This window comes from Labeo rohita, chromosome 9 (assembly GCF_022985175.1).
Source record: "Labeo rohita strain BAU-BD-2019 chromosome 9, IGBB_LRoh.1.0, whole genome shotgun sequence".
NCBI classification, from domain to species: Eukaryota; Metazoa; Chordata; class Actinopteri; order Cypriniformes; family Cyprinidae; genus Labeo; species Labeo rohita.
The window spans coordinates 2,334,634-2,395,581 of record NC_066877.1 but is presented as its reverse complement, the minus strand read 5'-3'; the positions used below and the strand labels follow the sequence as shown (position 1 = coordinate 2,395,581).

Genomic DNA, 60,948 nt, shown 5'->3' with positions numbered 1-60,948 from the left:
AAGACTGTCATAATCGTCTATTTATCCATTTGTTCTACGTCACACTCTTTTCCGTGTAATGAAAGCGAAGGGCGACTGGCAAATCACCATAAAAGCATATTGACCCCTTTGACCTACTGTAAACATCATTGGTTCTTATTTGTCTTGTGACCGAACTTCACTCATATCAACAGTGCCTGATTTGTGTGCTGTGGTGGAGGGGAAGATTTTTAGGTATTATAATTAAAAATTAATTAAATTTTAGTTCATTTCTTACACAAAACTACTATTTTGTAATTTGGTGCTCACCAAAGCTGCATTTATTTGAGCAAAAATACAGTTAACAGTATTATTACATCCTAATTTTATTACAGTCTAAAAGAATTGTTTTCTATTGTAATATATTTTAAAATGTAATTTATTCCTGTGATGCAAAGCTGAATTTTCAGCATCATTACTCCAGTCTTCAGTGTCACATGATCATTCAGAAATCAATCTAATATGCTGATTTGCTGCTCAGTTATTATAATTTATTACTAGTGCTCAATATTTATTTATGTATTTTGTAGAACTGTGATATATTTTCAGGATTTGTTTATTAACAAAATGTTCAATGAACAGCATTTATTTGAAATAGAAATCTTCTGTAGTATCAAATGAAACAAATTTACATTATAAACACATCCTTGCTAAATAAAATCACTTTCAATTTAACTTAAAATCATTTTCTTTCTTTTCATTCTTTCTCATATTTTAATTTTACCCCGCAAAAAAGGTAGTGTTACTGTTTTACCAAAAATATTAAGCAGCACAACTGTTTTCGGCACTGATAATAATAAGAAATGTTTCAAGTTTCCAATGTTTCAAAGTTTTAGAATTATTTCTGAAGGGTCATGTGACAATGGAGCAAAAGAGACTTCTTTCAAGAACATAAAACTTTACAATTTATATTGTTTTTGTATGGAATTTATTATGAAGCATGTTGGGCTGTGTTTACCCATATATATATGTAGGTAGAGTAAATGCAATTTAATATTACTTATAACTTTTTTTATTTATTTATTTCATGACTTCTTTCTCTTAACCACTTTATTGTTCCCTTGTTGTCATGAAACAGCTTTTTCAAGCATATCAGAATGTAAAAGGATATATATATCCATGATGCATATAGTAGGTAATTATCTGCTGTGCATGCGTTTTGATGAGCCGGCATATAGATCCCAGGCTGATTTTTAATCCCAGTCGTTTCCTGGGAGGAAGAAAGAAGAGACAGCAGAACCTGGTGCTGGAGAGGAGGGCAGGCTTCATCTCTCCCTGCTGGGAAGCCCAGACTAGCTCCCAGCAGCATGAGATCATTTTTTCCACAAGCTTTTTACAGTCCTGTAACCTGCATTACTGCTGCGTTATAATATGTGTTTGCACACACAAACAAGAAAACAAGACTGGACCAGAGCCACAGCACACACAAACACACAAACACGCTCCACTACAGGCCGCAGGCATCATTCCAGTTTCTGTCTTTCTCTCTATCCTTCCCAAATAAATCAACCCCAGCAGCCACTGCTGTTGAAATAAACGAGCAATAATGTTAAATTTACAAGCTATAAATGCAGTCGTAATGTTTTTATACCCCTTTAGCTTTAATCGTAAAGGCTGTTGAGCATGTTTAATATGCAAGAATAAAAGGTGTAGGTAAAATATGCAATCTGCTGCCACACCTCTCAGACGTACAGGGTGTTCAGAGCCTCAAGCCAAAGCATTACAGATATTGTATAGGCAAACCGTTTATGAGAAAATATACTGGCACTGTAGTTAATAACCACTTGGGTGGATTGTGGGAATGGTGTGTTATTATTATCCTTGATTATCTAAGCACCTCTTGGTATTCAGACTGCATAACTAGAGTTAAACAGAGATGAGAAGTGAACTAAGAGTTTGGTGGAGAATATGACCCCGTCACAATCCACTGTTGAATTGAAAACGCATTTTAGTGTAAATTTACATTAAAGGAGAAGTCCACTTCCAATGAACAACAATTCACAAATAATGTACTGACCCCCTTATCATCCAAGATGTTCATGTCTTTCTGTCTTTAGTCGTAAAGAAATTATGTTTTTTGAGGAAAACATTTCAGGATTTTTCTCCATATAATGGACTTCAGTGGTGCCCCCGATTTTGAACATCCGAAAATGTAGTTTAAATGCGGCTTCAAAGGGCTCTAAATGATCCCAGCAAAGGAAGAAGGGTCTTATCTATCAAAACGATCTGTCATTTTTTTAGAAAAATGTAAATTTGTATACTTTTTAAGCACAAAATGAGCATCCACTACGCTATGTACTACAGAATCACGTTGAAAGGTCACGCGCGATGTAGCCGGAACTACAGACCCAGTGTTTACAAAGCGAACGTGCAAAGACTAATGAAGTGCAAGTCAAACGCTGTTCACAAACAAAAAGGTACAACAATGTCGGGCGATTCTGAGTTTGTAGGGACTTTGTAGAGGAGACTGCTGCGGCGACACAAGTCTCTCTTGAGACTTGAGGCAGACCACATTCAAACGAGACATGGTGGTGCATGTGTGGAAAATGCCAACCATTGCCAATGGACCAGGAATCTCAATGCTGTCAAGAATGGACCATATCTATTCTACTGTTGGAAAGAATCAGCAAGTCAGGTGGTGAGTCACGTGTGACCTTTCGACGTAATTCTGTAGTACACAGCGTTGTGGACGCGCATCACAGAGCTAGTACTACACATGCTTTTGTGCTTAAAAAGCATACAAATTTTTGGAAAAAAAATGGCTGATCGTTTCGCTACATAAGATCCTTCTTCCTCGACTGGGATCGTTTAGAGCCCTTTGAAGCTGCATTTAAACTACATTTTGGAAGTTCAAAATCGGGGGCACCACTGAAGTCCATTATATGGAGAAAAATCCTGAAATGCTTTCCTCAGAAAACATAATTTCTTCTTTCTGGATGACAAGGGGGTGAGTACATTATTTATAAATTGTTGTTCTGGAAGTGGACTTCTTTAAACACATCTACATTAGCTGAACATTAGGACTTGTAATTGTAATGTAATTCCTTTTGTAATGAGGAAGTTTTCAAAATAGTTTGTAAAAGAAAACCTGCTTAATAATCATGCACATCTGAATATATGGGTTTTCACTTCCAGCCCTCATTTAAAAGTATGCTCAAGTATACTACTTTTTCACAAGGGTCACTGAGGAATAAAACACATACACAAAATCCTGTGCATGTGTGTTTAAAACATTTTGTCAGTCTGAGTCACACAGTTCTTCCGTTTTATAGGAATCACAGATGTGAAGATCTTGACTGGCAGTTGTTGGAAGCTCTGCTGGTGTGTGTGTGTGAGCACTGAGTGAGTTTGCATGTCAATATATGTGTTTAATGAAAACCACATCAGGTGTAGCCTGATCCTGAGCTTTGAGCCCTGGAGAGGAGGCAGGTGCTTCCGGAGCGCTGGGCTGTGATTCAGGCGGACGGCCCCACAATCAGCCGCTGCAGCCGCAGGAGATGGGGGTGGGGGTGGAGGCCGCTGTCGGAGTCAGTGCTGCTGTCAGAACTGATCAGATATTACGAGAGCAGAGCCTCTGATCTCTACAGCTCAACATGCTATTGGTAACAGCAGCCAGGTCTGCTTCAAGAGCCGCTGAGTGGACAAAAACAAATCCAGAGACCCTCAGACAGATACGTGTGTCCGGAGCACTCTCATGGGGAGACTTTAACTCAGCTGGTGTCTTGGTGATTTTAAGAAGACGTATGAAAGTCCAAATATGTTGAGGGCCACTCTGCTAAAAGGACATTCCCCATGACGTAAACAGTGGTTCCCATGTGAAAAGGAAGTGAGCCTCATTGTACTGAATGTGCACTTGTAATGTACTTCAAATCATATGCATACCTTCGAAAAACTAATATAAACAAAATGCTGTCATGCTAAAGCACATGCCTAATTGAATTTTTCTGTAGTGTACAAATATGTAAATGAGCAATATCACACTTGTAGCTGTGCGATATGGCTGTATATCAGCACGGCTGTGATTCGTCCATAATCACAGCGTGCCAATATACAGCCATATCGCACTGCTATGAGTGTGATGTTGCGTTTATACAACAGTGTGTGTAACGAGTGTGCATTACCGGTGTGTTAATTAGCTGTCTTTATGCGCTTGATGACACTCCCCTTTTTATGCAAACCCTTCCTTCTTTCTACACATTACCCACCCACTTTATCACAGTAGACCACGCCCCTTTTCAACTCTGAGGTGTGAAAAAACACTGCTGAAGCAGGGGGTTTCATGACACTGTAAAAACTCTCTTTTGTGCAAACTACTTCCTTCTGCCATGGATTTAAATCTCAAGTTGACAGCTGAACAGCTGAGTCCAAGCCATTACTAATTAATTACTACTTATTACTAACTAATGTTATGTTGCTTCATTAAAAGTTTATTGTATTACTGTATTAAAAGCCCACTGTAATATGTAGAGTATTCTAAGAGAGAGGAATGGGTGAGTGCGATTATCTGCATTTTATACAGCATTTGTTCTTCAGCTCAATCTCAGATTCAAAGCGATATCTTTGACAGCACTGCTCAGTGCATTTGTTGGGTGCATCTTACAAGGTGTTGTTCAAAGTAAAAATAACTTCTTTGTTTACAACCCTATTTCAGTCTCTTTCAATTTAAAAGTCTTTACTGCTGACTCACTCATAAAAACAGTCTCTTATCGCCATCTAATGGTGGAATAATAAGTAACACACACACACTGTTTTCCAATACTAAACACTATTAAGAAACAATATTTAAGAAACAACAAAAGCCGTCATAAAAGTTACTAGGCAATTTAGTCAAAAGTACAAAGGCAGCGCTCTGATATACAGCATTCAATTTACATAAAATATAATGTGATGAGATTTTGCCCTCAGCCAAAATGAACTGCTCTGGAACAAATAATAGATTAATTAGACAGAAGAATAACCATTAGATTTACCCAAAATGAATTATATCTCATGTTTAACCACTATAGAGACATCAGAGTCTGTGGCAAATTCCAGAAGATCTGGCCAAGGTAAGGCAGCTCTCGGCGGGTTTAGGAGCACTAAACACCCGCTGACGCCCTGAAGCTCCCATCTTTGAAAACATCAAATTTTCAAATGTAATTTTCAAGATGTTATCTTTATTAAAAAACAGCATCTAAACAAGTACATCCTCATCTAAATAAAAATTAAATAAATAAATAAATAAATAAAAACTCACTCCATGACACTAAAACAGTATTAGGCCTATTTATAAAATTATAGTGGATTTGGTCATCCGCCATAACACGTGTTGTGAGAAATACCACCAATAACAGTTAGAGTTCCGATATCACTAGTATATGGCACTCTTCTCAGCCAATCAGATTCATCGACCAGAATGAACTGTTGTATCGATTAACAATTGTATTTAAATAAAGCAAGAGTTTTGAGTTTATTTTTCCTGCGCTGCCGACCGCTAGTTTGTATTTAATGCTTTTTATTTGAGTCTAAAATCTGAAAACAATCTGAGAGAGAGAGAAATAATAACGTGATTCTGAATATTACTTTGACTGTTAAAATAACACTTTACAATAAAGCAACATTTGCCTGTAGATTTTTTTGTTGCAGTTTGATACAAAGGTATTAAGATATAAATCTGTTATTATTATTATTATTATTATTATTATTATTATTATTAATATTTTATAAAATTGTGTTCAGTTCACTTTTGAGGTTGGCTATTTGTCACCTATGGTATCGATTTCTTATCAATACCGAGGTATTACATTCTGGTATCGTACCGAAGCCAAAATTATGGTATCGAGCCATCCCTAATTTTAATACATATTTTCGTTTTCGTAAATGCTTGTACATTCTGCAACACATTTTAACTATATTTCAAAGACAATAGACGTAATGATGAAATTACACATAAATATGTACTTGTAAGATGACAGTGTAACCCACTAAGTGGGTTAAAAAGCACAATAAATGCATTTAATATGAAGGTGACCTATAATATATATTTTTTTAATTGCAGTTAATATGCAATTAAGTCTCCAAAAAAAACATTACATTAACTTTGTTACATTTTTAAAATATATTATTTCCATAATAAGTCCTCTTTTAAAAGTATGCTAAAGTGTACTACTTTTTCACAAGTGTGAAGCACTTTGATCAAAGGATTCATATAGCAGCCCTGATGTTTAACCACTCCACCAAAATTTCACCAAAATTACTATAGTCTAATTTCAAATTCACAAACAGAGCTCTGAAGACTGAAGTTATTTTGCGCAACCACTTTCTATAGTTTTCAGTCAATATTTATGCTATTAAATGGTCTTCGTTCTTGTGTACATACCATTTGCTTGTTAAAGGTCCCAAATTCCAAAACAAGCAACAGAACATCAATATTTCACTCCATTTACACAGACTCATGCCAATACCGTCATTTTTGACAAATGTTTGGTCTGTCATTGCCATTAAAGTGCTCATCCCTAAATCATTCCAAAGCCTGGAATCGAAGAGAGCAAAAATCTAAGAGTATTTTTCACTCAACAGCACGTCTGGCGGCACTAATAGCAGTGGGAAATGAAACGCTCCACACGAATAAACATTTGTTTGCGCTGTAAACTCTTCTGAGGGAACAGTGAGGAAAATCAGCCGCAATCACTCCTTTGTATCATTGTTCCCAGAGCGATCAGACGGCTGCTTTATTTTCTCTGAGCTAAAGCTGCTTTTCATTCCTTTTTATTCTGCCTGTGAAAAGACCAAAGTCATTGATTCCGGCTTCTCGACAAAATCAGTACATACTCGGTCTGAACCGGATCGATAATTTCGAACTCGTTTCATAGATTCCACTGATGACAAGAAGTGTACAGTAGAGTTTCAAAACTCTGGGTTCAGCGTTCACCTGTCATTCAGCTGAAAGGTGGCATACGATGATGGCTCTTTATTCACAACACTTTCAAATTTTAAATGACTTTAGAAAGGAGAAGAAAAGGCCATTTGTGTTTTAGACTCAGACTGCCTGTTGCAAAACTTTTCTTCATGCTCTGAGGTAGATAGACGTATTTTCCCTTCCAACCATGTTCAGTTCTCTTACTCCGAGCAGTCACAACCTTTTTTAACTTTTATAAAGTGATGTATTGTCAGATTAAACAATATTTTACTCATACTGATTTTATAAGTGTGAGTTTGAACTGTAAGTTTGCAGTGGATTTTGGAGGTCTAATTCCTCCCGAAACACCAGCTGCACCCACTTTTTAAAGGCTGAAGGTCAAGTTTACTCTCAAGAGCATCTTCACATATCCCAATTGTGATGCTTATTATCATAACCTTTATTACATTAACATAAATCTGCATTATAATGATTACTTGGCTATACTTGGCTATTGGTTTATATTATCCGGTGCCCTTTGCAGCCTTGATGACATCAAATGAATTTTAATTTGTTTCAGAAGTAGAGTTAGTTTTTAGATTTTGCTGGAAAATTATGCATTTTAACTTTTTTTTCATCAAGAATGTGTATTTTAAGAGAGATTTGAGACATAAAGTTACAGACATAAAGTCAGTTTGACAATATCAAAGCAAACTGGATTTCAAGATGTTTTGTTCCAGTTGTCCTTAAATTTGAAGAAACTGGATAAATCATGTACAGAAAATACAGTGGAAGAGAAGTAGCTTGTCCACAAACACCATTTTTGTTTGCAGTTTTGTCATGGTCTGGTGTGGTTTGAACATAATGCTACTGTATATGCTGAGAAATAGAATCTAAATAAAATTGACCAAATTTACATTTATTAATTCACTTCAGTTTTATATTCAGTGGGGGCCAAACAAATACTGAGGCTTTACCTGTTAAATATGTTAATGTATTATAATGTTATTTAGAACACATTTACACTTCATACCTCTCATATTCAAATATGTTTTATCCACTTCTTTTACTCCTGCCAGCAAAAATGCATCTCTGTCTGATTGCATTCACCGTACTTTACTTTCTTCATATGCAAATGCAGGGCAATTAATCTTCTAGTGTTTTATTGCAATCCACATCAGATGATTTTATGCTTGGAGATTGGGGCAAGTTGTCACATTAGCTGTATTATAAAGGTTTTTTTTTTTTTTTTTTTTACAGTATGTTAGTTTCAAATTAACTGGAATATACAGTTAAACCATTTTAATTATTATTATTATTTTTATTTTATTTTTTTTTCGTCGTAAACATTAGTTGTCACTCATCAGATGTCATTACATACTTTTCCTTGTTTGCGATTTTATACTGTCATTTTCGTACATGGATTATAATTTTAACATGCAATAATATTTATATGCTAGTTTATCTGTTCACATTTATTACTTTAGTATTTAATATTTCAAAAAAAGTTGTTCTTTTCAAATCCTCATAATGCATTTCGGTCCATTTAGACATTTAAACAAACAAAAAATTATTTATTTTTTAAAATTTTTTAAATAGATATAACCATTTAAATAATATTTCACATTAGTACCATTAATAGAGTACCATTAAGTGTCATAAATACTTTTTATTAAATTATCCTTGAAGTTATATTAGCATAAATAAATAAATAAATAATTTTGGGATTAAATTTTGTTAATAAACATGAATATGTATTATGCCCATTGACGGACCACTGCAGCCTGAAAAAACAATCACATTTTTCATTTAAGACTAAGAGTGAAAGTTTATACAAGTTAAAAAAAATAGTAATATTTATGCTCAGTTGTTGGGGAAAGTTACTTTTAAAAGTAATGCATTACAATTTTGCATTGCTCCCTGAAAAAGCAACTAATTATGTTACTTAGTTACTTTTTATGGAAAATAATGTGTTACCTTTGGGTTACTTTAAATCTGGCAGGGCTTGTTTCTTTGTTTTTAATATAAAACAATTCTAATGTAAAAGCTGTTTTACACCAGAATTGAAATGAATTCACCTCAGGCTAAAAGAAAAGTACATTTATGCAGGAGATCACTCTTCAGCTATAAAAAAAAAAAAAATCAAGCACAAATGTTAGTTTATCTAAAGTAATTTTTGCTTATTAGTATGGCTGAATTGCATCATCAAAGGTCAGCAGCAAAGACACTGGTTAATAAAATGGAATTAAATACATAAAGATTATTTGTTTTATTTAACATATTTAATAATTGCAGGGTCGCGTCATATTTTGAGTTTGCATTTCACTGTTTTTATTCATATTGAGGAATACTGAATCTGTTTTTCTGTATGAAAAGATGAATTAATGCATGTTCACATTTAGTCTAGAATACAGTAACATCATGTTTACTCCCAATTTCCCAACAGGAGACTTGTCAGTCAGTAAATGGGGAAAAAAGTAACTGGCGTTACTTATTTGAAAAAGTAAATCAGATATTTTCTTAGAAATTCAAAAGTAATGCATTACTTTACTAGTTACTTGAAAAAAAGTAATATTATTACGTATCTCGGGTTACTTGTAATGTGTTACCCCCAACACTGTTTATGCTATTTCCTTTTTTAGGTTTCATAAATATATAATGTAATTATGTAATTAACCAATAAGGGGTAAATGGGGAAATATTTTCACATTCATTGCAGATTAGAATTAATATGGATTTAGTTGAAAAATATTCCTGTATATAAATAAATGATTGTTTGGGTCCAAACAGTCCTGAACTGTGAAAATCGTATACAGATTTTAAATGCATTATTAGGGTTAAACAGCACAGTGACAACTTGCCCCAGCATGCTGTGAGAACACGCTCCACTATATTAAATAAACTGCATCTATTTTCTGGGCAATAACAGTGAAAACGTTCAATAGCATATCTAAAACAGTGGAAATTTTCAACAGAGAACACCAGGGGCTATTGTGTGTAGCCCTCACATTGTATTCTTATTTATATTTTCACAGTGTGAGAAAGGATTTAGTCATCATTTAGCTAGAAGTGATACAAGCGGTGACATGTGTCCATCACAGTCCACACACACGTTTCTCCAGTCACACCTAACACTTCCAGAGAAAACATTAATTCCGAACAATTTATTTAACAGCTTCGTTATACACTTCACATAATTAAGCACAAGTTCAGCTTGATAAGCCTAAAGTACTTCATCGCTAAACCAAGCACGTATTCAGCGCTGTGGTGAAATTCAGCTCTTGCTAGCAGTGGTTCCTTTACACATTAAAGCAGTCTTAATTTCAAAGAGCTACTTAATTATTTCGTGTGACAAGGGGGGTATTAAAATCATAACTCCATCAATTATAGATTTGATCATTCACGGGCGAGGTTAACTATGCAGTGATGTGTGTTGAGAGAGTGGCTTTTAAAATGGAACTGGGTTAAATTGAACAGCTCACTGTTGAGAGTAATGAACAGTGACAAGTGCGCTCAATGACTGCTGCTGCTGCTAACAATGTAATTCAACAATACTTACTTAATAGTTATTTTCTTCAGAGACAATACAAAGCGCACTGTAACCATAAAGCACATAATAACACGCATACACTAGGCTTGGTAATCAGTGTCACATACCGTAGCATAAATGTGGGTAATTCATCCTGTCATTAGCTTTCTTCAGACACCAGAAGACACAAGCAAATGTCAGAGGTTAGATGGTCTACACACTGCTAAAAGAGCAAACGTTTTCCAGTCACATCAAAAATATTAATTCAGATTTGTATTCAATGTGTTTGTTCAGTTATACAGAAAAAAAAAAAAAAACATTTTTATATTTCAAACATGTTGGAGTCTTTCATTACATTTTTATTATTATAATTTCTGATATGTAGAAAAAGCATAAGACTGTAAACATCTTTATATACAGTGTCTTGCGAAAGTATTCATGCTCCCTTCATTTTTTCATATTTTGTTATGTTGCTGCCTTATGTTAAACTGCTTTAATATTTTTCCACATCAGTCTATCAATCTACACTCCTTACACCATAACGGCAAAGGAAAAACAGGGTTTTAACATCTTTGCAAATTTATTAAAAATAAAAAAAAACTTAAATGATTCCATTGCATAAGTATTCATACACTTACCTGGGACAGTTGGAAATTTAGCTCAGGAACATTCATATTGCTTGTATTTGTTACTAGTGCAACTGCACTTCAAGTTAACCTGTGGCAAATTCAGTTGAATGAGTATAATTTGGAAAGGCACACGTCTTAATAAAAGGTCTAACAGCTGAAATGAATGAGGTCAAAAAAACTGAATGTAGAGCTCAGAAACAGTGCGTCAAGCCACACATCTGGGGAAGAGTTCAGAAAAATTCTGCTGCATTGAAGGTTTACAGAAGCACGTAGTCTCCATTATCCTTAATGGAAGAGGTTTGAAACCACCAGGACTTTTTTCTAGAGCTGGCCTCCTGGCCAAACTGAGCAATATATGGAGAAGGGCCTTTTTAGACTGGTAAACAAAAAGCTGATGGTCACTCTTGAGCTCCATGGTCATATGTGGAGATAGGAGAAACCTACAGAAGGACAAACATCACTGCAACACTTCACCAATCTGGTCTTTATGGCGGTGTGGCCAAACTCAATCCTCTATTCAGTGAACACACATGAAAACACACTTGTAATTTGCAAAGAAAAAGCACCTAAAGGACCCTCAGACTGTGAGAAACAAGATTCACTGGTCTGACGAAACTCAATTTCAAGCATCAAGTTTGAAGGAAAACAGGCACTGCTCATCACCTGCACAGTAGCATCCTAACAGTATGGAGTGGTTAGCAGCCTCATGCTGTGGGGCTGTTTTTCAGTAGCAGGGACTGAAGGACTCATCAGAGTAGAAGGAAAGCTCAATGCACCAAAATACTGAGATGAAGCCTTAATGAAAACCCAGTCCAGAGCATTAAGAACATCCAACTGGGCAGAAGGTTCACCTTCCAACAGGACAATAACCCCAAGCACACAGCAAGAGTGGCTTATAGACAACTCTGTGAATGTCCTTGAGTGGGCCTATCCAAACATTTATGGAGAAACCTGAAAATGTGCATCTGTCCCTATCCAACCTGACAGATCTGACAGGTAAAGAAGTGAGAAGAAAAATGGCAGATAATTGCTAATTGCTGATAAGCAAAGCTTGTTGCATCATACCCAAAAAGACTTGAAGAAGAAAGGAACTGAAGTAAGGGTTTGAATACTTATGCAATTTACTTATTTCATTTTTTTTTAAAATAAATTTACAAAGTTGTGAAAATTCAGTTTTTGTTTTGTCAGTGTATGGAGTTTAGATTGATGTGAAAAAAAGTAATTTAAAGGGGTCATCGGATGCTAAGTTCACTTTAACATGTTGTTACATGTCACTTTTACATACATGGCAGTGTATGTACACATCTACCCTATAATGATAAAAATCCATGCAGTGGTTTTTAATTACTCTGTAAAAATAATATCCCCTTTTTCAAATTGAGCCGTTCTCAGATGCCCACATAGGCCACTCCCACAATAGTTGCTTGACATGAGTGTTTTACCTCAGATCAGCTGTAAAAGTCCGCCCTCTTTGTTTCGATGCCGGAGATTGAAGTTGAGCGATTGAGGTGTTGTGTTGCTGGATGTAATAATAAACATAGTGGTCGTCCTTTACTCCGGACATCTGAGCCGCTGAAGATGCAGTGGATTATGTTTGTTTGTGAAGGGAATGCACCTCCCGATCTACATATATCCGTCTATGTTTACGCGAATCATTCATGATCCAGCTTCACCTACAGCAGAAGTGAGTATAAGGTTTTTTTTTATGAAGCTTTGCAATCACCTTTCCTAATAATGTGCTAGTTAACAAGTTTAGCGGCTAAACGCAGCTGAAGTAAACAGGCTCGTCTCTCCACAGAGAGAAGAGAGGGGCGGGGTGAGCAGAGCTCATTTGCATTTAAAGCAGCCTCGACCAGAATGAGATGATTTTTGCAGAGCTGATTTTGGCAAGGTAAAAAGGGAAAGGTAAAATAGTGTTTTACACTACCATTAACCAAAGTATATTATAGACTTTTCATTCACAAGAATCATATCAACTCATTGAAAATGGGCATCCGATGACCCCTTTAAAGCAGTTTAACATAAGGCAACAACATAATAAAATATTAAAACAATTAAGAGGTATGAATACTTTCACAAGGCACTGTATACAGAGCAGTCAATAAATTGAAATCATTATAAAAACTGGAATGAAAACTGAGGGAACAGATTAAAAATAGAAGGCTTATCGCTTAACATGCTTGAAATTGCTGTAAATTTATGCTTTTTTTCAGAAATTTTATGTTGGAGAAGATGGTCTTTGAAGGACGTAATGGAGGTTTCAGAGATGACCACAATTCACATTCACTGCTTGCTCCTCCTCATATCAAGAGCAGAAGTGGGTTTTCCCAGGGATCCACCTCGGATCACAAATCAGTCGACATGTTTTACTCTTCTGGCTGGTTGAGCCAGCCCTGTAACTTACCAGAGGTCATGAACGTGCCTTCAGTAAACCACTAATCCAGTACTGTTAGGGAATCAGTCAGGATATTACAGACACAAGCAGTTTCAGTAGATTGTCCAGCACAGCTCAGAATCACCATGGCAGGGATAATGACACAGAATTTCCCAGGGTCAGTCTGCACAGCCATTCCATCCTCCGCTGCGGAAAGGTCATGTATTTTATTGAGCTCCCACACTGTCTTCCCCGTTTGGAGGAAATTTTCCCTGTGTATCTAATCTATGAGTCAACTGACATAATGGCCCACTTCATAAAGGCCCAATTTAGTGTTTGACAACATATTACATCTTACCTGATCTCTCTCTCTCTCTCTCTCTCGTAGAGGTATTTCATGATCGTCTAGGACAAATTTGGTCAGATTATAGAGACTAACCCGGTTATTTATTGTATTTGCTTGAGCTAGTCTGTTTTTATACATGCCTGACGATGTTGGTTGCTACTTGCTACTTTTCTATGTTTGCTTATCTTATAATTTCATCATCAAAAACCACTCATATTTGTAAGAGAGATTTGCAAGAGAATCTGACATAAAATATAACATTGCAATTTATTTCCAAGACAGCATGCTTATTGTGGTAAATATATTCATGATTCTACTCACCATACCAAAAAAAAGGACTTTTTATAGTACTTTTAAGATTTAATATTAAGATTCATTGTAGTATTTTAATTTAACTGAATAATTTTAACCCTTCCCTATTCTTCATTTTGTAAACAAATAATAATTGTATTTATTGATAATAGTAGCATTTCTGTAATGCCTTTAATTTAAATTATTAAAAGAAAACATTGTATCATAGAATTTTTAATAAATAAAAAAATTATTTGAGGAATAAAACACGATTGGAGTTTGTCGACATACCCTAACTGTCTTGAGCCAGAATACACAGAGTTCAGGGAGAGCAAGGCAAGATGAGCATTTGAGATTAAAAAGTATTTAAATTGCATTTTTTTTAAATAAAAATAACTGATCGTTTCGCTAGATAAGACTCTTCTTCCTCAGCTGGGATCATTTGAAGCCACATTTAAACTGCATTTTGGAAGTTTAAAATCGGGGCACCATATCAGTCCATTATATGGAGAAAACTGCAGAAATGTTTTCCTCAAAAAACATAATTTCTTTACTACTGAAGAAAGAAAGACATTAACATCTTGGATGACAAGGGGGTGAGTACATTATATGTGAATCTTTGTTTTGGAAGTGGACTTCTCCTTTAAAGACGATTTTCTCATTATTTAGATTTTTTTCTCATTATCCAGATTTTAAAAACAGCTGTATCTCAGCCAAACATTGTCCTAACAGACTATACATTAATGGAAAATTCATTTATTTAGCTTTCAGATATATTTATATTGAGGTATAAATCTCATTTTCAAAAAATTTACCCTTATGACTGTTTTTGAGATGCTATTGTCTGCATTTACAACTAAGGGGACATTATTTATTCCTTACGTTAAGTCGCTAAGGAATGTGGCTGCTACATATTCGAAGTAACGTTCAGAGTACAGCGGTGATACTAAAACGCGTGTTGGAGCCGAATCTGATGTTGATGCGATGAGAAAAACAACGCTGTGAGATTTCCTCCAATGGCGTTAGCGAGCGGAAGCACGTGGGTAAACAGGAAGTAGTTTCGGCATTTGGCGGGTTGAGCGGAGAAGACGTGCAAAAATGGCGGGTGAGTGTGAAAACCCTCTATAATAGCGGCTGTGTTTTATTGCGGCTGCTGTTGTAAACCGTGTGTATGTATGTGATGTTAGAGCTTGAGCGGTGCTGAGTGCCGATGGCTATGAGCAGATAGATTAGAGAAACAGAGTTTTAGCTGCGGCTAAATGCTAATCAACACAGAGATGAGCAGCACATGTTTGTTTACATGATTAACTGTTTGTTTTTAATGTCAGATATACTAACACACACCGACTCACAATATCACACAGATGAAAAATCGCACATTAAAATGATCAGATATGTCGCAGTTGCAGGTTAACTCGCCGTATGCTGTGCCTATGTGAGCTGTCAGTGTAACGTGCATTAGATATGTGCATGCCTTTATATCTGACATTATTTTTGAGTATAAATCTGCTAAACAGAAGTAAAGATACATATATGTTAAAACATAGATACGTTCATTAGAAGATAGTGACATGCTGGCATACACTTGGGTCCAAAAGACTAAGCACAATAATGCAGATTTTTCAATTTAGCATTTTAGTACATTTTTGTCAATACAAATTATATGATCAGTAAAGCAAATGATACAACAAATGATATGATCAGTATGGTTGAATTGTATAGTTACAGTCAATAGTTTAAAGCACATAAAACCTGATGATCATATTTTCCAGCATGATTTAAAATGTCAAACAGCAATGGAAGAAAATCTTATTTTCTGTGCAAAGAAATTTAAGTTAGTTATATTTGATTAGTGAAGTTATTTCAGGCAGTAACATTTAAACCCCACACTAAAATCTGTGAAACTGCAGTGCAGCATCAGCTGCATTATTATATTGTATCATAAAGTAGAATCTTCATGTGTGAGTTGTGTAGTTATGACAAAAATTATAGTTTGGACGTTTTTTTGTGCTGTTATGATTGACGTGTTTCTTTGTGCCTCTCCTACAGCTGTGAATGACATGGAGAAGAAACTTGCAGAGTATAAATGCGACACTAATGAAGCTATATGTCTGAAATTAGGTAAATCATTAATCATCACTTAAAAAGAAAAAAATGTCTAACATTATAAAGAGTTGATCAAATTAATTTTTTGTCTGATGTAGTGCGGTTCCCAGAGGAAATAGATGATGAAAGCACAACGTTTCACCCTGAGTACAGTCATCAGCTGTATGGAGATGAGTATGTATCACACACCATTGCATATACTCTTATACGTGTGTTTATAAATGTAATAACTCTCTCTCTGTGTGTCTGTGTGTGTTTGGCACAGTGAAGTGGCGTTTGGCTACAAAGGTCTTCAGATCCAGCTTTACTACAGTGCAGGGAACCTGAGCACGCTGTTCAAAGTCAAGTACACGGCCAGGGTCACAGACAAGTTTGACTGTGTGGAGGTACAGCTTGTTTATTGTTTGTCCATCTATATATGTCCATTTCACTGACTTTGTTTACATGCACAGTTTCTGTAAGCATACAGTCCATTGAAAATATGCATTTACATTTGCATCACATTCTGAACAGAGTCTGCACAGGTGGGGAGCAACATTTAGTGTCATAACAGAGAGGAATGCTGTCAGAGTCAGCTGACTATAGAATCAGGCAGTTATACGGCACACCTCAGTGCATACGTGCATGCCATGTGCCTTTCCAACATACGCAGGAGTAAGCAGTAAGCAAGGGTAGGAGCCAGTCAATGCGGACTTTATGCTAACTTAAATATTTGGTGTTTTGTCATTTAATGAAAATGTTGTTTCAAATTCACCCATTTTTTGTAATATTTCAAGTCAATAACAGTATCCAACTGGCTAATATAGATTAATATACTTTTATTATGAAAATAGAGAGCATGATTTATGGAAGTCTTTAATTCTAACTGATTATTTTAAGCCATCATATGTCATCATTGTCCAGCAATAGCATGTTTAGGAATTAAAATGTTAAAATCCAGTTATTTTAGCTGTACAAAAACAGTCCATTATGCTGCTTGTTATTGCAAACTTGTATTTGATTTATAATGTTTAAATTTTGTTTTGCAGTCATAAACACACTGGTTTTATAGGGTTAATTATAGTTATCTAAATCTAAATCCATAAAAAAAATCTTCATTAAAGCATTAAAGTAAATGTTAATTTATTGAAATAAAATATAAAAAAGTGAACTTATTTTCCTTGGTTTCCAAAACAGCATGTCTCATTTTAATTTAGTTTAACTTTATGTACTAAAAGAAGTACAACTGAAATAAAAATGAACACAAACTATATAGAAAAACTTTAAAAAAGGTAAAAATGACAAAAACATACATCAAAATTGAAAAAAAACTTTAAGTAAAATGAAAAGGGAAATTATAAAACAAAAACAAATTAAAATTATTAATAAAAAATATAACAGTATCTCAATGAATATTATCAGAAAAAAGGGGATTAGGATGGGGATTTGGTTCTGTCCATCTGATGTTAATTAAACAGAGGCTAATCATACAGCCGATTGTAAGAAAGGGCAAGAATTTCACTAGAGAAAAGTCTGTCATTTCTTCAGTAAGTTGAAATATGAAATTTTAATTAAAAAACTATTAGAGAATTAAAAAGACAAAAAAAAAGCATATATTAATAATTTACAGTAAGATCAATAAGATGCATTTAGGGAATAGAAAATACATTTCCATTTCATGCCCACTAACTATATTTAGCTAAACTTACTGTAATTGTGATGATGATGATTATTGTTTTTATTAGTACACCTTGCATATATACGATTTGTGTAACTACATTCTTTATATGCTTTGATGCCTTTATATGCTTTATATGGATTCAGAAGCAAGTTTAGACTTGTTCTCTGTTGTCCTTTAGGAAACACACCACACCTGTCAATACTAGAATGCTTGTGCTCACAGTGCTGTACTCAACAAGCCAAGCAAAGAGCAAAACTGGCATTTACAGGGATTTATAATAAATAACTCTCATTGAATGAAAAGCACTCTTCAGGGGTGTTTTACAGTATTGCCACAGTGATCATCTTTTATTAGCATTAGTTTTAGCAGTGCAGTGGTGAGTGTCTGTTCTTATTGTTTACATGTTGCTGATGTGATTGGTTGGCCATGTCAAGTTAAGCTCAGTATTCGTGTTGTGATATTAGTCCTAATTATAAAGAGCAGATCACAGCTGCACTCCGGGTAATTTGATGAATTCATTTAAAAATTGGAGAGAAATTCTCTCCAAATGTTGCACAAAACCTGCTTTTTCTAGTGCTTCTTAATTAAATTTAAAAAATGTCACAGAAAATTCATCATTCATCCAAACATGTATGACTTGTGCCAGATTACAAAGGAGAAATGTTCTATCTGCTCTTGTCCAGAAATGATGCGGTTTATGCCAAGTCTTCTGTCATGCGCTAGCTTTGTGGTGGGAACAGACTGAAATTTGTGTTATGGCACGTTGGTGCCATTTTATGCCAAAAAGCATTGGTTTTCACTTGTCTTGTGACCAGAAATCATTGATGTCATTGTTTATTTCATCTTAATGCTTTAAAAAAGGGGAAATTTTAGTGATTAATGACATTTTCGTTATGTTCTTTACATAAATATATCAAATGACTTAGCAGTCATTCTCAACCTTTTTGACTCCAAGGCCTCCCCCTGTCCTCAGCAATATTTGAAAGCCTGACACTCCTAGTTTCTGGAAATTACATTTCAGAATTCAAAAAGTTTTAAGAGCTGAATGTTCTTCAGTGACTGTTCTCATGCTTTTTATTTTTTAAATATTTAGGTCTAGAAATCACACTTTCTAAAAATTTAGGGATTTAAATAAGAAATATTTTGATTCCTAGTTGTTTTAGCTTATTTTAATGCTTGTTTGTTTGTTGTATTTTAAAATACTTAAAGAGAAGTCAATTTCCACAGCAAAAATTCACAGATAATTTACTCACCCCTTTGTCATTCAAGATGTTCATGTCTTCTTTCTTCAGTTGATAAGAAATTATGTTTCTTGAAGAAAACATTTCAGCATTTTTCTCCATATAGTGGACTACATTGGTGCCCCCTAGTTTGAACTTCCAAAATGCAGTTTAAATGCAGCTTCAGAGGGCTCTAAATGATCCCAGCCAAGGAAGAAAAGTCTTGTCTAGTGTAAATGATCTAACTACGCATGCGTAGTCTGTGTAATCCGGTTCATGATAGTTAGGGTATGTCGAAAAACTCCTATCTCATTCTTCAACTTCAAAATCACCCTACTTCACAGTTTTAATTTTTTAATTTTTTTTTTTTGCAGGGCATTTGATCTTCTTTGCATGTTCACTTTGTAAACACTGGGTCGGTACTTCTGCAGGAATGTAGGATGATTTTGAAGTTGGGGAAGAAAACAAGATGGGAGTTTTTGTATTGACCAGGAAAATGCAGACATAGACAAGATGAGCACTTGAGGTTAAAAAGTATTTAAATTGTCAGTTTGTTTTGAAAATGACGGATTGTTTCGCTAGATAAGACCCTTCTTCCTCGGCCCTTCGAAGCTGCATTTAAACTGCATTTTGAAAGTTCAAAACTGGGGGCACCATTGAAGTACACTATATGGAGATGATTCCTGAAATGCTTTCCTCAAGAAACATAATTTCTTATCGACTGAACAAAGAAAGACATGAACATCTTGAATGACAAGGGGGTGAGTACATTATCTGTAAATTTTTGTTCTAGAACTGAACTTCTCCTTTAGCAATCTTGACGTCCCCATAGAAGTTTGCTAAGACTCCATGATTGAGAACCGCTGGTTTATATACATTTACATTTATGCATTTGGCAGACGCTTTTATCCAAAGCAACTTACAGTGCATTTAAAGGGACGCATTTTGCATTTTATAATTCCTTGCTTTCTCTGGGAATTGAACCCATGACTTTTAAGCTACAGGAAAGCCTGTTGCAAACTTATTCATTTTATTGTCAAGAGAGAAATTTTTTGGTACAAAAAAGAACCTTTTGTATTCTAAGAGGAAGGAAGTCATATAATTCTGGAATGAATAAATGATGCCATTTGTTTTGCTGTTTTGTTTTTTTTTTTAAATGAGGGCTGTTCCAGTAATGTTATTCACCATTGTTGAGCAGTCATATGAGTTACTGGATCTCCCTGTGTCTACTGCACACACACTTTACAGGCCTGTCTCACACCATCCCAGACTCTCATTCCAGCTAATGAAACCTTTTACAGAGAGCAGATGTGTTTAACAGACACACTGACCTATATTGTAGCTCATCCTTTCTACAGTATTAGAACAAGCTTGCTTGTGTATGTGATTGATTCAGGTAGTTGTAGATTTGTAGACCTGAACTTATTAGTATTAGAACTAATTATATATTGTGTGCTGACACCACGTGACTGTTTAGTGGCATTTCCGAATGTCTTCCACCTTTAAGCATAGCATGTAATTATAGCCGCTAAACATACTTAAGGTGTTTATTGTGTGAGGATAGTTGATTTTATTATGGCTTTTCTTTTACGGCGCTTCACCGTTGCTCATATTGGGTTCTTTTCTCATCTTTTTTTTCCTTGTAGATGAAGATGTCTTTGATTAAAAGGTTTTTTTTCAGTGTAATTGGATTCAGTGCTGTTGTTGAACCCCATCGTATAAAGAAGACGCATTCTCAAAACCAACCTTAAGACTCTGAAGAGTCTTGGATCCTTAAGCGGCGTTAGTTAATACGGGAACACCACAATGGCTCGCTTTTATTTGTGCGATTGAGCAATTTGCCTGAGAAACTGTCTGTTTTTACCATTTTCTGTCTGCTCCGTTCTTGTCGTCCTCTCTTCGCTCCCATAATGCAGTGGTACAATAGTGAGTGTTACTGAGCTGCAGGTGCACCGATCCCCTTCTGATATTAGCTGATGTCTGAATGAGCAGGAATTAGCGGCGTGTTGCATTAGCCTTTTGTCGTGTGTTTTGTGGCCGTTGTGAATGAAGAGTCCCGCGACACAAGCGAGGCCCATCACGCGGCCAAAGGGCCCTGCTTAGCAACTTAATACAAAGTGTTCTCATGTCAGCCCCGCTGGAAATGGATACAATGCAAACATGGGTGTGCATTCTGCTGGGTAAAAAAATCCCAGAGAGGGTGGAGGAGGGGGGTGGCGCTATTGTCCGCCCCCAAAGCCCGTGAATGGAGAGGGCAAACTCGTTTGATTGAGTTCGCTCACCAGCCTCAGAACACAGGAGCCTATTATACATGTCCGGGCTTTTTTTTTTTTTTTGTTAAGTCGAGATCAATTCATTAAATTTTATTGCCCGGTGAGAAGCTGGGACACATTACGGTGGGGGGAACTTCATCTGATATTCATGGTTTAAGATAAGTAGTAAATGTATTCAATTAAGTGGTCTTTCAGAGGAGGCACAGGAAGAGGGGGGCTGGAAACTCCTCAGCTGACATTGCTAATTGCCTAATGGGTCTCCTTTTTGTGCCACAAAAATATGTATTTTTTTCCTTTAATTCCTTTTTGCGCCATGCCAATCACAGCTGAAGTATAGCTTAATGACAGAACAATAGGGAATTACTCTGTTAGGGCTCTTTTGTGATTATATGTAAGGCCAAGCGCCGGGGGAATAGACGCATAACTCATAAATGTGCCACTTCAGTTTATATGATTAAATTCAGCTGCTTTCACTGTATACTAGACACAGCTGAGTTAACCGCTCTCACTCTGTGGGAGCTTGAAACGTGCTTTAGATTAAGATGAACGCGTGTTTCCTCTATAGAGATGCACACATTCTGTCTCGTGTGCGGATCTTTGCCTTTAAAGGGATAGTTCAGCGCAATATTCTGTCTTCATTTACTAACCCTCATGCTGTTTCATGTGACAAAAAGTGAGGAGTTTAGCAGAATGTTCATGCTGCTCTTTTCCATATAGTGAAATCTGACAGTAGCTATGTTTCCGTTGCCCTGTTTTTTTTTTTTGTTTTGAAGCATTGCATCAGAAATGAGTGGTGGAAATACCAAATTTCAGGAAAAAAAATCGCAAAATTGTTTTTACGCTGACTTGAAGTGGTTTTTGACGAAGGGTTCATGCGAATAATGGAAGATGGAAACGCATTTGCCAAATAATTTTCTCCATGTGCATCAAAAAAGACTGCGTGATGGGATGGCATAACTTGACTAACCAGCGGACTGATCTTGTTGCACAGCATCTGAAATGTTATGGTCATTCTTTAATGCCCAAGCAAAGTCTGTCGTCCAAGTATTTCTGTATAATTGCCTCACAGAACTGTCTTAGGCAACTGCGTTCCCAAACAGCAGGCATCCACCTCCGAAAGCAATGACCGCATTTATTGTCTTTTGTGTGCTCGCTCTGAGGCGCAAGTAATTTATTATACATGAAAATTATTATATTCAGTAGCTTCTCCTACATTTCTTAGTGATATTTAGTGCCAGTTTATCAGGAAGTGATGATTAGTTCTTTTTGACTCGTTGGATGGAAATGTTGTTTATTCTCAAATGTTTTAGGCGATATTCCAATTTTGCGCATAAGGTAAATTTGCAACTTTGGATGTAAACCCAGCTAGTGACCAGTGGTTGTTCAGTTCCTAAGAGAACAACAACAACAACAAACACAATTAAAGTTTCAAGTAATCCATGTGCCATCTTCTTCTGAAGCCATATTTAAGGCATATTTAAATTAGATGTATGTTACTATTCAAAACACTTTATTCAGCAGAGATGCATTAAATTGATCAAAAGTTACAGTGAAACATGATTTCTAAACAGGATTTCTATTTCAAAATAAGTTGCACAAAAATATGGAGTAGCACAACTGTTTTCAACATTAGTAATAAACGTTTCTTGGGCATCAAATCAGCATGTTAAAATGATTTTTTGATAGATCATGTGACACGGAAGATTGGAGTAACGATGCTGAAAATTCAGCTTTCGTCACAGGAATAAATTACATTTTAAAATATATTAAAATAGAAAGTAGTTACTTTGATTTGTAATAGTATTTCACAATATTATTGTTTTTAATGTATTTTTGAACCAATAAATGCAGGCTTGGAGAGCATAAGAAATGTTCATTTAAGCAATTGTTTTCGCATATACATTTTTTTTTCTTTTAACTGAGTAAAATTCAGTGTGACTTCAGATTTACACGGTTCTTTACATGTGATTCTTAGAGGTTTAAATATTGACTTTGCTTTGTTACTCTTGTTTGAATTGTAATATACACTGGTCTCTTACATAAATGCTGTTCTCTCATAGCAAATGTTTGTAGTTAGTCATTTGTTGAAATGTTGGTAGTTAGTCATTTAAAGGCTGCTCACTCTTTCTGTGTTTGTTCTCAGCCAGATGATGTGGAGGGCAAGATCAGAGAGATCATTCCTGCTGGTTTCTGCTGTAACACAGATGACTTCATCTCTCTCCTGGAGAAAGAGGCCAACTTCAAACCCTTCGGCAGCCTGCTGCACACCTACAAAGTTCACAATGTGGAGGCAGGAGAGGATCTCACCTATCAGATACACAAGGTACAGAGTGTCCCACAGCATGTTGAGTCACTGCTCGGACAGCTGGTAATGTCATTCAGCATTCAAACTGGAATACAGTCGAGTTTTCAGGTCATTGTAACAGGTTTGGATCACGAATAGCGAAGAGTGTTATGCTGTGGTTTTACTGATTCATGTTATTTTTTTCTCGCTCACATAGGATTTGTTACCTGCAGAAAATAAACGTTTCAGATACGGAGAAAGTCAAATGAAAGATTGTTGTATTTATAACTATGTTGAATTTAGACTTTTTGAATGTACCATGTTATGCAAAAGTGTTGTTAGGAAGTGTTGACTTTGCCACTACACATTTTACACACTTCACTGCTTTTCATGATTTCAGGTGGACATCTCGTGTCCAGGCTTCAGAGAGTACCATGAGCGCTTGCAGACATTCCTCATGTGGTTCATTGAGACAGCCAGTTTCATCGATGTGGATGATGATCGCTGGGATTTCTTCCTTGTGTGAGTGTCTAATACAGATCAGATTCAGTCTGTATCAGCATCAAGTATTCTTATATTTGTCACATTTCTTCATAATAAAAGAATGCTATAGATTCAGGTATTGACAGCATGTGAAGCCTCCTGATGATTACCACAGAAAATAATCCCTCATTTCTCAGTTTGAGAACATTTGCAAGAACCACTTTTTTTGTAATGCTTGTCTGTCTAAATGGCAAGACACAAAGCATTTAAAATAAATATACTTTTGAAAAAATAACCGCAAGACTTCATATGTTAAACATGTTTAAAAGTCTGCATCATACATGCAAGGATGTCAGAATGTGTTTACATCTACCACAGAAATGTCTGTCTGTAACTTATAACCAGCTGACTATAACAAGTCTCTCTAGTTTCACCACTAAAAGGATCATTTAGACAACTGTACAAATCAAGTAATACAAACATGTTTGTTTTTTACCATCAACTCAAAACTAAATTATTCGCTGTGGTAATTGACAGTGTGTTGCAGATACTGTTACAGTATCAGATACAGATACATTATGTACTTTCCACTTAAAGAGATAGTTTGTCCTAAATTGAACATTTTATCATCATTTGCTCATCCTCATGTTGTTCCAAATGTATGACTTATTAGATAATTCAGGTAACTTATTAGATAACCTATTCGATAACTTATTAGATTATCTGTCTGTCTTTAAAGTCTGTGTTTTTTAATTCATATAATTCACTGGTAATCAGAATGGTTTGGTAACCAACATTATTTAGAATATCTTCTTTTGTGCTCTGCTGAAGAAAGTCATACAGGTTTGACACAAGGGCCGTAAATGATGACAACATGTTAATTTTTGGGTTAGCTATGCCTTATGCCCTATGCAGATCAGGGTAAGAGTAATAAAGTTGTTTTTTAAGGACCTTTTTTACCACTTGATATGAATTAGGGCTTTACAGTGCAATTTGCGACTGAAAACTACTTCGTGCGACTATGAAAAATATTTAGGAGCACCAGTGTGAAAAAGGTTTCTGTGTGTTTTTGCAACGTTGAGTAATGTATCACAGACATATCTCACAAGTCCTTTAATAAACAAAGTGTAGAAAGAGTGTAAATAAGAGATTCATTATGCAGTGTAGAGAGCTTTGTTGATTATGATGGAACCTTCTGAGATTGCGATGATCTAAGATGAGTGACGGCTTTTAATGATTTTTAAGGGAGTTTATAAATGAGATATTGATTTAATGCAACAGTTAAATAAACAAAAATTAATATTAAGTGACATTGTCTGACTATTGCCTGATTTTGTCGTCAAAAGTAGTTTAAAACAGGTCGCAACTGAGCCGCTTCGCATGTCCATTCAAACACAGCGGTGTTTTCTTTATGAATAACGTCCGTTTTTAAACTAATCTACTGATTCAATTTCTCATTCATAAAGACAGTCTCTTGCTTTATTCCTGAATGAATAAGCTGTTCGAACAAATCAAATGAACGAATGATTCAGTGTTAATATCAGTGATTTACCGCCACCTACTGGCAGTTTTAGTTTCATATTTTAAATATCTTTTCAGTTATTTAAGTCATTTCTATAGTCAAAATTTTAAATTTAAAACATTAATCTCAACATGAATTTATGAATGAGCCTCATTAAACATGAAAATACACCTTCAAGCCACTTCTGTGTTGTTCTGTGCCATCTCTGTAGTACAAATACATTTATTTTTAAATACATTTTAATTAATTACTGATTTAATTTGATTGGCAACTTACTCTTATTCTACTTGTTATTATTCTGTTCTGTTTTAATTAGAAATTTGAAAAAGCTTATAAAATATATGTATATATATATTTTTTTAAATTTGGGATAAAAGATGACACTTATAATAAAGTTAGAAAAATCTCATTACAAAGGTAAAAACAAAATACAAGTGTCAAATATCACCTTGTAATGGAAGGCTGGGAATTTTGATCAGATTTTTTGATTACTGATTAGAAGGTGCTCCTTAAAAGAAAAGTAAGCGTAGAGCCCTGTGAATGTAATACCTGGGTCCAAAACCAACTGATAACCAGTGACAGAGAAATGCTAAATAAAAGGTCTCTCAGATATATCTAGATTTATTCTTTGAATAAATGTAACTTGTTGGCAGCAAAAATAGAAATCAAGTGCTCTCACAAAGCCAGCGAGTGCCGATAAGAAGGTAGTGTCAATTAATAGTGAACAGTAACTTTCTGAACAGTGGGTCTCTCTCACACTCGCACACGTGTAAAGCGTCCGAACGGGCCCAGTTACGTCTCTCCTGCCTTTGTGGGGCCTGTGGGGCCAATTATCAGGCTGCTTTAATTATATTTTCTCCTGCATTGAGGCAAATTGTTGATCTGGCAAGAGTTTCCTTTGTGTTGTTTGTCTCGTTTCTTTGCTCTTGTGTTTCTTTCTTTCTTGAGTCAGGCCAAGAGGCTGAATTGAATGTTGTTGTCTTTTGAAACGCTGAATGAAGTCTCCAGTGGTAGTGAAGGGGACTCTGCCTGTGTTTTCTTTGCTTTGGCACCTATTAAAACAGACAATGGGCAAATGGACTGGAGTGATGTGAAGAGGCTAGATGCCTGCCTCTCTGCTCTAAGTTGCAGTGCACCAATTAAGTGCATAATGCATTCAGTGTCTCCAGCAGGTGCAGCGACAGGCCACTGGCCCTCCGCAGCGTGTTCGCGGTGACGACGGGGGGGGGTCCGGTGCATGGGAGCGTGCCTACGATTGACCTGCCTGCCTTTGTCATCTCTCTCTCTATCTCTCTGTCTTTCTTACAGATTCGAGAAGTACAATAAGGATGGAGAGACCCTCTACGCGACGGTTGGCTACATGACAGTGTATAATTACTACGTATACCCAGACAAAACCAGACCACGTGTCAGGTAATTACTAAGGAAGCACGTGCCCACTATCTGCTTTATTCTGCGAAAAAAGGAAAAGAAAATTACACATCTCTCTCTCCCTTGTCCCTAAAACTCCCAAATTACCGTCTTGCATCTCTCGTGTGCCAGCCCCTCTCTGGGTATTATAAGACCCACGAATTCAGCATCACCCGCCCGAAAGCTCGTTTTGAAAACGAGTCTAATGTATTGATTGGCAAGACGCACTAACGTTTCATTACGTTGGCCACTGCTGAATGAACACATATAACCTTTCGCAGACTGATGATATCATTGCTTACTGTATTTGAGAATATTTTCAGCAGCTAAAATGAGGCGGATGAAAGTGTGACCGTCTCTATTAGTAATTCTCAACTAGTGGGTCGCAACCCACAATGAGTTCTGATAGCATGGGAAAAACCGTGCTAAATGCAAATAATAAATTGCTACTAAGCACATAATCGTATGTAGAACGAATGGTAGAATAAACAGGATTATCAACTTTTTAATGGCAGGACAAAACATCCATTCCTTTTGCTGTTGATGTCAAAGGTCACACATCCATTCACTCTTTCCCTTGGTAATATGGCAAATACTGTGTAATGTTTGTTTATGCACGTATTAATTAGCTAGTGGTGTCATATTTGATGTGCAAATATATTAGGTCCTTAATTTCTATCATGATCAAAACTTTGCTGAAAACTCTGTTTACTCAATCTACCACATGCCTTATGTCATCTGATCGATTGAGTTTTTTAGCAAGTAAAAGTTATTTTTAAATTGTAAAAACATCCCCCTTAAGGTTGATTTTTATAAACTGAACATAAAATTAACACTTTACAGTAAGGTTAATTAGTTAACAACTTAAGTTAACATAAACTAAGAATCAACAATTCTTCTGCAGCGTTTATGCATCTTAATGTTAATTTTAGCATTTTCTAATGCATTATTAAAATCCCAAGTTGTGTTTGTTGACATTAATTAATGCACTGTGAGCTAACACGAACAAACAATAAACGTCTGGATTTTTATTAACTAAAAATTAACAAAGATTAATAAATGCATTAAATTTATTAAATGTATTGTTTTTATTAAATCATAAAAAATGTATTGTTCATTGTTCGTTGATGTTAGTTAATACATTGACTATTGTTTACAAATGACACCTTATTGTGAAGTGTTACAAATTATATTTTATGTTGATACTTCAGTATGAACACCTACTGGGCTAATGCAGCTTAGGTTTACTTGATTTTCCATACAGTCATCATTGTATTGCACTGCATGTTTTGTCCCTACAATAAAACCTACAGAGCTTTGATCATAAAACTAAACATTATATCATCTTACTAAGATTCTAGTGGGAGATATGAGTGACAACTTTATATGCATTTATAAAATGTATATGCAGGTCATGTAAGTAGTCTGTTATATTGTTATAAATATTTCATTGATTTATATTACAGGCTATCAGAATGTAATCTTTTTGGCAATGTAAGTATTAGAAACTGCAGAAAGTTTGAACAACATTAAGGTGTTTTTTATAAATAATTTTATGTGATTAACAGTTTTGTTATGGTGTTGACTCACTTGATGTTCAATGTGAAATGTTGGTCTTTAAGCAAAACCTCTGGTCTATAGTGTCAGTTTCAGTAGATTCTGTAAAGTCAGTAGTGTAGTGTGCGTCTGAAGGGTGCTGGAGGTGTAACAGACCTCTGTGTTTGCAGAACTGTTGCTCAAGAGCTCTAACCTTAAATTGGTATTGTGCCTAAGCATCTTCTCTCCTGTGAACCGTCACTAAAGCTTTTGTGTGTGTATGTGTGTGTGTGTAGCCAGATGCTGGTCTTGCCACCATTCCAGGGAGAAGGCCACGGGGCTCAGCTATTAGAGACAGTCCACCGATATTACTGCACTTCTGCTAAAGTACAGGACATCACAGGTATGAGCCGACACAGACGGCTAGATTAAACATTTGTGATCTTTTGTGTGACCGCAAAACCAGTCTTAAGTAGCACGGGTGTATTTGTAGCAATAGCCAAAAATACATTGTATGGGTCAAAATCATTGATTTTTTTACTTTTATGCCAAAAATCATTAGGAAATCAAGTAAAGATCATGTTCCATGAAAATATTCTGTAAATTTTCTACCGTAAATATATAAAAACTTAATTTGTGATTAGCAATATGCATTAAGAACTTCATTTGGACAACTTTAAAGGTGATTTTCTCAATATTTAGATTTTTTGCAGCTCAGATTCTGTTATTTTGAGCAGTTTATTTCTATTTTTATTGAGGTTATTACTAGAGGTCTGCACGGGCTTTAAACTGAAACCTGAACCAGGTCTGCACCCGAGATTGTCTGACCCGACCCAACGCAACTCGAGCGGCACTGTTAAATTTAGAGCTCAAACCCGAAATTGGTTTTTTATAATGAATAACTTTTTAAATATGCTGTATTTTGCGATTGCATGCAACGGCCAGTAAACAAATACGAAGAAAGAGTTTCATTAAGGCTCACGGCTGGTTCAACATACAAGGAAAAGATAATAAGTACTTACCAGTTTTGAAATTTTATAATAAATTCCACCAATTTTTTTTAATGGTTGTAACTACAAGATCATAATTCTTTCATTGTGCAGTTTTCGTTGTAAACTATAATAAGTTTTCCTGATTGCTGTATCGCAATCATTGCTCTCAACTTGCCAACAGAGAGATCAGGGCAGGCACAAGAGCAAAACAGATCTCAACAGATGGCAAATAAAAGTTATATAAGGGATAATCCATCTAGCATGAGCCTTAAAATATTTTAATGCACGACTTGGAGGCAAAGGATAAAAATTACGGTCATTTTCGTCAGTTATGGCACATTCTAGCATTCTGTATTCTTTAAATCAAACACAGAGGTGAAATGTGGTAATATCACATTTATTTAAATTAATTATTAATTATAACATTTATTTGAATTAATTAGCCAGAGAGAGGGGAATGAAAGTTGTGTGTGATTACCTGCGTCTGTGCGTCTCTCTCTCTCTCTACAATCAATGAAGCTGAGTTTAGTTACAACGATTTTACCCACTCGTTGCTGAGAAATATAATGTAGCGAGTCAGTATCGATGCTATTTTATTAGCTAATAAAAGTTTCTCTGCGCCACAGTGTTTCTGTGTTTGCACTGCACGTTCTCCGATCTCTCTGTGCAAGTAATGTGTGTGCGTGCGTCAGTGAAAACATAGCCTGCTGCATATAGTTTTACCTTGGCTACAAACCCGAGCCCGACCCGAACCTGAAGCTATTCGTTAAATATTAACCCAAACCCGACCCGAAACCCGAGAGAATTTTGGGACCTCTAGTTATTACTAGGACGTTTTATTACTAGTGGTGTTGGTCAGGATCACTATTACTATTTCTCATACTTAAAGGCTTGAACCAAACCATTAATGCTAAGTATTATCATTTGGCTTATAACTTGTCCCACACAATGGTACCCCTGGAAGACGATAAAGGTGTTAACAGTGTTTAGGTTAAAAACAGTCACAACAATACAGTATAGATTTATAACGTCGGCCATCGTTTGGCCCTAACATAATTTTATTATCCATTATATATAATCTACATTATTGCACAGCCCGCTGGATTATTGCTGACTGCTGAATTAATTTATTTCAGATTAACCTACAGCCTCTTTATTCTCAAATGATAAAATATTTTCTATAATCTCTATATATTTATTTATTTTATTTAAGTGGCTGTGTAATAAGTGGGACAATGTAAAGTCTTCACTTTGTGTCAGGGTTCTTATCAAGCTTTTGGGTTTATTTCACAACAATCAATGGCTAACATAAACCTTTTTAGGCTGTCTAAATTTTACATGCATTATTGCAGCCAAAAATGACAACATGAAAGTTCTAATACAGTCGATTGTAATTACGCTTGTTTCTTTCTTGATTTTGATCTTGGAAATTCTTTGCAAATGGTTTTATCTGAATAAAAAAATTATTAAAGCCTTGTACCATTAGAGCGTGTTTTCAGAAAGCCAACCTGTATGATCACACCTCCATTCTAATGATATTCTGTGTGTGAAAGGGAGAGAGGGCAAAGTGTTGTGAATTTCTTTTGGTAAGGCAGTTGTTGCTGTTGAGTTGCTCTGCCTTCAGTTTTGGGGAGGTGAAGGGATGTGATGTTAATTGCCGGCAGTTTGCTGCTGAAATGTGCTGGCCACATGCTGCCACTCACTCACCCCCTCAACAAAGACACAATTATTCAGAAAGAGAGAGAGGGGGGGGGCGACCACACTCTACCAGATCTACCAGCACTTTCAGTTTTCTGTTTATTTCTCTCTCTCTCTGTATAGAGATATATTTACTGAAGTTTAATATATTAAGACACTTTTTAAAACATCTTTGTTTTAATGCTCCTGTGTTTGTGAGGCAGTGAGGTCAACTTTAGACTAATAGTTTAATCCTGAATTTTATAATGCCAGCAACATCAATGACAATATCTTATTCAGTATATCACCCAACCCTAAACTCTGTCTCTGTCTCTTCAGTCAGTGACTAATTACTAGTCAGTAGTTTAGTAAGTCTTTGTTCCCCTGATTACCAGAATAAACATGCATTTAGCTTAATTTTCACCAGTGATGCATTCGGCAGATGTAATCAGTGTTTTCATGAAGGTTGAGTTATGTCTGTCTGGCGTCAGTGTCTTTATACTGTATTTTACCAGTTGAAAACTTTGAAGACTCTCATGAGTTGACTCTTTCTTAATTGTCTGCTCTGCAGCGGAGGACCCGTCTGAAAACTATGTGAAGCTGAGAGATTTCGTGCTGGTGAAGCTGTGCTTGACTCTGCCATCCTTCTCCAGTGAGAAACTCTCTCAGGGCTTCAGTGAAGAGATGGTGTCTGAGGCCAGAGAGAAACTCAAGATCAACAAGGTATAGCATCCCTTGCAGCTTTACTTACTAAATTCTTCCTTTTTATTGATAGAAATAGTCAGGAAAAAAACACAGCAGGGAATGAGATTGCACCACAGCTCAGTGACCTTTTTAGACCCTTAATGATTTAATGTGCATTTCACTATTAAAGACCAAGAGTGTGACAACCAAATATCACCTGTTTTCAAGCCTCTTTCAATAGATTAATTCAAATAAATCAGTTCTTTTGAACTGTTTGTTTCAGTAAAATCATTGTTGTGTGATCACTAAAAACAGTTCTGTCACATTTTGTGCCTTAAAATGTTTTAGTTTAAAATATGTGTAACACTGTTTATTTTACATGGTTATATTGGTGCATATAAGTTGAATTAATTAGTCATTCCTTGTTTATATTTTCAGAAACTGAAAGGTTATATAGGTTTTTTTTACTCCCATTTTGTATTTTGAATGCACTTTTAAACAACAGCTTGCCAAAAAACCCTGAAAGTTTTAAATAATTTCAGATCAAACTTGAAGATACTGTATTTAACATATTTTTCCAGCTATTTTACCTAGACCTTTTATTGCCGTGTTTTTTGAAGCTTTTGATGCTGTGTACTGTAGATGAAAAAGCCAAGTAATTATACAGTTAATTTTACAAAGAGTTTGTGCATTTATATATAGAGGTAATGGTTTTGTCCTGATGGGTTTTCAACTTGTAATGCCCCTCAAGGTAGGAGTGAACATCCGTTTCCTCTGGAGGCCGCTGGCCATTAGCAGGTAGTGAGTGGGAGTGGGCCTAACAGTGACCCCTGTGGGACTCCTCTCTCTCGCCACTCCGGCCACTCTTTAACTGCTCCAATTATAACCCAGCATCTCCTTTTATGCCCCACAATCCCCTCTGTTCATGTTGTTTGTGAGTGATTATCTCAGGGTGGTGCCAGTGGCATGGCCAGGCAAAATGCTTGGCTCTCCATACTACCCTAGTGGGAACTGCGTGAGGTATGGTGGACCTCTCGGAGTCATGGTTACTGAAGGAGTCATGGTTACAGATTCAGAATAGCACGGGAATCCCAGAACAAGATGCTTTTAACCCCAGAGAATTGGACAAGGTTAAAGAGTCAATCCGAAATTGCTGCTTTTTACTGTTACCAAACTGCATTACTCTTCTCAATTTAAAGTTAGCACATGGAAGTTACACCTTATTGTAATGTGATGTAAGATTTTATGTTTGATTAGAAACTAATAATTTAATCATCTATGTTTTTTTGCCCTTATCAGCAAAACAAAAGGCTTCTAAGAAAACTTAGGGAAGTTACCTACATAGCACAGTGAACATTATTTCATATGATTAATGATGTATGATGTTCTTCCTTTGATTTAGGTTTTGACTTTTACATGTGTGTATGTCATAGCTTAGGCTTTATGGATAGCATCAGTGGCACACTAACAGTTTTCAGGAATTTCCGATATACTGCCATGCAAAATGTTGGGATCTGTAAGATTTTTAATGTTTTTTTTTTAATTTTTTTTTTAAGAATTCTCTTATGCATCTTATGCATTCTTATTGGAACCTGTGATTCTTTTTTTTTTCAGGATTCTTTGATGAATAAGTTAAAAAGAACATTTTTTTCAAAATATAAATATTTTCTAACAATATAAGTAATTGCTATCACTTTTTATTAGTTTACAGTTGAGGTCAAAAGTTTACATCCCCCTTTCAGAATCTGCAAAATGTTAAATATTTTACCAAAATAAGATGGATCATACAAAATGCATGTAATTTTTTTTATTTAGTACTGACCATATTTCACTTAAAGAAGTTTACATACAGTCCACAAGAGAAAATAATAGCTTAATTTATAAAAATGACCCAGTTCAGAAGTTTATATCCCCTTGATTCTTAATACTGTGGTGTTACCTGAATGCCACAGCCAGTGATAATTGTTCATGAGTCCCTTGTTTGTCCTGAATGGTTAAACTGCCCGCTGTTCTTCAGAAAAATCCTTCAGATCCCAAAAAAATCTTTGGTTTTCACACTGAGGACAACTGACTCATATGCAACTATTACAGAATGTTTTTAAATGCTCACTGATGCTCCAGAGGGAAACTCAATGCATTAAGAGCCAGGGGTGAAAACTTTCGAACAGAATGACAATGTGTACATTTCACAAATGTCATATTTTTTCATTTAGTACTGCCCTTCAGATGCTACAGAAGATGTTTCCCAGAAGACAAAAAGAGTTAAATTTACCTTGATCTTCAAATTAAAATTATTTCACCGCCCCCCCCCCGTGGCTCTTAATGCATTGTTTTTCCTTCTGCAGCGTCAGTGAGTGTTTGAACCATATGAGTCTCTCAGTTGTCTTCAGTGTGAAAAGATGGATCTCAAAATCATACAGTCATTGTTGGAAAGGGTTCAAACACACAAAAATGCTAGAAAAACAAAGACATTGTAGGACCTGAATGATTTTTGTAAAGAACAGCTGGCAGTTTAACTGTTCAGGACAAACAAGGGACTCATGAACAACTATCACTAAACAAACAAACACAGCTGTGGATCATTCAGGTAACAACACAGTATTAAGAACTTTTGAACTCATTTTTATAAATTCAGCTATTATTTTCTCTTGTGAACTATATGTAAACATCTTTTATGTGAAATATCTTATTCAGGTCCGTACTAAATAAACAGTAACATGCATTTTGTATGATCCCTCTAATTTCGGTAAAATAATTCACATTTTTAATGATTCTGAAAGGGGGATGTAAACTTTTGACCTTAACTGCAACACATCCTTGCTGAATGAAAGTATTATTTTCCTTAAAGAAAAGAAAGAAAAATTGACAGACCACAGACTTTTAAATGGTAAATTATATGGTCAAAAAAGATTTATAATGTTCTTTTTAATGTTCTTTTTTTGTTTATTAAAGAATCCTGAACAAAAGTATCACAGGTTGTAGCAAAATATTAGGCAGCACAACTGTTTTTAGCGTTGATGATAAATCAGCATATTAAAATGATTTCTGAAGGATCGTGTGACACTGAAGACTGGAGTACTGATGCTGAAATTTTAGTTTTGCATCACAGGAATAAATTACATGTTAAAATATATTCACATAGAAAAAAATATTTCACACTATTGCTGTTTTTACAGGATTTTGTACAGGATCAATCTTACTGATCCCAGACTTTTAAATGTCAGTGTAAAGCTTTGCTAGATCTTGTCACTTGTATCACTCAGTGCTCTCTTTATTTTCACATAAAATCATTTAAAGCCAATTCAGTATTTCATTTTCAGGTTTTATTGTTTTGGAAAACAATGTAATTGAATAAATATTGCACAGTTGGCTTGTCATTATCATAAAATAAACCCCCTCAGGGTGATAGAAGACCCCTTGGCTTTGTTTTATAATCATCCTATCTGTGTTTATTTTGCAAAAATGATGGGCTTCCTGAACTCTACTCACGGGAATTGGTAACGCATAACCAGACTTTCAACTGAAAGTAGTCCCGCCGTAATTTGAATCAAACATTTTACTAAAGAATTCATGCAAGTGCTTTTAAAGAGAATCTGACCCTCACAAGATGCCACAGATGCTGTCCTCAAACTTTGTTGAAAAAGCTTGAATATTTGTTTAAAGAAACAAATCTTTACAGTATGTTTCTCGTCTGCTGTCTAACTTTCAGAAACATGCACGCCGTGTTTATGAAATTCTGCGCCTCAGAAACACAGACATGAGCGATGAAGAGAAAGCCAGAGAATTTCGCTTGGAAGTGAAAAAAAGACTCTATGGACCATACAGAGTAAGTGTGTGTGCTTTACTTGCTTATGTTTGGTCCATCCCTGTTTGTCTACGTTGACTGACTGCTTTTAAGAAGCAGAATGACTGCAATCTGGCTTAGTACACAGAGTACATTACCCATTAGGCGTAACTGCTACAACTCCCATGCAATGATTAGTCAGTCATAAAGCGCAGAGAGCGGAGCCTGAGCTTCGTGTGCTGAACATGGATTTCAAGAAACAACAAAACAAGTGAAGTCTTGCCAAAACAAACCCCGGCCGCGACTGCCAAGGCTGGCCTGCTTGTATAACATTCTCCAAACCGCACAGCTCAAACTACAACATGTGAAATGAAGCATTTCTGCACTTCAAAGAGAGCTGCACATTTCTAGGCCTGTTTATATGTGCTATATAAAAATGAACAGAAACAAAACTCTTTCAGGGCTGCTGTTCTGATATTCTGCAGTCTTTGTCTGCTATAATTTATTCATTGAGTGGCGTGAATAGTTTGCGCCGTTTCCTGTGTGATCCTCTCACGCGGTGTTAAGAGCGAGAGGGACCCGAGGCCTCGGTCTGGGTTTGTTTGAGGGTATAATGGCTCACACCGGGCGGCAGCCGCAGTCTCCACATCCACACCACGAGCTCCATTCACAACAAGTGTCATTATTACAGATTTGCATCTGATTTAAGCGGAGCCATTTAGCAGGGAGAATGCAGCACCCAGTCACCTGCACACGGACTCTCTCTCTAATCCGCTCTCTCTGCATGAAGACACGCTGCGGTTGTGTATCTCAGGACCGGAGCTGTGCAATGTCACGAAATTCTTTTGACCTCAATAGTTATCCTTCTGCAGGCTTGTGTATATGTTATAGTTATCATTTAAACGCACTGTATTTTTAATGTCTTAAGTAGTTATCCTTAAGCCCACACAACCCCTGCACTGATTATCAGAGAAATAAAATCTATGCATTATCATACTGGCCAGAATATTTAAAGAAATACACTACTGTTCAAACGTTTGGCCTCAGTAAGATTTTTTTATTTTTATTTTATTTATTTAAATAAATTAATACCTTTATTAACTATCCATTAATTGATCAAAAGTAACAGTAAGTCTTTTGTAATGTTACAAAATGTATCTATTTCAAATAAATGTTGATTTTATATTTAAAAAAAAAAATTAATTTACTATTCAACAATAAATTCTTAAAAAAAAAAAAAGCAGCATAATCATTTTAATTGAAAACAAAAAACATGTTTATTTATTTTTTTAAAGTTTGATTTCTTTCTGTGGAACACAAAAAAAGACTTTTTCATGATTCTCGCACAAAACTGTGTATCATGTCTTCAGAAGTTATGGAATATAGCATATGAGGTGCTTCTAGAATTATTTTATGATGTTTTAAGGGCCCTATGAAATCTGTTTTATTTTTTTGCCAAATTTCGTTTTTTTTTTTCCCCAAATTCCATTTTTTTTCTCTGTTTTAATTTTTTAAGATTCAGTTTTTTCCATTTTAAATTTTTCTGAGCTCTTTTTTTTAATGATTAATTACATTTTATTACATTTTTTAAATCAAAACGCAAGTCTAATTAATTAAAATTATGAAACATGCAAGTTAACATCAATTTATTAAACAAAATTTGTATTTTTTTCTCACCGTTTTATTGTTTCCAAATTCTGTTTAAGCATGTCTGATTATTTGAATGCATAACTTTAATTTATTAAAGTTTATTTCTACAATATTAAAAATTTTTCTGGTTATCAAATGAGGGCATAAAATATAAATTTAATTTATCTTTTAATCAAATGAAACTTAAACAAGCTTTATTTTTTGACAAGTTACTAATAAAATTAAAACATGAAGAAAAAATGTATATATACTCAATCTTTTTGCTTTAATATGTAAAGATACTAGTCCATATCACGATTTGACTTAAGTGCAATGACCTACTTTTGATTAATTCATCCAGACTTTGACAAATTCCATGACATTATGCTTTATACAGTAAATTCCGGTTTTTTTGACTGGATTCTGCAATTCCGTCTGCGGTTTTCAAATCTTCTTCGGAGCATATGTTGTCATTACTGTATATTTTCATTGTATGGAGAAGAGCGGCGTGAACATTCTGCTGAATTTCTTTTTTTTGGTTCCACAGTAGAAAGAATGTCAGACAGGTTTTTGGGCTTTTGTTTTTACAAAATTCTGTTGCCAAATATTTTGTGCAGTGGTCTTTATCTTTTCATCTCATTGCGTTTATATTTTAACTGAGTTAGCTGTTTCTTTTCGCTGCATGTGTCTTGATTCTCCTTGGAGGTTGTGGTGATATTAGTTGATGTGTTGCAGATAATGTGGTTTGATATGGTATGTGCTTTGGTGCTGAAGCTCCAGCAGCGGTAATGTGTTGGATCAGAACCGCTCTCATGATGAAACTGTCCAGGACAGACAACTCTGACAGCAGAATAACCACATACACACCAGACGAAAGAGACAGAGCCAAAGAAAGAGTGAAAAACATGAGGCTGGAAAGGAAATAGAGCGGGATCTGCAGACCATATGCCTCTCTCTCTCTGTTTTCTGGAGGTCTCTTTACTCAGAATGTGTTGCAGATTTTCCTTTCTTCACAACAGATTGTCTGTGTGTGGATGCAGGTAGGGATGTAGGAGTTGATTTATTAATAATGAACATTGCCCAATACTTCAATACAGACTTGCTTGAAGTTCTCACAATATCAGTAAATTGTTCTTTGGTTAATATTATATAAGCTGGAAGAACATATTTTTTCCTTTGGTGTTATCTTATGGCAGTTCCTGCTGAAGACTTGCTGAATAACTCCATGTAGAAAACCGAAGGCTGTCTTTTTGCACCCCTGTAGCCAATAAATTCATTAAACACCTTACATTTGGGTATTTAAGACAAGTTGGAGGTTAACCTGACTTTAAGAGGTTATATATGATCATTAAGGCCTGGAATTTTTTAAAAAAAAAAAAGCATACTTTTTCCGCTTATTTCAGTTAATGTCAGAAAACTAGTGAGCTAAGCCAGTTGTAGAACTGACAATGTTGTGTAAACATAGCTGAAGATGCAAAAAGAGGAACAGATGAACCAAAGAGAACCAAATCAATTGAGTGAGTCATTTATTCTGGACAGCTCCAATTGATTCAAACTCATGACTTTGATCATTCATTTCAGTCGATTCGGTAGCAAAAACCAAATCAAATTAAAAGAGCCATTCATTTTCGAATTTCAACATCGCTTGTAATGATTTTAAAAAGCACAAAGTTATGGGTGAAATGGAGCTTTTTGAAACTCTGAATCAGTTAAACCATTGCGTTTCAAAATGATTTACTGTTTCGAAGTGCTCTAATCAGATCGTGCATCACAAATAATTTGTTTCAGATCAGGATTTCAAATCGTGTACCGTGAATCATTTAATGTAGATCGAGACTTCGGACTGGGTTCGCGAATCATTTGACTTAGATCTGGATTTCAAATCACGTATCGTTTGATTTAGATCAGAACGAGTTTGTGAAATATTTCGCGAATTGAATGATTCAAATGAAATGATTCGCGATTTGAGTCCTGATTTAAAATGATGGTTTGCAAATCATTATTCACATCAGGACTTCGGAGCTGGGAATGCAAAGATTTTGCTTTAGATCAGAACTTGAGAGTGTGGATCACAAATCATTTGATTCAGATTGAAATGGGTTTGTGAATAATTTTGTGAATTGAATGATTCAAATCAAACGATTTGAGTTCTGATCTGAAATGGTGTTTTGCAAATCGTTATTCAGATTGGGACTTCAGAACATGAATCGCAAATCTTTTGCTTTAGACTGGAACTTTGGAGTGTGGGTCGCAAATCATTTGATTCAGATCGAAAAGGGTTTGTGAATCATTTTGTGAATTGAATGATTAAAACTCATATGGTTCACAATTTGAGTCCTGATCTGAAATGATGGTCAGCAAATCATTCAGATCAGAACTTCGGAGAGTACATCGTGAATCATTTGATACAGATCGGAAAGGATTTGTGAATCATTTCACGAATTTGGAATGATTCAAATCAAATGATTTGCAATTTGATTTCTGATCTGAAATGATGGTTCGCGAATCATTATTCAGATTGGGACTTTGGAGAGTGGAACACTAATCTTTTGCTTTAGGAGCATGGATCATGAATCATTCTATTCAGATCAGAACGGGTCTGTGAATCATTTCACTAATTGAATGATTCAAATCAAATGAATTGCGATTTGAGTTCTGGTCTGAAATAATGGTTTGCAAACCATTATTCAGATTGGGACTTTGGAACGTGGAATGCAAATCTTTTGCTTTAAAACGGAACTTTGGAGCGTGGATCGCGAATCATTTGATTCAGATCGGAATGGGTTTGTGAAACATTTCTCGAATTGAATAATTCAAATCAAATGATTTGTGATTTGAGTCCTGATCTGAAATGATGATTCGTAAATCATTATTCAGATCAGGACTTCGAAGCGTGGATCATGAATCATTTGATTCAGATTGGAACGGGTTTGTGAATCATTTCACAAATTCTGAATAATTCAAATCAAATGAAATCATTCTAATCTGAATTGATGGTTCACAAATCATTATTCAGATTGGGACATTTTGTTTTATTAGTATATTTTTATTTCTGTATTTATCTTTTTTGAATTTGAAATAGAAGAGATTGTTTGATAAGTGAGATCTCTGATTGAAGAAATTGAAAAAAAAGTTTTAGTTTGAAAAGTTTTAGAAAGTTCTTGAATTTCATTTTACAGTATCTGTACGGACCCTGTTAGGGCAATCCTAAATAAGAACATTTCTGATAAATATTTTGGGGAATACAGAATATTCTTAACTTTATGCTTACATTTTGTGAGTTTTGTTCTGAAGAATGTCTTGTGAATCTGGCCTCAGTACTTTTGACATCCCTAGATTTGCACAGACTGTCTGCAGTGCTTTAGCACTCACTAAAAGATTACACAATAGAGCTGTTCAGACGTGATATCAGTTGGTAGACCGACCCGACAGGCTAATTTCACCATGGCTTCTCTCTGGAATTTCCCATAGGTTTTCAATAGTGGTTTTGACATTTGTGTATTATAAATGACACACAGAAATACCTCAAATATAAAGTTTAAAGCTGCTCTTATTTTTTTATGGTAGTTATATAAGGACAGCAGTGGTTGGCTGATTTGTCATGCATGTAAACTCCCTTAAATGTTATGCTCCTGTTAGCAAATTATGTTTTAGAAGTAGATTAACTGAGAAATCAGGTGATCGATGGCTTGCTTACAGTTGTCACTGCTTATAAACCTGAGATAGGAGAAAGTAATTAATACTTTGTATGTGAAAAACTAATGAAGATTATTGAAATAATGGGTTTAGCAACTGTTCAGTGAATATTTTATATATTTAGTGAATATGTGTGTGTGTGAGCGCTTTCTTTTGAATTCGTCTTCCATGAGACTTGTTTCTGTGCCAAAGCCTCTCAACAACCTTACAGACTCAATTTTGTTCACGGTTCTTTTATTTCTCTCCTCTTTCTCTCGCTGTGTTTTTATACATGAAGTTGAGCTGTGATGTAATCAGATTTGCCCTGGGGTTTCTGTTCAATGGCAGGTTTTGGATGGGATCGGGTGAGCTGCTTTGCATCTTATTTTCTCCTGCGCTGTACTGACACCTGTTTACTTTCTCCCAACACTTTTGCCTTGTGTGTAGAAAAACCAGCGTGAGCTGACTAAGATGCGAAAATGTTTGAGGCCAGAGGAGTTGGCGTCACACATCAGCCAGATGGACACGACACTGCAACACGAGGAGCTGGAGAAAAGCTACCAGGACGTGCTGGCGGAGTATCGCAGAGTCCTGGAGCGACTGGCTCAGGCGTGAACACACGGAGACTTCTGCATAGTCCTGGAAAGACTGGCCCAGACACACACACACACACACACACACTGTTCTATTGCATTGTATCCAGTGTTAATAAGGGTTAAAACGTGACACATTTGCATTTGTTACTTGTGAGATAGACAGATGATGGGCAGTTTTCACATAGTGAGAGGTGAGTGCATTGGTCTACTGTGAAGATGATGAACTCTGAAGTTTTTTGAGCTGATATTGTTATTGGTTTTTCCATCAAACATTTTCCTTAAAATGTAAAAATGTAGATTTTGAAGCACTTCCTATGAAAAACAAATAAAATGTTTTGTATATTGCTCAAATGTATCTCTTTGGTGAAGTGTCTAAAATAAAAAGATCCTCATTTTACTTATCAGTCTGTAACCTTGAACTGTTTGATGTTAAGGTGTTTAAAACGTGCGCAACACAGTAGTTTGGGGTAAGAAATTAGTATTTTTATTCAGAAAGAATGCATTAAATTGATCAAAAGTGACAGTTTTGGCTATTTTTGTTGCAAAATAAATGCGCTTCTTTTGGACTTTCTATTCCAAGAAATTCAATTTATTCATTCATTCATTCATTGTTTACACTTTACAATAAGGTTCATTAGTTAATTATTTTAGTTACCATAAACTAAGAATGAACAATACTTCTACGGCATTTATTAATCTGAATGTTAATTTCAGCATTTACTAATGCTTTTTTAAAATCAAAAGTAGTTTGTTAACATTAGTTAATGCATTGCGAGCTAACAATGAACAACTATTTTCATGAACTAACATTAACAAAGATTAATAAATACTGTAATGTATTCTTCATTGTTTGTTCATGTTAGGTAATACATTCATTAACCATATTGTAAATTGTTACCCGTTGATTCATATGAAAAGCTACTTCATTTGTGGACTTAAGACCTAATGGTCAAAAAATTATTTCCAAGGCAGAGGTAAACCTGGGTGTCTCTGGAACTCCCAAGTGCTCTAATGTTACGAATAGGACAGTCATTGATTTATGAGCTAGATCTTAAGATTAGCTGGCAATAAAGTGGATGAAACATGAAGAGTTTTAGCTGACATTACCACGTAATGATACAGAATTTAAACCTCTGATCATTCACTCAAGTCAAATCAATTTACAAGCAGAAATATGCTGTAAAATTTGCTCCCTCCCTTTTGCAGCTAATGCATCTTCTGATTGCATTTAGCATTGAGTGCTTCACTAATGACCGTTACGCCGAAGCCCTTCCTGTCGCCACGCCGACCACTCACGCTGATTCCGTGGATGAATTACCATCTCTTCCCTTTTACTCGACGCAGTTAAAAAATTAAGGTCTGGAGGTTAATTTTCATTTGTCATCCTCTTCAAATGTGAGAAGTTGAGCACAGAACTCTTGACCATGTCAGATATTAATTGTATCCTCTCATGTTCCTCTGGCTCCTGGGTTCATATCAAGGCCTCTCGTCTAAATCCAAATAGAGAGGCATAATTAATGTGGCTGGAGTATCTCGAGTGTTAAAGAGGATTTCCATTGTAGGATGGTAAGATTTTGACAGTAGATATTATGGTGGAACTCATAATGATGCTCCTCCTCAGGGATTTTGAGAAAGGTTTGACCCAGACAACTGCTAACCCTTGTATTTCAAGTCTTCTGAAGATGTGCTTTTCAGCTGGTGACCAGATTAAATAAGTAATTAAAATGATCTACACTCGTAAAAATAAAGGTTCTTTATTGGCATGGCTTCATGAAGATTCTTTAACATACATGGAACGTTTTCCCCATTCTTTATAGACCTCATGCTTCAGAGAAACAAACAAGAATTCTGTCTTTGAGCTTGCGTTTTTGTAGCATCACTGTTGAAGAGTAATTAAAGTTTTTTTGTGCACTGCAATGTTCGTAGATAACAAACATAAACGTCAGCAGGCCGGGAAGATTTTTAAATGAGCGGTTCATTCATAAATCACTACGACTTCACTCTGTGGAAATACAGAAGACAGAAGATGACAAGTGCAGTGCTGAAAATGGGAGCTAGCAAAAACTGAAGTTCAAAGACAGAATTCTAAAGATGGCTGTTTGCTTGTTTTTCTGGGACAAAATATATAGGGGGAAATAAGTAGTGCACAACCAGTGTTGGGGAAAGTTACTTTTTAAAGTAATGCATTCAAATTTTGTGTTACTCCCTGAAAAAGTAACTAATTACCTTAGCAATGCATCACATTACTTTTGCGTTACTTTAAATCTGGGCAGGGCTTGCTTCTTTGTTTTTAATATAAAACAATTCAAATGTAAAAGCCCTTTTACACCCAAAATGAAATGAATTCCCCTCAGGCTGAGAGAAAAATGCATTTATGCAGGAGATCACTCTACAGCTATAAAAAAAAAAAAAGGAAGCACAAATGTTAGTTTATCTAAAGTAATTTTTGCTTATTAGTATGGTTGAATTGCATCATCAAAGGTCAGCAGCAAAAACACTGGTTAATAAAATAGGATTAAATACATAAAGGATTACAGGATATTTGTTTTATTTAACATGCATTTACATTGCAGGGTTGTGTCATATTTTGAGTTTGCATTTCACTGTTTTTTTTTTTTATCATTTTGAGGAATAGGCTACTGAATCTGTTTTTTGTGAGTGAGATGAATTAATGCATGTTCACATCTAGTCTAGATAGAATATAGTAACATGTTTAATAAATGGGGAAAAAGGTAACTCAGATATTTTCTTAGAAATTCAAAAGTAATGCGTTACTTTAGTTATTTGAAAAAAAGTAATATTATTATATAACTCACGTTACTTGCAATGCGTTACCCCCAACACTGTGCACAACACAACAAAATCTCCACAACACAATGGAAACAATCAGCAACACAACGAAATTAGCACAACACAACGGAAACAAGCTACAACACAGCAGAAACAAGTTGCAACACAAGGAAATTAGCACAACACAATGTAAACAAGACGCTACACAATGGAAACAGCCACAACACAACGAAATTAGCATAACACAATGGAAACAAGCCGCAACATAATGAAATTAGCAAAACACAATGGAAACGAGCCGAAACACAAGGACATTAGCACAACACAATGGAAACAAGCTGCAACACAATGAAATTAGCAAAAAATAACAGAAACAAGACGCTTCACAATGGAAACAAGCCACAGCACAACAGAAACAAGTCACAACACAACAAATTAGCTCAACACAATGGAAACAAGCCACAACACAATGAAATTAGCACAACACAACAGAAACAAGCCAAAAGACAGCAATATTAGTACAACACAACGGAAACAATTAGCTGCAACACAGCGGAAACAAGTCGTACCACTAGGAAATTAGCACAACTCAACAGAAACATGCCACAACACAATGAAATAAGCACAACACAATGGAAACAAGTTGCAACACAATGAAATTAGCACATCACAATGGGAACAAGCCGCAAACACAGAAAAATTACCACAACACAATATAAACAAGTCACAACACAATGGAAACAAGCTGCAAACACAGCGAAATTAGCACAACACAACGAAAACAGTCTGCAACACGATGAAATTAGCACAACACAGTGGAAACATGCCACAACACAGCTAATTAGCACAACACAACAAAATTAGTCCTTTGCATTGTGCTGTGGCATTTTCACTGTGTTGTGGAGATTCCGTTGTGTTGTGACTTGTTTCCGTCGTGTTGTGGTAATTTTCTCGTATTGTTTTTTTAGATTATTAAAATGTTATGCATACTAAGAAATAGTGGTTCTTTGAAGAATTTTTAAGAATTCTTTGAAGAAACTTTTTTTGAGGAACCCAATTGCTGCCAAAAAACACCCCTATCGAACCTTTCATTTTAAAGAATGAGATTGCGCTTCCACCCATCTTGTCTACATTGCTTGTGCTGGTTTGTCTGCAGCAATAAATAGCTTAACTAGCTTTGCAGACCAGCATTTCCCATATAAACTGGTTAAGACCATCTTGGACTTAAAACTATTCCAAGATGACTTAAGCAGTTTCATCAGGGATATATCTTGGATGCAGCAATTTCTTTCTTGCTTCTGTGTACCTGATACTTTGTATTTAACCCACAGCCGTTTATTTCCACTAGCCTGCTTGTCATATTTCAAGTATGTGTTCTAAAATACGCCACTAAAAGTTCTTACATTAGTACAGAGTTTATAAAGCTCACAGGTGAAATGTCTTAAAGCAGCTGACGCTCTATGTATGTGTGTTTTGGGGAAAATAACTGTGTTCTTGGCGGCATCACTCAGAGAGCTGTGTAAACCGTAATATGTGCTTGTATTGCAGGGTTTCCCCCGACTGCAGTCACTCAAACCGCTGAGCCCCTGAGAGCCGAGCACAGGCATCAGAGCCAACGCAGACAGAGCCTTTTGTGTTTTATTCTAGAGGATCCATCATCATCACCATCAGAATGGCTGTCAGTCAGTGATCTGAGTTCAGTGCTGGGTGTAGAAAAGGTTAGATTACAGGAATCTCACTGTCTGCACCTCTTTTTTGAGATTAGCAGGGTTTAGCTTTTGCGATCCCTGTTTCCCTAAACTGAAATGGCTATTAGATTGTAAACATTAATAGTGAGGATCCATGACGTAAAAATAAAGGTTCTTTATTACCATCTACATGTTTAGTGAGAAACCTTTTTAACATTCATGGAACCTCTCCATTTCTCAGAAGGTTCTTTATAGTGGAAGAAGTTTCTTCAGTTTATTCAAATGTTCTTCACTCACACAAAATCGTTCTTTTCTGGAGCCTTTATTTTTAGAAATGTGAGCTAGATTTCTGATCCAGGTCTGTCATCATTTACTCTATGAAAAGTCAAATTTATGGTGGAAACAAAAGACTCAAGAACAAAAATCAAACAAAACAAAAGATTTCATTTAAAACATATCATCGTCATCATTTTTTATTTCTGAGATTAACAAAAATCTTGTGGGTGTAGGAGTACATAAGGGTGAGTAATTGATGACAATGTTGCTGTGAACTAACCCCTTTAAGCCTGTTTTCGATTACCACAGGAAATCATTTAAAAACTGTTGTGAAAATCAGCAAAAGTCAGTGCACTTACAATGGAAGCCTAAGAGGATTGCACCGCAGATGAACATTAAAATATGCAGTTTCAAAAGTATTAAACCTTACATGTGTTAGCATTAGATGTGACATAGTTTACCAGCCTTGTCATGCAAAGACTAGTAAAGAAAGTAAACCTACATGCTTTCATTTTATGTTGTCACACAGAGACAAACAGAGGTTGTGACTTACAGTGCTGTTTATATGGAGTGACCTCCACCTCTAGGAATTACAGTGGTGATGCATAACCATCATCATTATTCCATCCAGACAGTCCTGCGTACAAATGATGATTTAAACAGCTTAAATAAACTTTTTTCACTGAAAAAAATTCTGCTTGTAAACCTTGTGGAACACTTGGCTGCTATAAAAGTAGTATTGTAAACACACTTCCTGTGCCTTCATACAAACCGTGTGAATATAGATCGGGAATTTTCCTAAAGGAAGGTGTTTTGTGCAGTAGACTTCTGGATACTGTATATGTTGAGTTGGATATTCCAGCGACAGCAGTGTTTCCCTCTGTAATTATGATGGACTGGAGGTTTCAATCTTGGTTTTTGGATCTCCGGTTACACTTGTTGGCACGTCAACTCCGCGCCTCTCGTTACCTGGTGGCGCCTCCGTATCCCTGGCCTGAGACAGCGTGGAGCGGTTGGAACTCATCCCAGCCGTCCGCAGCAGCCTTACAAACCTGATACCTCTCCTTCGGAATCCCAGCGTCTCAGTCCCAGAATTCCCAGGGGGCGGGAGAGACAGACACGCCGTATCCCCCCCGTCCTTATCGTGTTCCCGGACCATTGTCTCCTTGTGCGTCCTCTCATGCCTGAGGGACAGCAGTTCTCCTCCAACTCACTTTTCCAGACCTCTCTTATTCTGCCTTAATTGAGACCTTCTTTAGATACCCTTTGACATGCTGACAAGCCAAACCCAAACACGGTTAAAGAAACCAGGTTTGACATCTTTTAATTGCGTGTGCCAACAGAAGACTGATTGCGGTGGGGGGGGATCAGGTGGGCAGGTTGGGCTGTAAACCTGAGCGCTCTGATGTGTGTGTATGTGTGTGTGTGTGTGTAACAGAGCAAGGATCTCTAGGGGCTTGTGGCAAAGCGTCACGCTATGCAGACACACACAAACACACATGCACCTCACTCTACCTCAGACAGGTGTTTCTCCTGCTTGAGATTCACTATAGATTTGAACACCTACCTGTTTTTATCATAGCTGGAAGTCAATTCATCCTTGAGACGATATATAATCTCATACAGGATTGATGAAAAAATGTCTAGAATTCAGTCATATTAACTTTTCTATAGACTGTTAGTGGTGTTTGCAAAAATAAGCATCTTTATTACTATTGCTCATATTTAAACAAATCCCTAATCCTATTAACCTTCCCATATATCAAACTTTGTGTGACCTTTCTAAGTGATCTAATGTTCATGCCTTCAGATGAGAGAAATCCCATAGACTTGCACAGCATAAATTAATACATCCCCTCTAAAACTTAACAAATTCACCAATTACTCTTTACTTGGAAGAAATATTAGGGATCTTTGGAGATATAATGTTCCAACAAGGCAGCTTGATCTTTTACCAAAGAAGAATGTCACAATTATTTAAGAAAATGAGATCAGTGATAAAATGTTATGTTGCAAAAATGAGTACACCCTCCTGAAGGTTACTAAATAGTATATATATTATTCAGTTTAATTTTTGATCAACACGTTTGTATATTGATCCTGACAATTAAAAGTGTTGTATAGCCTAATGAATCATACTCAGACTTATTGCTGGCAACAGTGGAACCACTTGAGAGAAAACTGCCCGGAGATTTATTTCTTAGCATAAAAGAGGACAATGGTACAAGAGGAATACTAAATTATTGTTTTAAGTGTGAAAATATAGCAAAAGTACCACTGACATTCAAAAACAATGGACTTGTAACAAAGCTCCGGAAATAATCAGGTCTTCACTTTAAGTTTTCATTTAGTGATGAGTGAGTTTTTGCTAGAAAAAGAGCAGTGAAAAAAAAACATGCAAGTGTCTCCGATCTGGCAAAAGCTATGAAAAGAGTGACACTTTATCTCTCAGCCTGCAGAAGTGACTTTTATGGTTGTTGTCACCACTAAAATTAAATGTAGCCAAAGCACAGTAAACTGATTTAACCTCTTTCAAGGCCCATATTTACAAAATATAGACCTCTGGGAATCCATACTCTTGTCTCAAGAGACCAAGTCAATCATTTCAGATCTAAAAGCATCAGAAATGTTCTGGTGTTGCTAGAGGAGGAGTACAGTGAGAAGTGTCTGGTACCTACAGTGACGTTCAGTGGTCTTAAAGCTGTTATACAGGGATGTGTGAGTGCTGAAGGTGTGAGGGAGTTTTGCTTTATCAATGCTGCCATCAATTCACACACCACTGTGTGATGTAATACAAAAACTTGAAACAGAAGATGCTACCCTCTTCTCCTTCCCTGCATTGTTGTGCATTTTTTCAACATGACAATGAAGATATTCATTCTCCCAAGGTGAAAATCCTTCAGTGGACATGTATTTCACCCAGTCTTAACACTCTTGAGCAGCTGTGGGAGATTCTGTAGAGACGAGCTGAGCAACACTCCATATTAAAGACCAGGGCATTTAAGGAGGTTGTGCTCCAGGAGTTAAACAGGACAGATGTGGCGTTTTGTCATGAACTTGTACTCTTAGTGCCAAGAAGGGTCAGAGCAATATACTTAAAGTTCTGGAGGACATACTAAGTACTGGAATATTATACATTTGCTGAATTAAATCTAGGGTGTACTCATGTCTGTAATCGTTAATTTAAACAAAATTGGCTAATTTACTTATTTTACAGAAAATATTGGCATATATTTTTGTGTTTTTATTAAGTATATGTTTAATGCATTTACATTTTGCCATCTTTCCATGAATTATATTAGTGATCATTAAGAAAATACATCTTTTATATTTATTCAGAGGGGGTGTACACTTTTATGCTCTGCACTATATGCTGAACTTCCCCAAACAAACTAGCTGCATAACAATGTTAGTGAAATGCTCAGAAGATTGCCCGCAGAGATGGTCTTATTAATTAGAAGACACCAACCTCTGTGGCTCTACAATTGAAGAAAGTGTAACCGTCAACTTGGATGTGTCTTGATAACCAATCACATTACAGCTTTAAACTAAGTGAGTTTCTTTCAGAGTCGTGCAACAGTCAGTCATTGTTTGCAGAGAGCATAGAAATGAACGAGAACTGTCGTAAACTCTATCATGTCTCAAAATCATCCTTGACTTCTCTTAAAACCGGAATATTTGGGGGGAGTGAATTCTAAAAATAGGAAAATCCAAAACAATTGTTTCAACTGTTTGATAGCAAACATCAAAGATTATGCAATTGACCACTGATTGATTAAATGATACACTGTTTTCCTACAAAAGCAGATGAATTATCTTCTCTATTGACATCCATTTTTAGAAAACAGCATCTGGTCTCTTTCCCTGCGTACCACATATACTTTTTTGCTAAACTTGGAGGCTTAAAGCAGAGTTGTTTTTCACCCAGATTGTTACCTCAATTTGCATCCTAGCACAGTCAGAGGCATTCTGCAGATTTTGAGCGTTCAGAATTGACAGATTTCACTGAAAGTCTTGTTTGATGAGCGTCAGACTATGATTCCACCAAGTCCGAGGATTTCAGACATAAATGATATTTTGAGCTGATTCTTGAACACACATTGTTTTCATTTTCTCATGTGTCTCCTAGCAACAAGGCACGTTTCTGTGTGAGTTTGTTGTTTTCGGAATGACTTGAAAAGTCAAGGCAAAGTCAGTTACAAAAAGGTAGTGTGTGATCCTCAGTTGTTTAGTGTATGATGCCTAGTGTTTTAAAATATGTTGCTTAAGGCTGGAATACAGTTGTGCACTGTATTCCAGCATTTAGCAACCGCTAATAACACCCAAGCTTTATGTATGCAACATTTGCACAGGCAAACACCACTCACATTTCCTGCAGAAATTGTAAACATGCAGTTATTATACATACATCTGTGTGAGGAAACAATTATAAAGGCCTATATACAGGTCATTTTAATAACCGAAAGACTTACTTGTTTTTCAGCCTGCTGCATGGAGACGATCCAGAGTAATTTTAAAAAATATGTATAAAAAAATAAATAAAAATACTAAAAATTGGAATGCCAAAGTTTTGATTCATTTGATTTTTACAAGTAGTATGTAGGCCTACTTAAAAGCAGTAATACTGTAAGAAAGCACTTGTTCACTGTGCATCTGGTTATAATGATTGACATTGACTGAACAGTTCCAGTCCTGTGCTTGTTATTTTTTGTCATTCGTGATGTATGTAGGCCGAGCTGAGACCATAAACAGTCCATCCTGAATGGTGGCTCGATAAGGCTCAGGTCTGCAGCCCTGAAGCCCCTTCCTGCCAGTGCGGCGTAGCAAAACATTTAAACTTTTTTGTCGCCCTCGTCTGATGAGCTCATTTGTTACATCGCTTTTTCTCTCGTTGGCTTGTTTAACGTTTTGTTTTTTTAATTGACTTGAACAAATGCTAATGGGCAGATGTCATTAGGCTGAACGAGCCGTGCTGAGTGACCTTCGCTCATGGCGACTGAAAGCTTTTGTTTCTCCTTCACAGAAAGTGAACATGTCACACTTCCTTAGTTCAGACAGTCAGAAAGTGGGAGAGAAAGATTTCTATTTGAGCTCCTCAGGAGGGGGCTGTCTCGCTACACAGAGCACAATTCAAACAGCAGCACAATGCCAATGTGCTGAAACAAAACCAGTTTCCCTTTAACACCAATTAAGTCACGAGGCCGGCTTTACGACAAATTCATAGCTGAGATTCGCTCACCATGCAGCAAACCTACATTTGCATAATTTTTAAACAAGTGACTTTCTTGCTGAAAAGGAAAAGAAACATTTGATGGAAACTGGAGCTGCTTGGAGAGATTGTTTGTAACTGGCGCAAAGGAATAAATCAGGCCTCGCTGTGGTCCAGAGCGGAGACATTAATCTCTGAATCTAACGAGCGGCGGGTGCGGGCGACGTCTGGCGTATTAGTGCAATTAAAAGAGCACTGGAGTCAGTACGCTAAGATCAGGAGTGTGACCAAACACACACACACATACACACAGAGAGAAAGAGAGAGAGGAGGGGCAGGGCAGAAGCGGTATGGTCAAATGAAGATGGAGAGAGAGAGAGAGAGATAGTATCAGGGCAGGCAGACAGGAAGTCTATGATGTTGTGAGGTGATGGATCTGTTCTGAGGATGACTCTTCCACTAATTCAGTTTAAACTCACAACATACGTTTGATATACTCTTACGCAGTTCTGCGTTTACTGAAGAGCCCTTATTTAACTCATCATCGTATCATTAATTGACACTGGCAGTACAGTGCATAGCGTGGTTGCAATAGTGTTGATTGTGTTGGAGTGTGTTGAGGAGACTAAAAGGCTATAGCTGTGACACTTTCTGTATGGGCACATCTGGTCACACTAGGTACAGTTAAGGTCAAATGAGTTGAGGTCTGCAAAATGTTAATTATTTTACCAAAATAAGAGGGATCATACAAAATGCATGTTATTTTTTTATTTAGTGCTGACCCGAAAAAGGTATTTCACATAAAAGACATTTACATATAGCCCACAAGAGAAAATAATAGCTGAATTTATTAAAAAAAAGGACCCTGTTCCAAACTTTATATATGCTTGATTCTTAATACTGTGTTGTTACCTGAATGATCCAGAGTTTTTTGTTTAGTGATAGTTGTTCATGAGTCCCTTGTTTGTCCTGAACAGTTAAACTGCCTGCTGTTCTTCAGAAAAATCCTTCAGGTCCCACAAATTCTTTGGTTTTTCAACATTTTTTTGTGTGTATTGGAACCCTTTCCAACAATGACTCTATGATTTTGAGATCAATTTTTTTCACATTGAGGGACTCATATGGAAATATTACAGAAGGTTCAATTGCTCACGGATGGTTCGGAAGGAAAAACAATGGGGGGTGAAAACTTTTTTGAATTTGAAGATCAGGGTAAATGTAACTTATTTTGTCTGCTGGGATGTATGTTTTTTCTGTAGCTTCTTAAGGGCAGTACTAAATGAAACTAAAATATAATATTTAGGCAAAATAAGAACAATGTACACATCTTCATTCTGTTCAAAAGTTTTCACCCTCTGCTTTTAATGCATGATTTTTGGACCTTCTGTAATAGTTGCATATGAGTCCCTCAGTTGTCCTCAGTGTGAAAAGATGGATCTCAGAATCATACAGTCATTGTTGGAAAGGGTTCAAATACACAAAAATGCTGAAAACCACAGAACCACAGCAGTTTTTATAAATTCAACTGTTATTTTCTTTTGTGGACTATATGTAGACGTCTTTTATGTGAAATATCTTATGTAGGTCAGTACTAAGTATAACATGCAATTTGTATGATCCCTCTTATTTTGGTAAAATAATTAACATTTTGCAGATCCTTTAAGGTGTATGTAAACTTTGATCTCAGCTGTATATGAGGTAAGTTCCTGGAACCTGGCATTAATTTTTTTCAACTATGACTATATCTGTTTACAAAAATAGAAATGATGAGAAGAAGAAGAAGAAATTGTAAAATGGGAAAATGTAGCATACAACAAAATAAAACTATCTTGTGTTGAGTGTTGATAGTTCAAGCTTCTCTATTTTCGAGTTGCTGTTAAAAAAACCAACACCAAAAACCTAACTAAAATAAAATCTAAATACATTATCCATAATTCCCTAATTCAAAAGTGTTGAGTTTAAATACTTTAGTAGCCTGTTGAATGGGCAAAGATACATAAGACATTGAAATAGGGAGCAGAATATCATAGAGATTGGTGATGGGCTCTTTTTACTTGAGCCAGTAAGCAACCACATAGCATTGCCCTGACAACCAAACACAAAACTGCACTTAAATGGCAGTTTTTGCATGTGCAAACACATTTTCTTAAGACAGTCTGAAAGTTTTGCTCATTGCATTTGTAGTATGAGAAAATCACAGATAACAGTTTTGGATTTATACCTATTGATTAACCTCATCACCTAAATAATCATACAGGATATGCATGAAAGAGTGAACGTCTCCCTATAAGTGCAGCTAATCCAGGATCAGGCTTTAATATGTCTGTTTCAGCTTTAGTCATTCTGTGGTATGAAGTCTTGCTGTGGTGGAGGTTATACTGACTGAAGACAGATTACAGATCTGTCTCATCTCGTCCAGGGGCCCGTGGGTCATGACCCTGAGTACAGATTGATTTTTGAGCAGAGAATGTGTTTGTGTTTTTGTTTCAGAGGCCGTGTATACATTTGTTTAACAGTTAGCTTGTATTTGTAAAACAATACATGTGCCTTAGTAAACCTGTATATTTGTTAATATCTGTATATTTTGTTAGTATCATATTAGATTCAATATATTTATTTGTATTATACTGTATATACAAAATAAGCTAATATAACATACAACAAATAATACAATAATGGCATATACAGTTGAAGTCAAAAGTTTACATGCACCTTGCAGAATCTGCAAAATGTTATGTATTTTACCAAAATCAGAGGGATCAAAATGCATGTTATTGTTTATTTAGTACAGATATTTTACATAAAAGACGTTTACATATAGTCCACAAGAGAAAATAATAGTTTAATATACACTTACATAGATACATACACTTGATTCTTAATGCTGTATCGTTACCTGAATGATCCACAGCTTTTGTTGTTGTTGTTGTTGTTGTTGTTATTTTTAATCCCCTAGCTCTTAATGCATTGTGTTTCCTTCTGAAGCATCAGCAAGTGTTTATACCTTCTGTAATAGTTGCATTTGAGTTCCTCAGTTGTCCTCAGTGTGAAAAGATGGATGTCAAAATCATACAGTCATTGTTAGAAAGGGTTCAAATATACAAAAATGCTGAAAAACCAAAGAATTTGTGGGACCTGAAGGATTTTTCTGAAGAACAGCAGGCAGTTTAACTGTTCAAGACAAACAAAGGACTCATCAACTATCACTAAACAAACAAACAAACAAAAACAGCTGTGGATCATTCAGGTAAGTACACAGTATTAATAATCAAGGGGATGTAAACTTTCTCTTGTGGACTATATGGAAACATCTTTTATGTGAACTACCTTATTCTGGTCAGTACTAATTAAAAAATAAAGTGCATTTTGTATGATCCCTCCTTATGATCCTTATCTTGGTAAGATAATTTTTACATTTTACAGACTCTGCAAGGTGCATGTAAACTTTTGACTTTGTATCTGTCATTCATAAAATTCTACAATTCTAAATAATAATTAATTATTATTATATATATATTCCATCATTCAAAATTTTGAGCACCTTTGACTCAATTTGTTTCTCTTAATTTCTTGTAAAAAAAAGTTGCTTAAACATTTGAAATTTGTCAAATAAATATAAATGAATACATAAATTTCTTAAAAAACTAAGATGTTACTTTATTAATAAATTAATCTATTTAATCTGTTTGATGGGCTAGTTGGAGCAGATAAGAAAAACAGTCAACAAGTGTCCATAATACATGCACAATATTGTTTCAAAAGCATCCCATGATGCACCTCATAAAGCTGAATGATGGTGAGCATGCAGATCTGTGATTTAGTAGAAGCAACTATCCAAGTGTAGTTTTGATTTGTTAAACTTTATTTGGTCACTGCCTAATTTCCGTAATCCTGTTTGTGTTATTTAGTTTTAATGACTATTATTTCACAATGTGGAAAACAGTAGAATAAAGAATATGTATGTCCATACTTTTGATTGGTAGCTGTATACACAACACAACAATTACAAAACCACACTGGTTTTCAGTTTGCATATTTTTTCTTTTTCTGGATTTTCCTTACCTTGGATTGCCAAGAGAATGCATATTTTATACTGTCAACCTGCAGGATATTTGTGAAAACCAATAATCATATCATGTAGCAGTTTCTGGGGTTTTCTTATTATTTTTGGTAATTTTTAGAAATTACTTTTAATAAATGATTTTGTAATAAGTGGATTTGAAGTATTAATTATTGGGTATTTTTCAGTTATTCACTGAGAAGTTGTGGGGTTTTCGGCAGCGTGATCTTACTAACGGAATAGGAATGTTGCCAATGCCGCGAGGAGACAAGCTGAAGTTTCCCAGATGCAGAGAGCTAATTAGCCTTGAGTATTCCCATGATGCCGAGTGTGTGAGAAACCAGAGGAGTGTGTGTCCGTGAGAGGAAAAAACTAGCAGTACACTCCTGCACCTCAACCTTTAGGGCCTGCCTTACAGGCCCAGTGCTGTTTACATAATGCAAACACTCCCACTGCAAACACCTCTCCGGTATTTGCTTTACAGCCCATCAGGGAGTTATTTCAGAGAGTGAAAAACTGTCATGCTATAATAGGGTTATTTCAGAAAGATGGTTCTGATGGTTTGTGAAAAGAAAAGTGAAATGAATGCCATGGGAACCTGTTCTCTATGTGAGTGTGAGTGTGTGTCTATTCTGTGGGAGTTTCATGCAGGAGTGTGTTTTTTTAATTGACATTTGTCAGATGTGTTTTACAGTTACATTTAAATTTCTCTGTCCACTTCGGTCTTTTTCCTCCATCCTCTCTCTCCAAACCCCTAGCCGTTCAGCGTTTTTCTGAGGGACTGTACTGTAATTACAGGTCTGTACGTTCTGGCATACACGCTCTCTCCCACACACCTCTGCCACTCTCCCTGCTGGGCTTTTGTGTTCTCCACAAATCCTACAGTATGCACAACTTTATTTACGAGCCATGGAAGACTCCATCCATCCAGAACTGTTTGGCTGTAGAGAGCAGTCTAGTTCCTCTGTATTCTGCTCCTGCTGTTTAGAGTGACATCCTACATCCATACTCTACTTAGCACAAGCCTGGAATCACATACTACCACAGTATGCACATTTGTATGCATGAAAAACCTGAATGGCTTTGAATACTTCCATTTTCAGTGTGACGACTGAACTTGAAGCAGTATCAGCAGTGATTTAAACAGTATCGTATGTTGTAGTAGTATACAGTTCATTTTATAGATGCAAATGTTTTGATGCATAGTTTACCCAGAATACCTACTAGCCCAAATATGGTAGTATACAACCAGGGCACAATGTGTAAAAGTATCCCAATATAATACACTCTTTAATGACTTTCTATTTTCAAAGCAATGAATGATTCAAAAGTAACATCAACTGTTTTTTGTTTTTTTTTCTCCATATTTTTCACATTTTTATACAAAGCAATTTAAAAGTCACTATGATTTTAAATGAATAAATGTCATTCAACACGGGTGATGAAACATGAGTAAAAACATAATGTTAATGTTAATTTATTAAATATATGCTGTTCTTTTGAACTTTCTATTTATAAAATAATCCTGGAAAAAATGTAAAATAAATATTTTCAATAAATATATTTTCAATGCTATAATGGTATGATTTTTAAATATATTTAGATATATTTTCAATGGTAATATTAATATGAAATGTATTTTTAGCCGCAAATCAGCATTTTAACTAGCATAGTAATTGATTACATGTAATCTGGATTATGTAATCAAATTCCATAAATTAAGTACTTGTAATTAGATTATATTACATTTTTAAATAATTGTAATCAAACTACAATTACTTTTTATTGATTACATTGATTACTCAGTGATTGTATTGAGTCTCCTTAATTTTTCATCATGTTTATAGTTTCCTTTCTAAAATAGTTTACCACTTTTTGTAGACATTCACACAAAGACCAGTCACTAGTCAGGTGCCTGTAATTACACAGAAAATTTAGAAGGCGTTTGTCTTTTAAAAACATTAAAATGCACAAATTTGCATTATTTCTTTTTTACATGTACCCCTGAGATTTTAAGGTAATAAGTCAATAATTAAATAACACAACTGCATGTTCACGGTTCTCTGATGTTTATTGGTCACAGTTAATGGTCACATGACATGCAGGTAATCAAATTCATTTATTTTTATTTTTTATTGTTTTTAAGGAAGTGTTTTATTTTGATTGTTGATAGTTTACAATGATTTATTTTAATTTTACATTTTTATGATTTAATAATTATTTTCTTTTTATTAAGCTCACAAACCGCCTGCAGCTGACATAATGGATATACACTTCATGTTGTTAATAACAATGAATGGAATATATGTTCTTACTATTTATACTTTTATATGAATATGTTACAATTTTATCCTATTTAAATCAAAGTGATAGGTCAAAAGTAATCTAAAAGTAATCAAAAAGTAGTCAAATTACCTGAAATGTGTAACGTAATGGATTACTTTACTAAGTTCAATTTTGTCTTGTAATTTGCCATTAGTAATGGACTACAATTTGAAAGTTATCCCAGCTCTGTTAGAATGGTTTTTGAGGATCATGTGACACTGAAGACTGGAGTAATGATGCTGAGAATTCAGCTTTACCATCACAAAAATAAACTGCATTTTAATATATATTAAAACAAATAGAAAACAATTATTTTAAATTGTAATAATATTTCACACTATTACCGTTAACTGTATTTTTGATCAAATAAATGCAGCTTTGGGGAGCATAAGAGACTTCTTTTAAAATACTTTTCTTAAAATACTTTTTTAAAATTTCTTCTTTTTAAATACATCAAAACTATATTGAACATGCAAAATAATGTATGTTAATATGACACTAATGTAGAAAACTACAATCTGAAACCTTTATTGCTGCTTATTACATGGCTCTGTAGAATGCTTGATTCTGATTGGTCAGGCATTTCGAGGTACGTTATTCCCTGATAACAAACGGTAAAAGCTAATAACACAGGCTCGCCCGGGTAACTGCAGTTGCCGCTATTCGCTTGGTGGGAACATTTTTCCTTCGTGGAAGCTTTGCGTTTGGCTGGCTAATAAAATATTAAAATTCAAATCAGTACTCTATGTATAATTATTTAATTATGTCATCCAGTTGTTCAATTATGTCACTCGCTCTTTCTTGTTTCATTCAAACACAGCTGCTCCCATTTTGCGATAATTGTTTTGTAAGTTGCAACTGGTAAGATTTTAAAATGGTTTCATCGTAAATCAATGTCTTTTATCGCCATAATTATTCATGTGGCGAAATCTCATCTAATAAGTAGTATGACTGTACCATATCTTATAATGTCCATCTAGTTTGAACTTGCCACTTCAAAAATTTCAACTCAAATCATGTCAAATCAGTATTTCATGTCTAATTATTCAGTTCTGTGGCAAGTGGACATGTAATAAGCGGGATAATGTACATCCAGACGGCTGTTATTACAAAATTAAGCCCTTCAGTCTTATACAACAGCCCTCTGCTTCGTGTCGTAGGCCTACATTACCCCTTTAATACAAACTGAAGTTTCAGACTGATGAAGTGTCTTCAGAGAAACATCACTAAAGAGCTCCAAAATGACATCACCAGCACTAATTCAAGTTGTGTTTGGAGGGTTATTGCTGTGGGAGCCATGTTACCTTGGTAAGGTCTCCTAGCAACAATCCCGTCAGTTTAGCACAACAAAAATGTGATATTTGTGTATGAAGACATTGTTTGGAGAAAATCCTTTTTATATAAAAATATATTTTCAAAGTATCTGATAAAAATGCAACAAAAAGCATTGTCTCATAATTACATTCTTGCTGCATTTTTATTTAATTTTCTAATTTTCTATAGTTGCAATGAGTTAGGGCTGATGCACCTTGCTTAAAATCGACTGTAATGAGTGCCTCTCATCTTAGAAGGTGTCGTTGTTGAGGCCCTTTGGGCTTTTTGTTCGGTTTATTTAAAACAGGAAGGACAACACAGAACAGGAAGTGATGTGAACCCCTGTGATCCAGTGGCTTGTGTTCGTGCTGTGACTGTGGTAACATTTCCTTTTTCTTTCTTTCTCTCTCTCTCTCCGGGCTCTGGCTCCTGTCCAGACCTCAGCGCTCTGATGGCAGGTCAAGGCAGGGCTGACCTGCTCTCTGTACGCTGAATGTTGTTATTATTGGTGCGCTGTGCCCTCCGGGCAGCCTGTCGTCCCAAGGAGGGGAGGAAACGCAGAGGGCCGCTAGATCTTAGTGCTGGTGAGCAGCTGTGCTGGTCTGGTGGTCTCTCCTTTCTGCACCCCTCTCGAGGGAGAGACCTGCTCCAGCTGAAGGCGGGAAACGCTCTAATCCTTAAAACATCTCGTTCTGCTTTGAGCTCGAAGAATTTCACCACATGTTGCTATTTTGACCAGCAACTAAGAATAATCATTTTTAAAGGAATAGTTCAGCTAAAAATAAAACATTTCCCGAAAATGTACTCACCCATCCAAACCATCAAAGATGTAGATGAGTTTGTTTCTTCATCAGAACATCAATTGTTCACCAGTGGATCCTCTGCAGTGAATGGGTGCGTCAGAATGAGAGTCCAAACAGCTGATAAAAACATCACAATAATCCACAAGTAATCCACACCACTTCAGTCCATCAGTTAACATCTGGTGAAATGAAAAACTTTGTGTTTGTAACAGACAAATCCAACATTTAGATGTTCTTAACTTCCTCTATCCATAATATTGCTTTCTCCAGTGAAAAAGTCATCAGGAGAGAAATATGCACAGATCAAGCACCGTTTACAAGCCCAAACAGTTCTAAATAAATATAGGGTGGATTGTGATGTGAGAGGACAACAGGTGATGCACTTTTTGGAGACACCGCAGGCAAAAACACTGTTTTTTCATGCACCTGTCAAATTTGAGATTTTGGGCTTTTTGTTGTTTTTTTTAAGGCTAGTGGAAAGAAAACATCCAAAAAAAGAAAAAAAAAAACTGTTAAGTATTTATTTTATAGCACTTCATCTATTTGTGTCAATAAATTTCAATTGCAATAAATATTTTTAAAGGTCGTTTTCTCAAAATGAGTTTTTTCTCCTACATAAATCTCCACTTCAGTATCACTTACACGCACCAAACTTTACACTTTTATTCCTGCCTATATCCTGAAGGTTATTACAGAGGGATTTGTACATATATAATTTTCTTGATTACATACAACATTTTAAACACACCCAAAATTGTGAAAAATATTTTAATTGTTTTCTGTCTGTTGTAAGTATTTTCTGAATTATGGAGTGACAAAAATGAGATTCGTAAAAACATTTGACTATAATATGTCAAAATAAATTAAACAAGAATTCTGAAACTGACT

The 60,948-nt window shown here is 35.7% G+C and overlaps 1 protein-coding gene across 1 annotated transcript; it reads left to right on the top strand.

Moving 5' to 3' along the window:
- Nucleotides 1–15,078: 15,078 nt before the first annotated feature.
- Nucleotides 15,079–41,996, top strand: hat1 (histone acetyltransferase 1). Its single transcript, XM_051118946.1, has 11 exons — nt 15,079–15,169; nt 16,114–16,185; nt 16,269–16,344; nt 16,436–16,556; nt 23,467–23,646; nt 24,008–24,129; nt 26,921–27,025; nt 28,855–28,961; nt 31,799–31,950; nt 35,621–35,737; nt 41,447–41,996. Exons 1-11 carry the CDS (start codon nt 15,163–15,165, stop codon nt 41,612–41,614), a joined length of 1,227 nt encoding a protein of 408 aa, XP_050974903.1. The 5' UTR covers nt 15,079–15,162; the 3' UTR covers nt 41,615–41,996.
- Nucleotides 41,997–60,948: the final 18,952 nt, after the last annotated feature.

Coding starts and splice junctions, on each gene's coding strand:
- hat1 (XM_051118946.1), top strand. Junction 16,345..16,435: donor CATCAGCTGTATGGAGATGA/GTATGTATCACA, acceptor TGTTTGGCACAG/TGAAGTGGCGTTTGGCTACA. Junction 16,557..23,466: donor ACAAGTTTGACTGTGTGGAG/GTACAGCTTGTT, acceptor GTTTGTTCTCAG/CCAGATGATGTGGAGGGCAA.